The sequence below is a fragment of the Papaver somniferum genome, unplaced genomic scaffold (genome assembly GCF_003573695.1).
Source record: "Papaver somniferum cultivar HN1 unplaced genomic scaffold, ASM357369v1 unplaced-scaffold_22, whole genome shotgun sequence".
NCBI classification, from domain to species: domain Eukaryota; kingdom Viridiplantae; phylum Streptophyta; class Magnoliopsida; order Ranunculales; family Papaveraceae; genus Papaver; species Papaver somniferum.
The window spans coordinates 634097-706185 of record NW_020632152.1 but is presented as its reverse complement, the minus strand read 5'-3'; the positions used below and the strand labels follow the sequence as shown (position 1 = coordinate 706185).

Here is a 72089-nt window from a genome sequence, read left to right as displayed (position 1 = left end):
AAACTCTATTTCCTCTCCTCCCTCTTCCTCTCACCTTGCTCTGATACCAAATGTAGGATAGAACAAGAGAGAGGAGAGCACAAACGCGGAAGCAATAAAACGATTACATTGATAATCAGTTTGGTGTACAATTCTTCATGACTCATTAGCCTACTTATAGTCTCACAAACTTAACGATCACTCAAAGTACTTTCATAATAAAAACAAAGTCTAAATAAAACACACTTTTAGAAACATAAAGAAACTCTAAATATAGTAAAACTCTAAAACAAGCAACCGACACAACTTGCTCTTCTAGTTAACTCGAACTTCCAAATATCGCATAGTGTGTCCACAACGTATGTTGATCCAACTTGACTGCGTCAACTGCAGTAGTTGATCCACGAGCCAAATCACCATATCTTAGTTTAACTTCCAACAGTTTAGCTAGGATATATCTGACAGATAAGGTTGAAGTGGGAAGGATATATAGTTACTACTATCATTGAAATATCTCCTTTTGATATCATGTTCCAGAAAATGTTGTATAGTTAACCACAAAAATATCAAAAAGAGAGTCTTCTTTAATAACACGGAACTGTCCTGTTAGATTCAAGCATTCAAGTTGCTCCCCCAAGACAAAATAAGGAAAATCTGGACTCCAGGGCACAACCGGGGCCTGTCATCACTGTGAAACCGTTTGTTTCTTCTTAACATTAACAAGTTAGTATTTCTTAGGGAGAAAGGTTAATTATTTTTTTTCTTGAGGGAAATAGGTTAAAATGTATCGAACAAAATCAAAATGACTCTCAAATAGGAAAACCCACAACCTCGTACACATATACTAACCTGAAACTCTGACCCAACATAACTTTCTTAAGTACTCACCATTAAATTTCAAAATCGTTTTCCAGTGAGTCACCAACTCATGAAAGCTAACTAATTTAAACCATTAGAACCCCATATGAATAACACGCTCTTGATTTTAGTTATAATCATTTGTTCATCTCTTGCTCTCTTTTTCTCCATTACTCAGCTATTGCTTTCATCAAAAATGGACCACCATATAGCAACTAGCACCAGTGACCAAAGTTTTTTTTTTTTCTTTTCTTTTGCTCATCATTGTACTCCAAGCTATCAGTTGTTGAGTTAATGTTTCAGATTGTATCTATTTCAGCTTGTAACCTTTTAGGAAGTAGGTTCAGATTTTCCTTTCAAATTAACTTACCGTGAATGAGTAAAGTGATTAACATTGTCTTCCTCTTGGTGACAAAAAGGCAGATGAGTTTCTAAAAGGTTGCGATCTCTCTTATTGAATTTATCAACAGTTGGTATTGCATTTTGAACTGCTTACCACTATTGTAGGTTATGGAGATTTTAGTGGTCCAGTTACGGTTTCTATTTTTTGTTTTGAATTATGCAACATATTATATACTTGGTGTTTTCATACCAAGGGTAAATTAATAAAAGGAGAAACCGTCCATGTAGCATTATGTCCAGGAATAAAAACGAGATTAATCCTTTTTAGAGAATGATAGGTCGTACACAAAAATCATTAGACTAATTAAAACAAATAAGTACGCGTAGAAGAGTTTTAGGGAAGCTTTTTGAAGTATGTTAAATATATTTATTTAATCAAAATACTGGACATACTCAATATCCTTATTTGCGATTGACATAGATGAAGAGAAATAACCGAATGATAAAAATATATAAGGAACTTGAGCAAGCTAACTGGGATAAAATTATTACACACGTCGCTAGTAGACGTTCTCTAGGAACCATTTCTTTCTTATATTCCCCTTGCTCTTTCTTCTGGATTCACGTGCGGTAACAACGAGACAGCCAATGCACCCACCTATGTCTCGTCGCTCGCGTCTGAGCATATTTAACCAAGGGGAAGGTTTATGCTACCTGTGTTACCACCACCCACAAGTGCATTTACACCACCTGTGTTGCCGTTCCCCAACACATTTACACCGCCTGTGTTGCTATTTCCGAGAACATTTGCACCACCTGTGTTGCTATTTCCGAGCAGATTTGTACCACCTGTGTTGCTGCCACCAAGCAAATTTGTCCCGTCGGTGTTGCTGCCCCCAAGCAAATTCACACTTCCTGTGTTGCTGTCTCCAAGCAAATTAGTGCCACCTGTGTTCTTATCCCCGAATAAGCCACCTGGGCTGGCACCCCCGAGCAAGCCACCAGTGTTTGCCAGCAAATGCCTCTGTATAATAATAAATATTTGGCAAGTATGAAACGAAATTCCGATTTAGAATGCGAATGCAAGGAAATTTAAGTCGAATTAGGGTACGTAGACTGATGAGTCTGATGTACGTTTGTGAGTATGATCTCTCAGAAAAGTTTCTTACTACCATTGTTTCCCAAAAATTATGCATGTATACATCTCATGTGACGTGTTTCATATAATATGCATGTGCTGACAAATGCTTTCTCTCAATATTTCTTCCAACATGACATGATTATTATAGGAGGGTTAAGTATATATACTTACTGCGTCGACAACCATTGACGCTATTGTCATTATCGTAACAAGAACAAAAACCGTAGAGTAAATGCTCTTCGCCATCTCTAATTATCTGAACGATCAACTTGATACAACTATCTCGCTATCAAAGAGAAGATAAATTAATTGGATAGGTGATCGAATGTGTGAGACTTGTAGTGTTTATGAATAACAATTCTACCTCTGCTAGTTATAGAACTTCCGTTTAGGTTCATTTGGAATAATGACGTACAGTTCTTATTATTAATTGAAGAATAGGTAGGTATTTTCCTTTGGATATTGAAAATAATATCTCTTCATAATAACTCTAAAAGATGCATGAAATTCTAGTTTAATGGCATGCAAACTGTTCATGCATCCAAAGGAGTGGGTCTAAAGCAACATACGTAACTTGTTCCCTTCCACACTCTCTGATGATGGCAAATGCTGTACTAAATCAAATCATCATCACATGCAACAGTCAACTCACACGTATATGGATTGGACAAATATATCTTCTTCCTATCTCCTTGAGAATGAATATTTCCCCCCATGGCTACGATGGGAGTGGTACTATGCTATGAATATGGGTACCCTCTAGTCCTCCTCAACTTGAACTTAGTTTAGGACAAGTATATTTTGTTGAGTCTTATCTACTTGTACATGATCGACATAGTTATAGTAATTAGTTTTAATTCCTAGCTAACATGCAATTACAATCATAACCATTTCATTCTCGTATTCTCAAATATTAATCCACGCTAAGCATGTCATTTGTTTGAAAAATGCGTGAATATTTTTCTTTAAGCTTCTCATAAAATGTTTGAATTGTTGAATGTCGGTGAAGAGCAGGGGCGGACCTATTACTGGACTAAAGGAGGCTTTAACCCGGGTAATCTTCCCAGTCCACAAGCCAAAAAAAAATAAAAATTCTGGTCGACCAAGGCTTCTAGCCCGGACCTTACAAGGAAATTTATCCTTTCTGAGTCCGTTCCTGGTGAAAAGTTCTTATAAGATCTCATTTTGGTTTTGGTTTTAGTTCGGGTCATGTAATTAGTTCGCAAAGAATTAATAGTTTCCCGACCTTGTATTAATATAGAGGTATATTAAAAAAGATGATTTCTTTTACTGGTTCACTGTATGTAAATGCTATTGGGTTGTGTATACATATTAATAATTCTAATACACAAATATATATTGTACATGTATCTATATATATTTGTACGATCAAAAAGATCTAATCGTGTTCGACAAGTTGGAAACATTTTGATTTTAACACGAAGGTGTCAATGGTGATGAGGTCTTATGCATCCACAAAGTAAAAATGCAATAACAACCTAGACAATTACATATTTCTTTCAAACAACTATTAATAAATATTTTATTTCATTTTAAACTCTGATATAGCAGGATCTATAATTTTCCAATATAATGTCGACTATTAATATATAGAGGTAAATTCCTTATGGCGAGACTAAAATAATTTATTAATATTAAAATATGGATATTATCACCATTTATAATATGGATTACGGTTTTACATTAATATATAGAGTTTATTAATATATGGAGTTTTTACTGTAACAAAATTTATATCTTATCTGGTAATGTACTAGTCGACTCAATTCGATGATATTAGAAGTAAGAGTATACAAAATACAGAGGGGTCTATTCTTGTAAGACTATGGTGGTGGTTGTTGCTTACTTCCAACCAGGGACGGAGGCATGTGAGCGCAAATGGGGGCGCTTGCACCCACTGAAATTTCAAATTTAGTAAGAATAGAGTTGGTTTTTCCGTAATAATAGACTCTTGTGGGTGCAAATATATATGGCACACTTGAAGTTATATATTTTCAAATGGTCAAAGTTAAAACTAATAACCATTTTTTTTATTACTCCACCGAGTAGCTTAGACTGGTTTTTTATCTTCACTGAGTCACCGACAATATCTCTTTGGAGACCACGAAAGAAAAAAGAGAACCTCTTCTCTGCATCTCTTCGACTCTTTCGCAAGATATTATTAGTTAGCTAATGATACCGATCACAAATCAGGTGAAGGTGAAGCTTAACCATGATTTCCTTTTTATTCTATTTTCAATTCTGAAGTATATGCCATCGTTTGTTTGGATTTGGTTATTTTTATTCTTTTCTTAATCAAAGAAAAATTCCTCCTCTCTATAATCATAGTTTACATAAATATACTGAGATTCGTTAAAATACTAGCTAATCCATAAGTAATCAGAGTCACCCTTGTTTTTTATTTGAATTTTTAGGGTTTTCTCAAATTTATTTATTTTATTCATATTGTTCTTAATAGAAGTATGAAGTATCAATGTTCTGTTTTGTTTGATTTTTGTATATTTTGTTTGTTTACAATGTTCTAATTGAAGCATCAAATCGTCAATGTAGGTTTACGCATCCAATTCCGTGATTTATGATGAAGAAAACTCAATTGTCGATGGAGAGGTTTTACAAAAGGAAGGCGACAGTTGATTTATCATCGCCTTCAAAATGAGGTGGATCAGGTAGTGGCAGTACAAATGAACTTGGTGAACTTGCTTCTTCTTTACCTACTGAAGTGAAAAGATTAAAAGAAAGTGATGCGGTGAACTTGTTAACTGATGTTGAATTGGAAAACCTCCCTTCGGATCCAGGGCTTCGAAAACCGATTATGGATTATCATCCAAATGTTAGAAACCAAGTTCGAAGGGCATATTTGCAGAATGGGCCGTGCCAGCCTAAAAATCATAAATTTCCTAATTCACGGAAAGGTAGAAAGTTCAATCATTCTTGGTTCAAAGCTCATGAATATTGGCTAGAATACAGCATATCAAAAGATAGAGTATATTGTTTATGTTGTTACTTGTTTAAATCAAGTGGTGCTAATAACTTTGCTGATGAAGGATTTTGTACTTGGAGTAAGAAATCAAGACTGCAGGTTCATGTAGGAGATATAAATAGTGCTCACAACGAAGCTCGGAAAGCCTGTGAAGACTTGTTAGATGAAAAAGTACATATTGACACAACACTTGTTAAGCAAACAGATGAAACTAGAAGGCAATATGGAATTCGTTTGAGGGCTTCAATACAAATTGTCCGAATACTTCTAAGACAGGGTCTTGCATTTCGTGGGAATGACGAAGGTGATGATTCTGCAAATCGGGGTAATTTTCTTGAGATTTTAGCATGGCTTGGTAACATCAATGTAGAAGATTTGCAGCCTTATATTATGGAAAATGCACCGAAAAATATGAAATTGACCTCTCCTGATGTTCAAAAAGATATTACAAGTGTTTTTTCATTTGAAATAATTGCTGCAATTATTCGAGACATTGGTGATTCATTCTTTTCAATGCTGGTTGATGAGTCTAAAGATATTTCGTCAAAGGAACAAATGGCTGTCGTTTTACGGTATGTGAAAGAAGGACGTGTTATTGAGCGCTTTGTTGGGATTGAACATGTAGCTACTACCACTGCCCTCTCACTCAAGAAAACAATCGCTAATTTCTTTTCGAGGCATAATTTAAGTTTTTCCCAGTTGCGAGGACAAGGTTATGATGGGGCTAACAACATGAAAGGTGAGTGTAATGGCCTTAAGAAGCTTATTTTGGATGAAAATGAGTCTGCATATTTTATTCATTGCTTTGCTCATCAATTACATTTAGATGTTGTAAATGTAGCGAAAAAAGATCCAGAAATCAAGGATTTTTTTTCATTAGTTACTTGTGTGACTAATGTTGTTGGAGGATCACCTAAACGCCTTGAAATACTTCGAAAAATAAAAGGTGCTGAAATTTCTGAAGCTCTTAGCAACAATGAACTTGAAATTGGGCGAGGTTTAAACCAAGAGTCGAACCTCAAGCGTGCTGCGGATACAAGGTGGGGTTCGCACCAAAATACTTTAATTAGCTTGATTAATTTGTATTCAGCTGTGATGGGTGTACTTAGATCAGTTTCAAAAGATAAAACTTCTGATAAGAGATTTGAAGCTAGAGGTATTTTGGTTCATATGAAGTTATATAATTTTGCTTTTCGTCTTCATTTGATGAAAAATATTATGGGAGTTACAAATGATTTGTCAGAAGCTTTACAAAGAAAATACCAGGATATTGTGAATGCCATGAAGTTAGTTCGGATTTGTAAGACAAGACTACAAGAGATGAGGGATAATGGTTGGAATGATTTACTTAGTGAAGTATCTTCATTTTGTGAGCAGCATAAGATTAAGGTTGTTTGTATGAATGATTCTAGTTTAGGTAAAGGAAGAGCAAAACACAATGTCCAAGAAAACAGCAACGAGCATAAATACCGTATTGGGATATTTAATGCTGTTATAGATTTGCAACTAAGAGAATTGAATGATCGCTTTACTGAAACAACTACGGAGCTTCTTCTTTGTGTAGCTTGCTTATGTCCGAGTGATTCGTTTGCTGCTTTTGATAAGGACAAGTTGAAGCGCCTTGCAGAATTTTATCCAAAGGATTTTTCTGAAATTGACATTGTATTACTCGATGGTCAAATTCAAAACTACATTATGGATGTGAGAACAAGCACTGAGTTTTCAAGTTTGAATGGAATTACTGATCTTGCCCGAAAAATGGTGGAAACAAAGAAAGACAAGGTATATTCAAAGGTTTATTTACTGTTGACATTGGCGTTGATCTTACCGGTTGCTACTGCCAGTGTAGAAAGACTCTTTTCTGCTATGAAAATACTGAAGACTCGATTGCGTAATAGAATGGGTGATGAGTGGTTGAACGACTGCTTACTTGCATATGTTGAAAAAGTAATAATGGATAGCATCGTCAATGACATTATTATGAACCGTTTTCAGATCATGAAACCACGCAAAGGGAGGCTGTAAGTTGGTACTTGAGTATACAATGTGAAATGGGGGAGATGATATAACATAGATTAATTAGCATCAGGTAGGGTTTACATGAATGATTTATTTTCTCCATCTTTTGGGCAGACTTATGGTTATGGGTCTTTTGATTTTTGAAGTTGATGTAGAGATGAGTTCATCTATTTTGGCGAAAATGGTAAGCTTTACATTTTTGTATATAAGTATATTAGTTGTAATGGGTTTGCTAGCTCGTTAAACAGTCATGCTTTTGAACTCCTTTCGTCTTTGTTGCAGGTATCTCAAACTTGGATTCAAAGGACAAAACTCGCATATGCAAATCATAGTCTAGTCATGTAATTTACTTTGTTGAGGAGAAAGTTGTGCTGAAAATGCTTTTGGAACTAAATTGCAGTGGAACTTGCGCACAAAGGCAAAAATTTCGAACGACGTTTTTGATTCAGTTTAAAAAAAAAAATTGTGAATATTAGAAAATTTTTTTCGACCCCACAACCTTTAAGTCCTGGCTCCGTCCCTGCTTCCAACCCACTTAAAGGCGAGTCCAACGTGTTATGTGTTGTTTTGTGTCTTGCCGGAGATTAAGGCGTCCCGCATTATACCGTGTTTGATGGCGTGTTGTGTTGTGCCAGAAAAACAATAGTGTTGGGCCACATTGTGATGGATACGATAAGATTGTGGCGCCAACGAGAGTTTCGAATTGGTAATTTGGCTTTTCGTGTTTAGTTTCAATATACGATTAAGGTAAGTATAATCGAGGCCGGCTCTCACCTATAATCTTCGGAATGTCCCGTGAATGATGGTGCCATTTATCAGATAATGTTGATTATTTTCTTCGGATGTTATCTTCAGTGTATTTGTCTGTCAACTGCGATGACGGGCCATTTTCATTATCGTCTTCAACTTTTTCTGTTTAGTATTTAATGAATTTTAACGCGATTCCTTCTTCATTAATATTTTTCTTGTCTCTAGACAGAACCAATTGGCCTGCTTGATCCTCTTAGTTTTCCATACTCCATAGTGTTACCTGCACCACGAATTAAGTTGGTGGCCAATATAGGGTTTGTTGTTGTTTTGTGTGTCGACTACTCTGCTTAGTATTATTGCTAATGTATTCCTTTTCTTTCTCCATCTCTTTATTCTGTAAGTTGATTAGGTTGCGTCAAAGATTATTGTTATCGTCTAGAGATTTTGATTTTTGACAGATAAAATAATGATATTGTTTGTACCAGATATTTTGCACCATGTATGGGCTAATGCCAGATCAGATACCGTTTGTGGAGTAAAAGTGGGGTAGTGGTTAGTAGTTATCGAAATAGTGCAAGGACTAAAAAATATTACAGAAAATGGGTTAAATTAGGGCTGTCAATGGGTACCCGTTACCCGGAACCGGACCCGAGAGAATAGGTCCGGTTCCGGGTCCCAAAATTGGACCCATTAACAAGTTAGGACCCGACGGGTAATTACCCGATTGGACCCGAATCTAAACGGGTCTGAACATGTAATACCCGATGGGTACCCGCGGGTAACGGGTACCCGGTTATTCATTCTTTTATCCCTCTTTTTAGAAAAATTACAAGTATTTTGCTAGTTTGGTTTTGAATTTTTTTTCTCATTTTTCATTTCTTCTTACATTTAATCTTTATTTAGTACATTAATAAAGAAATAATACCAAATTTTTATAGAAATAAGTTTGATTCAAGCAAAAAAAAGGAAAAGACATCAAAATTTTGAACTTTTATGTGTGTTTTCTTAATACCCAACGAGTACCCGGAACCGATGGGTACCCGGGGTTTTAAACGGGTCCGGTTCTGGATCCACTAATTTAGGAACCGGACCCGGAACCGCTAGTAACCGGACCCGACTTTTATAAATAGGGTCCGGATCCATTGATACCCGGGAGGACCCGGACCCGTTGACAGCCCTAGGTTAAATGGACCAAAACTCATCAAATATGGTTGATATGTACTAGTAAACTATTTGTCTGGGTGAGATGGACGATAAAAACTTAAATCTTAAAGTTACCATTGTGTTCCTAAATTTTCTTTCTTTATCTATCCTCTATTTCTCCGTCGCTCCAACATCAACCCAATTAGGATATCTAAATGTTCATCCTAGGATGAAGTCACATAGCATACTTGCATCATAAAAACGTCCACGCCAATATCATACTCGTATCACCGATCTTCGTCGCTCCGTCTCAAGTTTTTCCTTTAACAGAAGAAACATGATACAATTTTGGATTCAGATCTGGAATTAACTCATGACGATTTTTTGATGCGAAATCGATGATCGATCTACTATAAGGCTCTACTCTAATATTCTTAAAAGAGGTAAGATTGATCCTAGTTTTTCAGTTTGATTCTAGGGTTTTTAACTGATTTTGAAACGTAGATCAACTTTGATTTTGATTTTAGTTGATTGTAAGTTTGATTTGAAATGTGATTTGTTTTTCGTTAATTTGGTTTCTAGGATTTTTAGAGTGAATGTTTACTTACTGTTCTCTTACAATTCCTCGCTTTCCTTGTTTAATTTGAGAGATGATATGTATAAAGTTTAGTCTGTTTATGCACAATATTGAGCTCCTAAAACTCTCATCTTTGAACGCATAGCAGTTCGTAACCCACGGGTTTTTGTTTTCCATTTTTTTATTAGGTTCTACTATTATACATGGACTAGTACTTTACATAGGTAGATGGCAGTGGACCTGGTGGTTCAGTAGAACATGTAGATATCTGATTTTGTTATGTGATTTCATCCTGAATTTTCTTTATTTGTTTATCAATCTCCCCTGAGTTTTTAAACTAGGATGAAACTGATTTCATTATGTTATAGATTGGATTGAATTTTTATTTTATTTTTAAACTAGGATGAAACTGATGTCATCATGTTTTAGATTGGGTTGAATTTGGTTTCACTCGTGTTTAAACTAGGATGAAATTGGTTTCATCTTGGTTCCACCCATGTTAAAACCAGGATGAAAATGGTTTCATTCTGCCTTAACTTGGGTTGAAACTGGTTTCATCTTGTTTAAACTAGTTCATGTTTCATAAACTATGATATCCTAATATAAGCTTTGCTTGGTTCAGTATCAATTTACTAGAGTGTTGCATTTTCCTGCTTTTTGCATTTTTCCAATGACATGGACGTTGGGATCAACATATTCACACAATCAATTCCACTACATTTTTGCGTAAGAGCATGGATTGAATTTGGTTTCATCATGTTTAAACTAAGATGAAACCAGTTTCATCATGTTTTAGATTCAGTTGAAACTGGTTTCATCATGTTTTACAATATAAAGTTTTAACATCGCACGCGACAACATGTTTTAGATACTAAACTGCACTAAAGGCCAGAATTGAGTGACTTGTTTTCTACCTTTAATTTACTAATAGTTATGTGATAGTGCCGAAGTTGGTGTAGTTCTTGGTTTTCTTTACAGTTATTTTACACGTGGGTGGAACCCTTTTAAGGTACTACACTGACTGCAGCTTCTCATGTACTATTCTTTTCTTTTTCGTTTAAGTACCACTTGTAGGAATAAGGTCTAGAAATTCCAAACCAAATGTTCAACAGTACAAGGGTAACTGTAGTTCTTGGTTGTCTTTTGGGCTATTCCTCTCTGTTTTTAAGTACCACTTGCAGGAATAGGGTCTAGAATTATGTGCATGCTAGTGCCGCAATTGGTGTAGTTCTTGGTTTTCTTTACAACTATTTTGCACGTAGGTGGACCCCTTTTGAGGTATGTACACACTGAATGCATCTTCTCATGTCCTATTCCTCTCTGTTTTGTTTAAGTACCACTTGGAATAAGGTCTAGAAATTCCAAGCCAAATGAAATCTTAAGATTGTTGTTATCCTTTTTTGCATTTGTGTGATTTCTATAAATTCAATGCCTCTTTCAAAGATGAAATTGTGATGACATAGTCCAAATAAAAGATAACAATATTTTAGTCGTACTTCCTTTGATGATTGCCTTGACACATTAGGTTCTGCTGAAGCGTAGCTTACACAGTTGCATCATGAACGATTTGGTCAGTACTCATTTTCGAGATGGAGAACTGCTAATTGAGTGTATTGTTGCTGCTAATTGATTCAGGTAAACAAGAAAGTGAATGTGGTTGTTTGCAGCAGCAGCTTGGTGTTGTGAAGCTGTACTGGTTGGTCTGAGATGATGGCTCAAGTGGTTGCAGTCGAGATGAACAATGCAGGGATACTCTGGTAGTGCTGAGTTTGATTACAGTACAATTTGGCTAGGAACTACAAGTGCAAGGATGAGATGGTGTTTAATGTTAGTTGCAGATGTTGTTTGTGTATGAATGTAGTCGCAGGTGGGATCTACAAGTGCAAGGTTGAAATGTACTTAGTATGCTTGTATTTGAAAGAGAACGTGAGTTGCATGTTTACAATTGATATACAGAAGTTCTAAAAATATGTGTATGTGGAAAGAAACAAAAGGCTTTAAAAGGTTAAGGAGTATTTTAGGTGATTGGTATTTTTTTGTTTTTATTTTTCTGGGTGAAATATCCAAAATGGATAATTGAAAAGTATTTTTTTGATTCCTGTCCATTTAAACAATATCAAAACTTACGTGTCTGTTTCACCCAGGAATTATTATTTTTGGTCTTTTTAACCAATTTTGTGAAAACATTAAACTATATTTCTAATATCTAATTCACCCCAATCAACAACTTCTCCCGACCAACGGAGTACTACCGAAATATTTTTTTCTCTCTCATCATGAAAAACTCAGAAATTACGAAAGGAAAATCAATCACATCTTTGGAAAATCACATCAATTTCAATTCTCAATCACGATTCCAATCTCAGAAACTTCAGTCAAATTACATTTCTAACAAAATCAATCACAATGGAACCTTAGTTATTTAAATTTGTTGCTATCTAATGATTTTAAAGTTCATTCAACCTCTAACCTTAACTTTGAACTCAAACAATTTTCTCAAAAAAATAACCTTTCTCAAAGACATACCTCTTTCAACCAAATCACTCCTACAAGCTTCCTTTCATTCCAAATCTAAAATTCAAAACACACAGAAAACCTAGAGAAAAAATTCAACAACAAGAACACCCAAAACGTAAAAACAATCCTTTTTCCGCTCTCCCTGCTACCCCCTCATCCCTTTCAGCTCTGATTCCTCCCTCCTCTGCTAGTGCCTCCATGAACCTTTCTTTTCTTCCGAGGACTCTTAAGCTTCTCATTAGCCTCCAATTTTGCAGGCACTAATTCAAAAGGGACTATAAATGACAAATAAAGTCTGTTATAAAACCTGATTTATCACGATTTTCATCTGTTATTCGAACTGTTATTTATTTGGTGTGACTCTTTATAAATGACAAACTGAGAATGTTATTAAATATGACGAAAATAATATGTGATTCTAAGTCACAAATAAAATCTGTTATTTAGTATCACGGTTACATAAAATAACGGTTGATACCTGAAAATAATATGTGAACCCTTAACATGTTACATAAAATAACGGTTGATACCTGAAATAAATGAGGCTTTTAAGTACCACGGTTACTGTGTGTTAAATAAAATATCGGTTAATATCTAACAGAGGCATTATCATAAAAATAAAAATACTTCTTTTATTTATGGCTATTTAATTCAGATTTTGTGAATCTGATCAGATTAAGATTTGGTCTATCTAAAATTTATTCTGGACGTGAAACAAAATTTTTAAAAGAACGGTTAAAAATAACTTTTTATTAGTTACCCAAAATAATATTCAAACAAATAGAATCTTTAAATACAATTTCTAAAATAAATTAATAATAAAAATGAAATTAATAACGAAAACAAAGATTCGTCAGCTATCGCGGCCCTGCTTCCTCAGGTGGAAGTCCAGGTTGTGGAGTAACTTGGGTGCTGCCAAGATATTACATTTATTAACAATCTTCATATACTTTTGCATTTTACCCACAATGACTGTACCTTCTTTCCCTACACTGCTAACTGATTAGTTCTGCCATTAGTTCGTCGTTGAGAATCTTCCTTAGATAACCTAGATGCACAAACTCACTTCATGGCTCTTCCCCATCCACTGACATAACAATACAAAAGAGATTCCATTAGTTGATTTCCAACTAACATGAGACATAGAACTGAAGAGAGCTGTACTTAACTAGTTGAAGTCTAGTATTATTCCTGAGCCAATGAACATTCTAATGAAGTGGGATTCACATATACAGTTCCACATATTATTACCTAGATGGCAAGCTTAGCATTTTACGAAACTTGCCCTTCTGACATATCCAGTTCAACAGGCACCACTTCATAAAATCCTTTCAATGCTCATTCGGGATCAGTTTCAACCAAACCTACAACAATATAAATAAAAACTTAGGAGGGGTGAGCTTCAAAAGAATAAAAACAATAATATTGAAGTTCAAAGCAAAATATTCAACTTCAGCTCCTAGGAAAATAGTTCCAATACCTGCAAAATATCTGGTAATTAACTGTACAAAAAATTTGATAGTGAAACTTCAAGCAGTATCCGCGATATAAACCAAAACAATAATCTACACCCCTACTTTAGAAGGAAGTACCTTTAGAGCTGTAGTATTGGTTCTCAATATCAACATCTTGCTCCTCCGGTCCCTCCTCAGAGTATCCTTCGTCATCTTCACATACAACCAAGAAATATCTTAAATGTTAAAAGAACTTGACAAATATAGCACAACTCAAAATGCAGTAACCAGAGCATCCTTAACACATGAATATTTTTATTATTTTGTCTTTAAACTCCATAGAAGAAACCAAGAATGTCTATTAAAATTGATTGCAGGTAATATATTATAATAATCTAATTCAAGAAGGAGAGCAAAGAAATTCGAACTGAGAGAACTAGGTCCGCTAGCTGTAAACCAAGACAGAAATCCACTTCCACAAAGTTATACATGCAAACCTCTTAACAGACATCAGGAGAGTGTTAAACCCTTTCACCGACCTTCCAGCCTGGAACATCCGTCATGATTCACGCTTCTTCCTCTAGATACTTTTTCCATTGGCTGGCGAATCTGAAATACAGTTAGGTAAGATTTAGTCCTGATTTCACAAACAGGTGTGTGATTGGACGGGTAAAGGGGATGGACAGTGTAGATTTCACCTTTCATCCTCCTCGGCTTGAAGCATAGGGGGAATCGCTCTCCGAGAAGCATATTTGTCTTCTTTGGTGCCCTGCATATCAACATTCACATGTATGTGTCAGCACCACCTCTCAGACCATCCCAAGATTGTCCTTAAACAGACAGCTTCAATTCTAGTAGAGTTAAGACAGGAGTGACTAATTGTTCAAGTCCTTAAGAAGCAGCGAACATGAAACTCCCTGGCAAAGAATTTGAGATTGAATAATAGGTGTCCAGCTAAACTGGCACTAACCATAGATAGATATTTTTCCCCCTAGGATAATGGGTTTTACTCAAAGTACACAAGTATCCGTTAACAAACAATATACACCCACATACACACCACAGACAAGAAAATCAAAAGTGTCTAAACAGAGAAAAACAGTATATTCAGATTAATATTAAGGTACTCATCATAGTTGTCAGCTGTTATAAGCACCGATAATTCCATAATGCTCAAATACTTTCGATATGGTGCAGTAAACAAATTATTTTAGGCCACATGTAGATACCACGTGCAATTTGAATTACAGTTTATGCAGATGGAAAATTAAAACAACTGTGTCCAAGACACTTGTTCGAAGAAATGTAGAGACAAATTTTCAATGTAAAACTTGATTCAATAGCATCTTGGTGAATAACAAATATTATTCGTTGAATCCTCTCACCTAAAATCTATTTGATAAAATTCAGGCCCCCTGCACTGTGCTTGAGTTGTACATTGGTCCACTCATTACATATATTATATTTGCAAAATGAATGCACGTAAATTTGCTTAAGCCTTTAGAACCCTTCTGCCATTTTATGTAAACCCTCAAATCTCCATAATGGAATCAATGAAGTGGTACAACCAATGAATTATCCAAAGAAACATTCTCCCAAACAACTTACTATATTTATGAATAGGGAAAAAATTAAACTTATGATCAGGTTATCCTTGACAACCTCATACATTTACCCCAATGAGAAAGCAGTAAAGGTTGCTAAGAAAATGGCAATAGCACTAGGCCCTTCCGTGTCTGGTTCTTCAGCACATCATAAACCTCGACGAATTTAAATCCCTAAACATCAAATCTTCACATAATTGAACACAAAAGCAAATACATGCTTTCAAATTCCTTCAGATACAGAATAAACAAGAACAAAAATTGCAGAATCAAGTAAAAAATAGCAAAAACAAATAACAAGAATAAGGTTTGTACCTGATTTTCACATATCTGATTTCGTTGATGATGAATCCATATCTTGAATCTTGAGATCGATAGATTCTTCTTCCCATTATTGAAACCCTAGGGTTTCAGGAGCAAAGCAACTTGATATAAGGTTATAAAAAAAGGGTTTGCTTTTGATTTTCGCTGGTAAATGGGTTCGATTTTGAGATGGTGTAAGATTTAGATTTAGATTTGATTTGTGAGAGTGAATTTCGATTTTAGAAGAGGCAGACGAACGAAAGATGAGAAAGAGTAGAGGGTTTAGGTCGTTAAGATTAAATGATAAAAGGTCACCCACCGGGGATTTTCCGCCTGATATGAGGCCTAACTAAAAGACTGGACGCTAATATCTGTTGCTCTAGTGAAGCCCAATTATCTTAAAAATCCGATTTCCTACTGGTGAAGAGTTACGACATTTAAAAACTTAGAATTATACGGATGGCTAGCCATTTTTGGGTGCGTCACAGCAGATTGGCGGTGGGCGTATATAAAGAGAAAATATTTGTCGTACATACTCCATGACTTAATGGGTCATTATAAAATTACGCACCTGGTAATTATCACGTTTGAGAATGACGTTTATTTAGTGTTAAACGATGGGTCCACCTATTTTCTTGTTATATCATGGATTTTGTTCGTTAAACTATATTTACGTGATTAATCCGTCATTTAAAAACATCATTTATAGCCCCTTCTAGAATAGTGAGGCCTCCCATTCCTTGTGCTTCTTTCTGCTACAGTCTCTTCATCATTGCTTATCTCCGTGACCTCAGGAACTCCCACAATTTCAACAATGAAACAAGGCTGTCGAATGGGTATCAATACTCCATTTGGTTTGGCCATGATCTGTGTCCCCTCAGCTGGCATCCAACCTTCCATATATCTCTCTACGTTTTCTCCCATCTCTCTTCTTGTCAACTGTATCAACTCTTTCTCTCTGACTTCAATTCCTTGGAAATTCTTATCAATCTCATACTTCCCTCCGCCTTTTATAACTCCCTTACCACCTACTCAAGAAAAATAATACCTCTTTCAAACCAAAATTTAATCGTTCCACTTACCCATATTTAATGAATCCCCTAGTTTTCTACTAACCTCTATTATCTTTTTTGTTTTTGTCTCTGCAGGTAAGTTCTTTCTGAATTTCATAGTATTTCTCCGGCAACTTCGACCGTTTTCTCGCCGTCATGACCAACCGTGTTCTCGCCGTTATGACCAACCGTTATCTCACAGTCAAACTAAGGGCTCTCCAAGAATCTTAAATACAAAATTTTCAAACCTTCGCCCACTGTTTCTAAGAAATATCTCTACAACATCTAGCCAAAATACTTGTAATATCTTTGATCAGTTATCCCTGCACACTTTTATGTTTACTAAAAACCAAAACAGTATTTTGCTATGTTGTCTTGTTATCTCTCCCAACCACCTTCTGCTTCACATTAAACCCCTATATGTCTGGGATACAACCAATATAGCAGGTGCTTCCAAAAAAAGCAGCTTTAAACATGTGATGAATTTCAAACCAACCAATCCGAGGTTCCCAACTCTCTGGATGATATTAATTACCTCTGATCTTGGTAGTTGGCCTCGTCTACAATTTCTTTGTTTGGTCAATGAGAGACTGTCTCCTCTAGTGTTTCACCCTCTCTCATAAATAACTCAAAATAATATAATCATCCTCACTTATTATCCTTTTCTCAATCTCCTGTGAAACTCTTTAACTATTGCCTTAACTTCCAACAAATTTTCAACCCATACCTACTCTCATTCAATCTTTCGGCTGAGAGTTATTGCTCATTTAGTGTGGATGTCAACCAGCAAACTCTAAGTTCTCTACTGTTGAGGAAATCACAAAAACAATCTAAAAATCCCAGATAGACTTTGTCCAGTGTTGTCCTTGATAAGTCTATGCTCAAACCAACTCCTGTGGAATCAAATGTTTGGTGTGCAATTGGGAAACTCCACTGTCCTTCAAATGCTCATTACTCTGAAGCTCAAGACTATATTAGGAAATACTGAGATCTGAAAAGAGAAGAAGAAGTTACTCCTTTCAACAAAAAAAGGAACTTTTACCACCTCGGGTTCAAGCATGTTGAAGATTTCACTGCATTGATATTCCAAGACCTTGGCTCATACAAGGTTCAGTTATGACAATGGTTCAAATCCCCTTTGATGGTGTAGAAGCGATTGGTCCAGCAGAGTTTGACAAAGTGTTATTAAGCATCCATCTTAAGAGGGTACCAGCAAACTATATAACTTTTAAAGCTCTATTTGGTATCTCTAGTCCGGCAGGTCATATACTTTATTTCAAAAATATTTATGGAAGAGACTATTATTAAAAAAATGTGGAAGTCCTAGTTGAAGTAGAGACCACGTACATCTTACCCTTTGGAACTGCTTGTGAAGTTGAAGGAAAGAATACATGGATCGGATTTTCTTACATTCTCCATCCCTTCAGACTTTGTCAATACTGCAGAACCCTTGATCACAATAAAGACAACTGTGATCCGAGAAGACATGAAGCTCTTCTCAACAAGATCTCTACGACTGAGGAGAAAAAAATATTTTTGGCAAGAAACCTCTCTAAAAACACCTCTCTGGAAGGTAGCAAAGGCAAAAAAGTTTTTTCATCTAACTCTCCCTCCGTTGATGAACACTTCTTCAAATCCCAATCCCCTCAAACCCATCTTACCAATCCCTGGTCTAAAAATCCCTTCTTTCTCCCTAAACCTGTGACGATCATGTCACTTGTTCCCCTAAATATTCCGGCCATGCAACCACTACAATCCAACCCAATATTCTTCCCTCATGATGGGTCTCAACAACCAGTTATTTTTCGGGACCATAATATAAATGATTTCTCTTTCAACCCATTCATGAACAGAAACTCTAACAACTCTTTTCATCCCATCATCCCACATCAGCTAGAATCTAAGCAGGTGGATCTCACCTACCCTCCGGGTTTCGGTCCTAAACCAGATACCTGTTTTTCTCTCGTTACCCCATCAACTGAGATCTTACCAAAAAAACCATCTTGGTCTCGTCTTCCCAAAGAAAAAACATTTCATCCAGAAATCCCTACTTTTATCTTCATCTCTGAGCCTCCTAATCCTGAAAGGAAAATCTTAGAAGATGGTACTCCTTCTTTCAAGAAACTCAAAGCTCCTAATTCCCAAAGATCCAATTACTTTTTCTTGGTTCTCTGAAAACTCCGATGCTACTAATCAACTCTTTACTGAAGGAACTGCTACCTCTACCCAGAAATTATCCAAAATTAGTACCAAAATGAAGAAGAAGAAAACTAATTTGACCATCAAAAACAAAGGATCAGCGGAAGGTGCTAGATCTTATGGCTATGAACTTGGGAAGGATAGTTTACCTGCTGAAGCAATTTCTCTCCCTCATAACCAGGTTGGGATCTTTCGAAATCTTAAATTTTCAATTTCTGGTTATCCTTTAAATATGCACTGCTTTATGGTCCAATTCTTTACTTCTCCAGAATATGATTTGAACGTGAATTGTCTTAGGAATCTAGAAAATCATATTTTGCTCTGCACCTGTAAATTTAATTTTATAAACCTCATAACTTTCTCGTATCCCATCATTTCCTACTTCTGGAAATTTATTAGTATATTATCATGGAATTGCCAAGGTCTTGGTTCTAAAGACACTAGACAACAACTATCAAAACTAGTCTCTGATACCAACCCAAACGTTGTTTTTATTTCTGAAACAAAGAAACAAAATGACTTTGTGATTTAGACTCTCAACAAAAATTGTTACCATAATGTGTGTACTCAATTTCCTATTGAAAAAAGAGGTGGTTTAGCTGTTTGCTGGGATAACTCCACTAAGTTAGATATCCTGATAGATTGTTTGATCTGGTTAGAAAACTTTAAGTTAGAATGGATCCTCACATGCATGTATGGCTCTCCTCATCCGGAAAAAAAAAGATCTTTGTTGGTCTCTAGTCCAAAAAAGGTCTCCCTTTCTCTCCTCCCCCTGGCTTATTCTAGGTGACCTAAACATGATCCTCTCTCCCACTGAAAAAAGAGGTGGAAACACCCCAAACAAAACCAACATTACTAAATTTCAATCTATCTTTAACTTCCTAGGAATGAGTGATATAGGCTTTGTAGGAATTCCCTTTACTTGGTGCAATCAACAATCTGGTAGAGACCTCATAGAAGAAAGACTAGATAGAGGCATGGCCAATGGGGAATGGTCTACACTTTTCCCAAATTCCAAAATCCATCATCTCCCCCACATAGGCTCTGACCATTCTCCTATCTTCCTAAACTCTGATGCTCAGCCCCATCCTGGTCATAAACCTTTTAAATTTTTTGGTCTCTTCTTAGAAGAAGAGAATTGCAGAAATGTCGTAAATGAGAGATGGAATTCTGATATTCCAAGGTCTCATGCTTTTCGTCTTGTTTCCAACCTTTCCAATGTCAAAGATGAAGTTCAGAAATGGAATAGACTTCAGCTTGGAGACATCCAAGGTAATATCAAAATTTTGTCCATCACTCTCGAAGATTTCCTTGCTAATCAGATTATATGACCCTCTGCTAATCAATACTAGAGCTAGTCATAAGAAATTTTATGAGTATGAGGAAGAAATGTTAAAAATCAAAGGTAAAGAAAAGTTCATAGCCCTAGGAGACATGAACACAAAATTTTTCCATCAAAACATGGTCATTAGAAGTAGGAGAAATAACATTGATGGGATTTACTCCCCAAACAAAATCTGGATGGAGGGTGGAACTAAGATTAGTTTTTGTCTTAACTCTCACTTCACTACACCAAATTCCCAGATGAGTAAGAGAAATTCGTAACGGCTTACTGGCCACTACGAAATTCCCGTTTCCCGTTACAAAAGCATTCGTAATAGGCGCCGACGGTTACGAAAGTTTTAAAAATTCGTAACAGGGACCAGCCCTTACGAAAGTTTTTATAGGCGTGCCAGCCACACGCTTCGTCACACCTGGAGTCTGTGAGTGTGCCATTCACACGCGTACCATTGTGTGTTCTCCCAAGAGGAGTAACATTAGAGGATATTTCCCCCATGCGTGTGCGATTCGCATACGTGATTTCTGTATACCCTACTGAACCCAGATCGAGAATTTCATTTTTCGTTTCTTTTTTTTCTCTCATCTGCTCTCATCCTCTCTTCTCTTCCTCTCAGCCGATGAAACTAGATCGAGTTTGATGAATCAGTTTGTTCATAATCTATAATAGAATGTTTAGGGATTCATAAATCGATTTTAGGGTTTCAGTCTGTATTATGATTCGATTTTAGTTTGTTCGTCGGAGTTCGCACTTGGAAGAACTGATCTTCACTCTCAGCTAATCGTGAGAACGCATCTGGTCTACTTTGTTTAATTTAGGTATCTATTTTTGGTTTTGATTTCGATTTATTTTCAGCTAGATTTAGGTATTTGTTTTAGGGATTGTTGTTCAGTCGATTATGAGATTTGGGTTTCTGATTTAGGGCATTTTATTCAGATGCAGATGGGAATGAAGTTGATAAGTTGGCTGAGAAGATACAAGGGGTTGGGATTGCTTCTGGTAGTGCTGATGGTGCTGTTCTAACTACTCCTAAGGTAATTTTGACTATCTGCTTGGTTATAAACCACTAATACTGAAAGCTTTTATGTTTGATTTTTCAGCTATTTGGGTTTAGAGTTTGTGGTTAAGGTTTTAATCTGGAGTTCTTGGTCGGACATGTCAGTATTTAGTTTGGGAAAATCTGCTTTCAATTAGCTGATTCCATCTTACAGTGTAGTGTGATTTTATTCAGGGTCTCGCTTAGGAAGTTCAAAACTCCTGAACCTTAATTTGAATCAAATGTTATTTGTACGCTAGCGTGTTGGGGTGGTTTAGTAGAAGATGGTAATCTATACTTTTCAAGTAGGTTATGTTCGGGATTGTGCTGATGATGGTGCGGACTATTTTTGTTACTTGATACATGAACATCATTTTGTGTGCAATTTGCATTTCTCATGGCCTCAGGTATCATGTGACACAGAGTGCCCTCCTAGAGGAAGTAGAGCTATATTTGCAAGCTTCCAAGACTGATCCACGACATTTTATAAAGATCTGGTGTGATATTAAAATTCTTTCACATATGCTTTCTTGAGATATGTAGCTCTTACTCCCTCTTCTGTGGGATGAAATAAACAGGGGTATTAATGGTCCTAGTGCTCAGTTATGTAGAATTAATGCTGATTTGGTTTGATAACGGTTGGTTATATTAAATTTTGCAACTGCTGATAGTGGTTATATTAAACGGTCATAGAATTGGGCTGTTGGTTTATCTGGTTTATTAGTTCTAGTGTATAAATTTCGCCCTTATGGTAATGTATCTTACATGTTACAACTTGTGTTTCAGAAAATATATTTCATTTATCATGCCGTTCAAATCAGTTAAAAATACTTGTTATTTGAATTTTCCAGATGCAGAAGTTTGCTATGCGATTTAGAGTAGCAAGTGATGCTCAAGTGTGTATGGATTTCATAAGAGTGCAACCATCACCTGCATTTATAGAACACGTTCTGATCTGTAAATTCTTCTTGTCTCAGAGATGATGCACAACCCTCACATGTACTTAAATAGTCTTTCTTACTTTTCTTTTGATTGACATTCCTGTCCATCAGGAGAGTTTGACAGACAAGAATATGATTGGGAATTCAGAAACTGATTTATGGTCTGAAATCTCGTCCGCCTATGAGTTTGTCTCTTCAAATGGACCTTGTTACAGGTTAAATGCATTTAAGAACCTAGAATGTTTGAGCTATGGTTATTTGCAGTTCAGGTTAAGAAGTAGAGGGAGTGGTTAGTTTTGTATGGATGATGCATTTGGAAGGGGCTTGATTGAGTGTTACTGAGATTAGCAGAAGGAGAAGTTTGCTGGTAATGGAAGTTAAATTTAGTTCTTACTCACTTTTTGTTGGACCTAGCTACTAAGAAGTGATATGTTCGTCTTTGATTGCAGGGGGGAGAGCAAAAGAAACTGGATATTCTTTAAAATAATATATTTGTTCAGGCTCATAAGCAGCGGAAGAACAGTAAGTCTTCGAGAACTATTGAGTTAGATTTGACTATGGTGTTCAATGGATTTGAAATTGGTTAAGTAATTTATTTTATCCTCCTTATCGACAGTCTATTACAGTAAAGGAAAGAAGGAAAGAAGACGGAGAAGCAACTTTTGTGGATCCAGCATTGTGTTGATGGTGACTGCTGATCCTCTCTCTTATTGTGCATTCTATGTTAAGTGCTGCATGACTTTTACCAATGACCTATGTCTTGCTAATAGCGCAGATACTGTGTGGTTTTTGATCCCTTGGATGGTTCTTCCAACATCGACTGTGGTGTTTCCATTGGAACCATGAGACCCTTTTACTGAAGCATGTTTTTCGTTCAGTATTAATGCTTAATGTCTTGCATTTTTTTCTTCAAATCTCTGGTTTTTCCTTAATGTTGCGGTACATTTCAATATGTTTCTCTTGAGAGTAAGTTCAACATACTTAATTGAGATTACTATAATGATTTACATAAGTCTGAACTGTTGAAGGCATGATCTTGCAGTTTGTGTTGAGCTCTGGAACTGGTGTCAATGGTTTCACACTTTCACTCTTGGTCCATCGCTTGGGGAGTGCATTGTGACTCATCTTGACATTAAGGTTTGTATGCTGTTGAAATGTTGCATACTTATTTGTTATGTCTTACATTGAAAGATTTATGCTTGCCACACATTTCTTGTCAATTACTCATCCGCTCTTGCCTACTGATTCCAAAGAAGGGAAAATCTACTGAGTAAACGAGACTAAGTTATGATTGCTCATGTGTCGTTACTGACTTGTCTTTTAAGGCATATGTTCTTTGACTAGTATATATGAAATCGACAGTAGTTATCATATACCTACGAGACTAAGTTATGCTTACGTGGCATGCTAATCATGTTATTTCACTTGCAGAAAGGTCGAAGGTAGGCCTATATATGCTAGATAGTTGTTTAGTCTCTTTGTTCTAATATTTGAGCTACTTGATATACTTGGTTTGTGAAGTTATCTGTCTTTTCTTGTTTATTCCCTAGATATATTATCTATCTTGGATGGTCAAGGTGGCCTTAATGAGGGAAATCAGGCCGCTTGTATCCGGTTCCCCTCTTCTCACCAGGACCCTAGATTTTTTGTTGTGGTCCATCTTAAAACACATGCTCGGTTATTGGTTGCTGTATATTGATTTCTTTTTGATCTCGTTTAGCTTTTTTTAAAGCTCGCAAATCTTCAGTTACCGATTAGATCAAACATAAAAAACCTATTACTTGAGATCATTGCTTGGGCTGCGCTCTTGGGTTGATTGTAGGTGGAATCAAATATAGATGGTGATATAATTAACTTCCTTCTTTTTTGGTTTTGAACACAAAAGTAGCATTGAAATGATTACCTACACTTCTTATTCTGGAGCAAAACGTTTTCTGCATTATGTCCGCAAGTTTCTTTTCATCTCTTGCTTTTGGATCGGTTTAAAGAACTTCAGGAACCTTTAGATATCGTTTGCAGAGTTTCATATAAAATAATTGCATTAAAAGCACTAAGCTGGGCAAATTACGTCAAAATTGCATGTATATTTAAATGTGTATTTGTTTGAGTTTCTATGACTTCCCTCTTAACGTGTTTTTTCTATTAAATTAAATTGGTACCTATATATGTCAGTTTCAGTTGTGTTTCTGAGATTTTTGTTACTTGACATATTTTAGAAAGAAGCTGGAGGACAGTGAAGCAGCAGAGCAATATTGTGCTGAGATGAGAAGACCAGCATTACAGGTGATCGGGGCATTGAAGAACAATGACGTTGGTAGGTTTCGCGAATGTTGCTGGAGCAACAGACCAGCTTACAGGTGAAGCTGCTTGTAAGTTGTGCTTTATCTCATAGTTATTTTTGATCCTATTAGCTTCAATTATTCTCAAGGCTGAAGAGGTGTTAATGTATGCTCAAATTTAAAGAATTCTATCTGCTTTCAGTTAGTTACCCTGCAATTTAAATCTTGGCTTCTTAGCGGTTTTGATTTTGTTTTCTACCTTCTTTTTGCAGGCCAGATTCTTTGTGCAGGAACTGCAAGCGGCCTGGTTATTATCCTTATGAATAAGTCAGGGATTATGGAGAACTTGATGAAGAATGCTTGGTAACTATCTGCAAGTTTTGAGAAGTATCTGCAAGTTTTGAGTTTGTTGTATGTAGTTTTTGAGCTGAACTTATACTGACCTAAGTGAGAAGGAACTGAACTTAGGAAGTTTCTATGTATTCCCTCGAAATTTGATAAAAAAAAAAATTGTACTTAGAAGAATTGATGTTCTTTTTTTATATGAATTGATTGATTGAATTTGAATTTGTATGAATCGAATGAATATTGATATGAATTGAACAAAAAAACTATTGTTGAATGTGGTAGAATGAAAGGAATGCAGGTTATTTGTATTTCCGGCAGATATTCTGCCGGTCAATATTGCTCTGGTCAAAATTGGTCAGTATTGACTAATTTTGACCGCCAGTAATTTTCGGCTTTCACAAAACAATTCGTAACGGCTTGAAGGTGTTACGACTGTCAGTTACAAAAATTTCGTAACGGCTCGTGCATCTTACGACTCCCCACTCAAGCATGTTACGAATGCCGTTACAACCAAAAATTCGTAACGGTCCTGTTGCCGTTACAAAAAATTATATTACCCCTTTTTGAACAGGCAAGAACCGTTACAACCCATTTTATCAACGACTCAGTTTTGTTTTTAATCCCAGAATTTGGTGCAGTGCTTCCATGATCTTCTCAGCACTTCCTCTCCTGTCATTAACTATCACATTCCTCTCCTGTCATTAACTATCACATTGTCAATCTTGTCCCGACTGTCATCACTGATGATGACAATAACCCCCCCAACTGAAGCTAAAATCCAGCAACCTCTTTTTGGCATGCCTCCCAACGCCAATCCTGGTCCGAAAGGCTTTCCTGCTTGTTTTTTTCAAAAAAATTGAAACCTCGTGAAATCGTACATCAGTAAAACAGTTCAGCCTTTTTTCCCTAGTGGTCACATGCTGAAACAACTGAACCAAACTTTCATTTCTCTTATTCCTAAAGTCCATCACCCCACTAGAGCTAGTGATTACATTCCCATAAGCCTCTGTAACATTGTTTACAAAATTATCTCCAAGGTTATAGCCAATAGACTTAAACCTCATCTAGACAGTCTTATCTCCCCATATCAAAGCGCTTTCGTCCAGTAAAGACAAATTTCTGATAATGTCCTTGTAGCTCACGGAATTATTCATGCCATGAGAAAGAAGAAGGCAAAGAAAGGCTTTATGGGATTGAAGATTGACATGGCTAAAGCCTTCGATAGGGTAGAATGGTCTTTTCTAATGGTGATTCTGAAGTGTATGGGTTTTGAAGATGCTTGGTGCAATCTGATTTTCCAATGCATTAGCACCAGTACCTCTAGAATTCTCATCAATGGTATTCCTAGCAATTCTTTCAAACCTACTAGAGGTTTAAGGCAAGGGGACCCTCTCTCCCCTTACGTTTTTATTCTTTGCATGTAATTCTATTCTAGAACCCTTTCCAATGCTGAAAATACTGGCGTTATTCCTGGTTTCAAAATATCACCAAAAAGCACTCCTATTAGTCATCTTCTTTTCGCAGATGACTGCCTGATTTTTGGGAAAACCACCATCAAACATAGCAAAGGTCTGCTAAGAACTCTTGATTCATATGGTAAAACTTCTGGCCAAATGATCAATTTCTTCAAATCCAGGATCTTCTTCTCTCCCAAAGTGAAAAATGCTTTCGGGAAAAAGAATCATTAACATCTTAAAAGTTAAAAAAAATTCCCTAAACGAAAAATATCCAGGAACTCCTATGTTTACTAATAAGTCCAAGATTGTTTGTTTGAAAATGTGGTTGATAAAATGGATGCTAGACTCAAAGGCTGGGTCGGCAAAAAATTTTCACCAGCTGGTAGAAATGTCTTAGCCAGGACTACTCTTGAGTCGATTCCCGTCTACTCTATGTCCTCTTTCCTTCTCCGCAAAACCATTATTAAGAAAGCTGAAGAAATTGTCTGTGATTTCTGGTGGGGGAAAGATTCTAGGAAACGTGATTTCTATCCTAGAGCCTGGAAAGACCTCTGCAAAGCTAAGGATAAAGGTGGAAATGGCATTAAAGATATGGGGAAAATGAATCTTTCCCTAATTTCCAAAAATGGTTGGCGGCTGTTTTCTCAACCCAATTCCATGTGGGCTAAAAACATGAAAACTAGGTACTTTCCCTTCTCCAATCCTATTCATTATATTTGCAATTCTAGTTCTTCTTGGGCCTGAAAAGGTGTCCACAAGGGTCTTATGATCCTAAAGGACCACTTTTGTTGGGAAGTTGGTGATGGTCTTAACATCAACTTTAGGAAAGAAATCTGGAAATCAACTAGAACCCATTGACCCCTCCAGTCAGGATACTGAAACTCATGGTGTTTTCTTAGTTGCTCATCTTCTAATTGGTGAGTCTTGGAATGTACCCCTCCTTTCCTCCATTTTCTCCCACTCTCAGGTTCAGGGTATCCTTTCCATAAAACCTAATCCTAGTCACCCTAACATCCTCAGATGGAACCACTCAGATGATGGTGTTTTCACTACTAAATCCCTCTATAATGTGCTTGTCAAAAACGATATCCATCTGGTCGACAAAACTTCTTCAAAAATCTGGAACTTAGGTGCTCCCTAGAATTAAAATCTTTGCTTGGAAACTTTACATTGATATCCTCCCATTTAGTGGCCATTTGGCCAAGTTCATGCATCACATAGATCCAACCTGTACTTTGTGTAATAATGCTATTGGAACTTCTGAACATGTCTTTTTGAATTGTCCCTTCACTAGAGTTGTTTGGGACAGTTGCAATCTAAATCTTGACAATACTACCTCCCCTAAACAGAGTTGCTCCAATTGGTGTAATTTATGGTTCACTTTTACCCCCTTTAATACTCCTCTAGACAAATGGTCTGATCTCTGTGCAACCATTACCTGGTTTATCTGGAAAGCCAAATGTGACTGGGTGTTCAAAGGCACCACTCCTAATCCTCTCTTCACTGGTAATTAAATTATTGATCACCTGAATTCTGCCAATTCTTTAGGCTAGTCACTCAATAATCCAGCAACAACTCCTCTAGGCAGAATCTAAATATCAACTGGCCAACTTTTGCCTTCAATATTCACTATGACAGTACAACTGAACTCTCTGGAATTGGCACTATCATATATGATATTACAGGGAGGACCATCGGCAAGAGAACCAACACTATAGAGCTCATAGCAAAGAGGAAGGAGACTGCATAGCATCCATTCAAACCCTGGAATGAGCTTCTCAAATTCGGTGCGGCGATTTCAACTCTTTGATCAACAATCCAAACATCAGGAGATCTATGCAACAAAGCAAGAGAACTACAAACTGGAGAAACAACAAACTCATGGATACTATTTTGAATTTATATAATGCTTCTAGTAGTATTTTTTGTAAAGACTTAGAATCCATAAATCATGTAGACCTTACTTATTTGTCTAGGAGAGGGAGACCTATCCATGATCCACTTGTCTGGACTCAGGATGGCTATTTGACTCTCTAAGTGTGTCTGACTCTTTTGTTTCTATATATAAAAAAAAAACTTCTCATGTCTCTTTCCTATTCTCTCCCCTATTTTTCTCATAGACGTGCGTGGACCAACACACAGTAACAGATAGCGAGAATCATACTTTTCTCCTTCTTCTCTAGCTTTGAAGAAAAATGGCGTATGTGAAGTAATGATTTCCAAATTACTGAATTGGTTTACATATTCGATTCAATCTTTAGAAACTACTCTTCTATTATTAATTTTCTTTTTCATTTCTCTGTCTAAGATCTCTATTTTTTCCCGATTCGTGATTTGTAATTCTTAATAAGAGGAGATCTGGTTTAAAAAAAAAAGAGGATTAGTAGATCAAAAGAAAGGTATGCTGTTTAGTAACATAAATATAAAAAAAATTGAAGATTACGTTTTGTGAACAAAACAAATTTTGTAAATATGATTTGTTCTTTACAACAGAAAGTTAATACCGGTTCAAACCAGTTTAAGACCGGACTGGGTCTCATGGGTAACTGGTTCAACCGTCTGGTTAGCCCGGTTCACTGGGTTTTTTTAACATGTTAGTGGGTGACTATTGAATCAGATCGTTTTTCCTACCGGTTCACTGGTTTACCGGTCCAAGCTATCGGTCCAGTTCTTAAAACACTGGTTAATATATGGCTGCACTGGCCCTGGTACACCATGATTGTCGAAATTGTTTTTTGGATTTAAAATTTGAACTAGTACCTTATTCAACCTGTTCATATCATCACTAGGATAAGGAGAATCAATTGAGATATCATAGATGTCTTCTAGAGGTCTACCGTTAAGAATAACACAATTACTAACTTGGTGTCCGAAACACACACAATGAGAGTAAAACTTGGATTGAAAGGTTAAGGTAGTTGAAAAAAATGGATGTAACTGGATAGTTTCCTACCTTCACCAACAGATGGTTAATAAGAGGTTTTTCTATTTTTACCCACACTAAAACACTTGGCAGACACTCAGGTGTTTCAGAACCCCTACACACTCTTGAAACATGTCATATTTTGCTGGAAATCAAACTAAGCATTTCATGACTTCTATGCTCGTGTTTAGCATTTGAAATGGTAGCCCATATCGGGATCTCTTTGACTTTCTCAGTGAATATACTCATTCCTTGGTATGTAGTAGTAGCATCTAGTACATTACCAAATGGATACCATGGTCCATTAGTTGAAATCCAATGAAAGTCATCTTCCGTCCTAAAAGTAATTATAAACATGTTTGGATCTACTTCACGTATTTGAAAGTCTAGCTGAACTCCCCAAAAGTTGTTTAGAGCTCCTCTAACTTCCCATTGTTTCAAAATCTCAGTAGAGAAGATCCTAGCTAAAATTCTATTAGGTTTGATAGCAAAGTGTCTGATAAAAGTGGGAGGAGTGGGAAGAAGACCAGTATTGCTATGGTTGGCTAAGCGTTGTGCTAAGGAGAAACCACTTAGGTGTTTGTAGAGGTTAAAACACATTTCTTCTCTTATGGATAATTAATTTTGTTGACTGGAGTGGAGACCACTATAGAATTGACATATGCTCAGACTCGTTGCTCAGCTGTAAAGCTTCTACCGCGTAGCCGAAAAATTGGCCCGTGGTATTGTTTTTCCCGCGTAGCCGAAAAATTGGCTCGTGGTATTGTTTTTCCGTTCGATGAAGATATTGCGGCTACGTTCTCCTTCTCTACTACTTTCTTGGATATTAGAGCATCTCCAATAGGGGGTCGAAAAAAATCCTATGTGGAGGTCATTGTTAGACCTCCATTTTTGGGGGGTTTTCGTACTTTGGTCCAAATAAGACCTTTGTCTTAAAACTCATCTCCAGTAGTTAAGGTTATACCTTGCATTTTAAATTTAGATAAAAATAATATTATCTATTTTTAGTATAGTATTATATTAAATATGGATATATTTAAATAAAATTAATGATGTGGAGGTGGATGCGAAGGTGTAGTTAAGACTTTCTTTAACACCTCCATATTTAGTATTTCATCCCTCCAAATTTTTAGGACCTAACTATTGGAGATGGGTTTTTGTTAAACGGGGGTCTAAAATCCTATGTGTCAATGAAAAATAAGATTTTCACCCTCTATTAAAGATGCTCTTGTAATTTATTTTGAATGTATTTGTGTGCCACGAAAGTATTGCTGCCACATTGAGTACAGGGAGTATAAGAAAATGATCTAGTTAATATTTAAAAAAAATAAAAAGATTAACTGTTAATAAAAAATCGTTTGTAGTTGACATAAATAAATAGGGTGGCATGTAAATATAATTATAGGGGTATATTAGATCAAGATTTATCTAGATAAAATTAGATATTAGTTTTACCCGAATCTAGTGGATTTATAATCTTTTTTAAAGAATCTTTAAAATTCTCATAGATATATGCTTCTGGATTATAATGGATTATCTTAGGAATAGTTAGATAATTGAAGTATATTACATTACTTGAAAAAACCAAAGTCACCATGATTCCCTTAAGAAGAAGAAAAAAAAGTTGAGATGGTGGGTGGAGGTGGTGGTCGGCAGTGGTGGTTGGTATGTGTGGTGTGGTGTGGTGGTGGTGGTGGCCTCGGTGGGCGATGGTGGGCGTGGGTGGTAACGGTGATGGTTGGTAGTGGCGGCGGTGGTGGTTATGCTGGTGTTGGTTGGTAGTGGGTGATGGTGATTTGTAGTGGTTATGGTGGAAAAACATAGCATGTTGTGATAAAAACAAAAATTGTCCATAAAAATCCATGAAACTCTTGTGGTTTGGGTTAAGAAAGATATGAGATAATAACATACATATTTTGCCTACAAATATCGGTAAGAATCCATATATATCATGTAACTTAACTATCCGAAGAAATCTTAAATAAATTAAATACCTAGGAGTCTAAAACAATTCAATTAGAATATCATGGATATTTAATTATTCCTTACATATGCTAATTGAATATCTAGGAATTTTTAGGATTGCTAAATATCCATGTGAATTCTAAACCAATACATCCCTGTTAGTCATTGCATTTGTATTGGATCAAGAAAGTTTAATTTCCCTTTTCTTTCTCGGCAAGTTAAAAAGGATTTTATCGTTATCGTCTAGTTAGGAATTTGACAGATAAGGTCCAAGTGGGATTACGATAGTTGTTAGTCCCATTGAAATTTCTCATTTCCGTATGATGATCAGAAAATTCATATCACAAAAATATCTTTATAGTAACAACAAAAATATCAAAAAGAAAGTCTTCTTTAATAACACGCTAGTGTCCTGTTAGCTTCATGTATTTAAGTGCTGCTCCCTTCAAAGACAAAATATGCATGTTTAATTTTGTGTGACCCTAGCTCCATGAGTCCAGGACTCCAGGTCACAACCGTGACCTCTCATCACTAAGAAACCATTTTATTTTTTCACTGTAGCAAAAATTAATTTATTTTGGGGGGAAAAGGTTAAAATTCTTGACAAATTCATTGAAGAAAAGAAAAAAAAAAATCTGAAATAAGAGAGCCCAAATTCTCAGCCCACAAAGACTAACCCCAAACACAAACCCCCAGTAACTTTCTTAACTAGTCAGTGTAACAATTACAATTGCATATGGTTTTCCAGTGAGTCACCAACTTAAAAAAGCTAGTCATTTAGGGCAACTCCTATGGTGTGGAGCTAAAATCATCCATAACTTAATGACTTTCAATATATTTGTGAACCCTCCGGAATTTGTGGAGTCAAACCCTAGTGTGGGAATACTAAAATGATTCTCCATCCGACTACTCAATGTCCGGATACCCCATCCGGCTCTTTAATGTCCGGATCATATTTTTTCCAAATTAACTTATCCGGTCGCTTGATGACTGGATGACATTTCCTTTTTAATCAAAAAGGCCAACATGTTTCAGTGAACAAAATTATAATTCTCGCACTAACCCATGTTCGGTGAATAATTGGTACATCAAATGGACTAGTGGGAGATAAATAAATAAATAAATAACCATTCCAAAATGAATAACGGTTTTGTTCTTTTATTTTCACTACTTCTCCTAAAGTTTGACTATACCGTTTCAAAATGAATGAATAGTGATGACCATCCACTTGGAATCATGCACATATTTTGACTTCCAAGACTTTCTGTTTCTTTTCTAATTTTTTTGAAATACTCATCCGGTCATGAAGTGACCGGATTGAGCAAGCAAATTATTCCATCCGGTCACTAAGTAACCGGATGTAAAAAAATAAAAAAATAAGTAAATCCGAACACTTAGTGTCCGAATGACATTCCGGTCATCCAGTTATCGGATGGACTACTCACAGCCTATACTCCGTATATCAATGGAGTACCATCTGGATTTCACAAAGATATGGACCTAAATTCTTCCCATAATGACATTTTTTATCCATAAAAAGTGGATTATCACAAAGATATGGAGTTATTTTTACTCCATATGAGTTTGCCCTTATAATCATCTGCTCATCTCTTGCTTTTTTTTGGGGGCATTACTCTGCAATTGCTTTTTTCTTTTTCCTTTCTTTGTCTTCCCAAGGTATCAGTAGTTCCAGATTGTACCCATTTCAGCTTGTAGCCTTTAAGTAATAGTCGTAGGTCAAGATTTTCCTTGCAAATTTACACTACAGAAGTAACTGATTAACATATTCTTCCTCCTGGCCTGACAAAGGAAGCATTGAGTTTCTAGAACGTTACAACCTCTCCAATTGGGGTTATCAACAGTTGGTATTGCATTTAAATGGCTTGCCACTGTTTTTAAATTATGGAGATTCGGGTGGTCTGGTCATTTTTTATTTTATTTTAGATTATGCTACATGAACTATTTGGTGTTTCCATGCCAAGAGTAAATTAATTAAAGGGTAAACCACCCATGTAGACACCCTAGAGGCTAGAAAGCCGTATGGCCTGAAAACTTAAAAGGGGTCTCTTTTTAGGGATAATGGGTCAGGAAAATGGACCCATTAAAATTGGCTAGTTAATAATTTGAAACCTATTTTGAGGCATACTAGATTTGTTTGAGGCATACTAGATAATGCCAAAATAGGGTCACTAAATAAAAAACAACATCACCCCTCATCCACCATTTTTGATAATGACATAAGTACCCTTATATAATTAGTGTAAATGATTATGATTAGAATTGATTAATTATGAATTTTAAGGATTGATTAAATATTAAATTATTAGTGGTGAATTAGTAGGAAAATCAAATTTATGTGAGAGAGTTGGGATTTTTGAGAGGAAGAAGAAGAAGTGCAGAAAAAAAGCTTGGGTTTTGACTTTTGAGATTTTAGTGATTAGAAGTGACCAAAATGTGTGATTCAAATCAAAGGTAAACTTCTATCGAGGTTTAATTTCCTTTTATAAGTTGAATCTGCCAAAAAATTGAATTTTTAAAACCCAGATCTGCTGACCAGATGAACAGTTCGGCTCAAAAGTTATCAGCGGAACTTCACTCAGAAACTGAATCATCCACTAGGTTCGGCTTGAAAAATTGAGGTTCGGCTGGAAAATTGAGGTTCGGCTGAAAATATTGTAAAGTCGCATTAGCCGAACATAGTGTTTCTCTAAATCATACACTAAGTTCGGCTCAAAATTGATACTGCAAGATCAGCCGGACTGATCTTCTGAAAACCCTAATTTCATCTTTGAAATCATATTCTACCGATCAAACTAAATAAAATCAATCAAAAACAAGAAGGGTTTGTTACGCATACATTCTAAAATACATCTAAGAGCAATTGAGATTTGGATTTCGCATTCCAACATCGCTCACTTCGATTCGTGTTTCCTTTGTTTGATTAATTTCTTTATTGAATTGGAGTCCTAAATGTTTAAGTTTAAAGTTTATTTTGATTTTTAATTTTAGGTTTTTGAGGATAAAGGAACTATGACAAATTGAAATTATTTAGGGATATATAGATAATTACACTACCTTTAGATACCCCTTATAAACCCACCCTCGATAATATAATGGATGAGTATGCCTCAAAAAAAAAATGAGTATGCCTCAAAATATGCTTCAATAATTTTGTTAATCAAATTGCTCGACAAGCTTTTGACATTTTAGTACTCACTATCCTTATTCGCAATTGATATGGATGAAGAGAAATAACTGAAGGATAGAAATACATAAGGAACATGAGCAAGCTAGCTGGGATATAAATATTACACACGTTGTTAGTAGACGCTGTCTTAGGAACCATTTATTTCTTATATTCCCCTTGCTCTTTCTTCTGGCTTCACATGCGGTAACGATTACAGAGCCAATGCACCGGCCTATGTCTCGTCGCTCGCGTCTGAGCATATTTATACATGAGGCAGGTTTATGCCACCTGTGTTACCGCCCACAAGTGCATTTACACCACCTGTGTTGCCGTCTCCGAGAATATTGACACCACCTGTGTTGCCTTTCCCCAAAACATTTACGCCGCCTGTGTTGCTATTTCCGAGCACATTTGTACCACCTATGTTGCTATTTCCGAGCAGATTTGTAACACCTGTGTTGCTGCCCCCAAGCAAATTTGTCCCGCCAGTGTTACTGCCTCCAAGCAAATTTGTACCTCCTGTGTTGCTGTCTCCAAGCAAATTAGTGCCACCCGTGTTCTTATCCCCGAATAAGCCACCTGGACTGGCTCCCCCGAGCAAGCCACCAGTGTTGGCCAACAAATGCCTCTGCGTAATTATAAATATTTGGTAAGTATGAAACGGCAACACAGGTGGTGTAAATGCATGTATATATGAGGAATTTTATGTTTGGTCCATAAAATCCGATCCGGGTTAACCTACAGTCCACCAAGGAAAATCAATTATCTGGAGGTCCAAAAAAACTTAAATTACTTCTTTGCCCATCATCATTCACGTGTGACTAACTTAAAGCTAATCCTTTTTTGATTTCTTTTTAGTTGCAGAAACATTTAAACTTGAAACTGAAAGTTAAAACCACCGAAATAGATTTAGGGCATCGTAATCTAGGGTTTTCAGTTTCTAAACCACCTGAAACTGAAAAACTAGGCATAAATTCGAACAAAAAACCAAATCATCAACAAAAATTGTTAACACCAGAACTATTGAAAGAACAGTAAAGGAAGTAATTGAAGAACGAAGTACACCTTCATCAATAGCAAACAAGAAGAAGATTGCTCCTTCAGCAATATCAAAAAGAAAGACAATCGATGTTACTCCTCCACGAACAATTAAGGGGAAGAAAGCAAAAACCCCTAAAAAAGGTACGACTTTCTAATTTTACTTCTTTGATCTGGAGCTATGACTGTTGAATTAGAAAATATTCATTTTTCTGGTTCCATTATAGGGGTTTGTGGTTTGATTTTATCGATTTGTTCTGATATTTTAGGTCTTGTTAGATTTGTATGCATGATTTTGATTTATCTGGGATAACACGTTTCATGATTGAGTAATTGTTCTCATGTTACAATGTGTTGCTATTGTAAAAATTGAAAGTACCTATTGATATGTACTGTAAGAAATCAGTACATATCACATGTACTATGTGTGAAAACATTTTTATGCTTGAATGAAGAATCTGTACATGTTGGTATGTACTGCTGAATAGCTACTAGGTACATATCGGTATGTACTAACATGAAAGGGAAAAGGTACACATTAGCATGTACTACATGCAAGGTACATATCAATTTGTTTTGATATGTACCAATTGAAAAACTCACTTCTGACAGTTCATACCTACCAGTACATATCAACATGTACAGTTCTGATCATCATACAATACATATCAGTTTGTACTTGGGAAAGGTTGATTCATTGATGCATTAAACCCCTAGCCCTAGCTTATGCTCGAATACGATCCTACATTACATACCGATACGTTCATAAGGGAAAAGTGATTTGTTGATGCAATCATGCAATATACATCAATATCTACTGTATAAACCATTAGTTTATATTAATGCATTCTTATTTGCTATTTTACAAGAAATTGTTCATGTTCCTCCTTGTTTGCTTCTTTTAGTTATTTAGAAATCCTAGTTATTGATGTAAGCTGAATTGTAATTTCTTTATGTATACAGTTACCATCCTTAATGATACATTAGAGCAGTGTACTCCTTCTCGTCAACAAACTTGAGGTCTCTAAAGGAGAACAAAGTGTCATACAGTCTGAAATCCATGATACTGCAGTAAGTCGTTTGTGATAGTGCATTTTGAGCAGTCATATTTCTCAAGATTTACCTTGTATTTTCTCTTTCATTTATAAGAGCAATTTATTTATTGCAAGCGTTCTTATGTGTTTTATTTCAGATACTAGAATTTTTACTCTAAGTTAATGAAATGTCTTGCAATTTCATCTTATTGCATCTATTAGTTAATCCTGAATATGAAACCTCATACTTCTTTTAATCAATCCATAATATGAAATCACATATTTATTTCAGCAAACCATTAGTTGTATAATTGTTTGTACGTGGATCTCTAGGACGGGTTATGTTGACCACTAGAGTGTCCATGTTTTGTATTCCGTCATTTAAGAGAAAAGTCATTTAGGTGCAGGTAGTTTCTAAAGTCTAAAGCAACTTGCGTAAAATGACGTTTAGAATTGATAGCTTGAAACAGATGGGTAGAAATGCTTTAAAATTTGACAGTATTGGCCTACTGGCTTGTCCTGATGTGAGGTTTCAGATTCTCATCTCAAAATTTAAAGATACTAGACTATTATTCAGGTTTCAGATAGGGATATTGCAGAACTGGATGTTACGAAGCTAATTACCCTGCCAACAAAATATAATGAATTGATATCTTGACCTCTGTTTCAGTTCTCCATACTGAAGTACATATGATCCCTTTCGTTACCATAGATAAATAAACATTGGAAACTGAAATTTCAATTTTCTATTATAGAGGCTACAAAATATGTAATCAAAAACTCTTAAGGCTTCATCATTTTCATTGTAGCATCATCACTGTAGGCCGCAAGCACATTTATGTGTGGATGGTGAGTAACCCAGATAACATCCTTCTCATGAACCTGTCAGCGAAAATTAATGAGAAAAGGTTAGAAGTTAAAACCGCAACCATGGGATTTAGACATTTTTGTAAAGGGAAACCACAAGAATCAAAAAACAAAATTGCAGTGCATATACACATGTACCGAAGAAAATAAGAACCGAAAGCCTAGTACATATCGATATGTACCGAGTAAAAACTAGTAGATATCGCTTAGTTTAAACCTAGTCGATATCACGATACATATACATAAGTACTGAGGAAAAAAACATAAATTTATAATCGTGCATACTATTGACACATGTTACAAAAAAATCCGTAGTTTCCAAACATGGCACATAGATTCTACATGATCACCCTTAACTAAACATGCTTAAGAAACATTTGAGAAGAATGAATTTGAATAAGACAGGACAAAAAAAAACATTCAGTTTTCTCTGAACATCCCAAGTTCTCTTAGCAACCATGACAGCATCAACAGTTATTATCTTTACAGTGAACTTCATCATAATGACACGCCATGTATCACTCGGTTACCTCGAAACAACGATGAATATCAAAAAAGAGGGGACCACACTTACTTGAGTTGACTCGGTAGTGTAACTTCCGGAGGTGATTATTCATCACTTCACTTGTTAAAAGTTCTTCTATATTCAGGATCTGGATAAATATCACATAAAACAGAAGATAGAGAATTTTTATCACTTTCTACAAGCATCGAAGATGGGCCCCGAAACATATCCAGTCTCTGGTAAAAAAAAACCCATGAAACATTAAAAGCTACAGTATCGGGTAAGTACACTACCCATTTTATTACTAGTACGACAATGTTACGCTGAGATATTAGAGCTCCAAAACTAGTTAGGCGACATTGAGAGACTAATATAAGATATTAGGTACTTGTTCAAATTTTCAAGACAATGTAGAAACAAGAATTTACACATTTCAAAATGAAAAATCACAGTACATATACACATGTACCGAAAGTAAAGATAAATGGAAAACCTAGTAGATATGTATTGTCTAAAAACCTGGTACATATTCATATGTACCGAGGAAAGCTGGTAGATATTACTCGGCACATATTTATGGGACATACAAATTAACTAAGCTCCCTGACCATTCGGAAAAAAACCAGACATATCAGATTACCTATCGGAAATTGTACTGGTTAAAGATTTCACTCTAAAAGAGATCCAAAGCAAGCTATTAAGTTGCTCATCCTCCACACTACTGTTCCTAAAAGATTACCCGAACTACCAAAGGTTGGTTTCCTACTGATTTGAGGGCATTCAATAGCTCTTCTTCCTATCATATGTCAACTTACTCTAGTTGTACCTCTTGCAGGCCCTCGTTTTTGTTTATTTTTTTTGAAGTAGTGCATATTGTTATGTACAGGGTGAGAACCCAAAAATGAGAACATTGTCCTTTATGCAAACTCCTGCAGACCCCATTATGCATATATTAGGTAAACATCACAAAGAAGCAAAACATAAAAATTGAATATGTGCTTAAGTTTCTTTGTTACTCTATTAAAATCCCATTCGTCAAGTTCAGTGCAATTTAGATATACACCCATCTATCCAAAGTACATTTGGATATGCACTCATCTGTACACAAGAGATAATCAAAATCCGTACATATTCAAGGAATTAAAAAACCAAATGTAATTATTGTAAGGAATAAAAAAAAGAATTACTATGTCAGCGCATCCCTTGCATAACACAATCAAACTAACTAACACTGTAAGAATTAGGGTAGTTTGTATAAAAAAATCAATAGTTACTTACCTAAATCTGAGCAATTCCTTATTGTCTAATCAAGTTTCACTAAATCTCTTTTAGTCTGCCTCATAATCATTTCCATTTTGTTCTTTCACAATTATATTCTAAAGTAATCGTCATTTTCTACCAGTAGAAATCATGATATAAAAGGTTCAGAAATCAACCAATTTAAGCAAATTATAAACTAAACCCTAGAAAATCAAAATCATAAGAGAAGAATTGAGAAGAAAACCTAAATAGCGATAAATGAACTCAACCAACCAAAACCAAAGAATTGATCTTGAATTAGCGTTAAATCATATCTCCAGCAGCTCTAAGAATTGGATTCGATTGACGATTGAGAACCAAAAAAATCGAAGATAAAAAGCTCGCCGTCTCTCGCTCTGTATCTCTAGAGAAATGGGTAATTTTGGAAATTTAATAAAAGCACATAGGAAGTTTGACACGTGTTTGGACCTGCTAATAACTTTTTTGGTCCGAAAGCATGTTTTTGGACCACCGATTAAACCAATTATATGGATGGACTAGCCATTATACGGGTTTCTGTATAATGGATTAACTAGTAATTCCTAGTGTATATATTTCATGTGTTTCATATCATATGCATGTGACAAATGCATTCTCTCAATATTTTTCTAACATGACATGATTATTATTGGAAGATTAAGTGTATACTTACTGCGTCGGCAACCACTGACTCTAGCGTCATTATCGTAACAAGAAAAAAAACCTTAGAGTAAATGCTCTTCCCCATCTCTGATCATCTAAATGATCAACTTGATACAACTATCTCGCTATCAAAGAGACGATAACTTAATTGGATAGGTGATCGAATTTGTGAGATTTGTAGTATCTACCAATAACAATTCTACCTCTGCTATTTATAGAACTTCCATTTAGGTTCATTCGGAATAATGACGTACGATGCTGATTATTAGTTGAAGAATAGGTAGCTATTTTCCTTGGGATATTGAAAATAATGTCTCTTAATAAATCCGCTAAAAGATGTATGATGCCTAATATTCTACTTTTTTTTTTTGAATTCGAAAATTTTATATTAAAGAGAAAAGGAAATCAGGCAGAGCCTGTTACAGGATTGACAAGATAGAACGAAAGTGAAACAACAACAGCAAAAGAGAGTTACATATGAAGAACATTCTCCCAGTTATGGAGGACACTATTGCAGTCCACGAAATTGAAGATATCTTCCTCATGAGTCCAAAGCATAAGAGTTTGCTTGACTAGAACAATAACTTCATCCACTGTTTTGCTCCTAGCACCAAAAATCACTCCATTGCGTTCATTCCAAATAGTCCATATAATGAGTAATCTCCCAGATTTTCCCGCATCTCCCTGTAAGAACGTTGTTATCCCAAGCCTCAAAAAGATGTAAAACAGAATCTGGTATAGGCCATGAGATATGAAACGCCTTTATAAAGTAGTCCCAAATCTGAAAAGAAAAACTTCAATGCAGCATCAGATGGTTCGTAGTTTCCGTGACAGAGCCGCAAAAAACACAAACTTCACTTTCAATTTGAACTCTTCTGTGAGTTAATACATCATCTTCATCTACAAGAATTGGAACCGGGCCCAAATCTCTTCGAAGTATATCCCATTCCATCTGTTCATTGGCATTAAGGTTTCTCTTAAAAATTCCCTCCCATCTCTCATCATTTATCATCTCAGCAATGGTGGCATGTTTGCTTCTACATGCTTTGTAAATAACAGGGAAAAGATCCTTGAGACACCCTCTGTCCACCCATTTATCTTGCCAAAATCGAATGCATCTTCCATTTTTAATAGTAAAAGTAACATGGTTGTGAATTTCAGGTACCAATTTAACCACATTTCTCCATAAACTACATCCTTGAGCTGTTGCATCATCTGCTGGAAGCAATAAATCTTCATTCACTTTTGTTTTCTGCTGGACTATTCTTCTCCACAAAGTACCCTTTTGTATAGCATATCTCCACACCCATTTTACTAGAAGAGCCTTATTAGTAGTTCTTATGTTTTTAACTCCTAGGCCACCTTTTTGCTTTGAAATATTCACCTTCTTCCAAGAAACCCAAGACATCTTCTTTTTCCCTTCAACAGCTCCCCAAAAGAAAATTTCTCATCAGCTTAATCATTTTCTTCTAAATACTTGCAGGTAAGTGATACAAAGACAAATAGTATATAGGAAGGCTAGGAAAACAATCCTTAATAAGAACAAGTCTGACATCTTTATTGAGAAATCTTTTCTTCCATGATGCAAGTCTGATCTCCATTCTTTCAATCACATAATCCCAAACAGAAGTATTTCTAATGTGTGCACCAATTGGCATTCCTAAATATTTTATAGGAAGCTTTTCTGTCTTACATCCTAAGATTTTAGCTAGAGAATGAATATTATCATCGGCTCCAACACTAATCATACTGCTCTTTTCTAAATTCAACTTCATACCAGTTAATGTTTCAAAAATAGTTAAGATAATGAGAATTCTAGTTACCTCATCTTCATCAGCATCCACAAAGAGCAGTGTATCATCTGCAAACTGTAGGTGTGAAATCATCAAACCAGCATCTACTATCTTGAAACCGTGAATTTGACCTCTTTCAACAGCATCATTCATTAGTTTAGAATGAATCTCAACCACCAATAATAACAAGAATGGGGAAAGAGAATCCCCTTGTCGCAGCCCTTTTGAGGGCTTAAACTTTTCAGTAGAAACACCATTAACAAGAACTGATAAGTGTGCTTGAGAGACACACCATTTGATCCAAGATACCCATCTTTCACCAAAACCATGCCTTTGCAAAATACAAAAAAGAGTATGCCAGTTAACATTATCAAATGCCTTTTCCATGTCAATTTTGCAAATAACACCTGGTTTCTTTGATTTTATCCTGCTATCCACACACTCATTAGCTATAAGAACCCCATCAAGAATTTGCTTACCTTTAATGGATGCTCATTGAAAATTTGAGATTAGACTTGGCATCACAACCTTAAGTCTCTCAGCAAGAACTTTTGATAAGATCTTATAAGCACTACCAATTAGGCTTAAAGGTCTGTAATCTCTAGGTGTGCATGAATCTTCTTTCTTTCGGATCAAAGTAATAAAAGAGCATTTCAATCTCCAATCAATTGACCTATATATGTGAAAGTCATTAAGCATGTTCATAAAGTCATTTTGATAATACTCCAACAACTTTTATAGAACTCAGTTGAGAAACCATCTGGCCAAGGTGATTTGTTACATCCCATCTTTCTAATAACTTCCCACACTTCTTCATCAGTAAAGTCTCTTTCAATCCATTCTTTTTGAACTCCATACACCACTGGAAAATTAATAGAATCCAATTTTATAGAAGTACTTGTATGAGCTGAAAAGAGATTGATATAGAAATTCCTTAACTCTTCTTTAATTTCATCTTGATTGAAACTATCTTCACCTCCAATTTGAAGTTTAGCAATTGTGTTTCTTTTCTTTTTAGCACTGGAAATTCTATGAAAGTAACCGGTGCTAGCATCACCCCATTTAAAGCCATTTTGTTTGGCTCTTAGTTGCCATTTCCTTGCCTCTAAATTTTCAAGAGCTTTTAGTTTCAGCTTGCTTTGCATTCTAACCTCAAACTGATCAGTATGCAATGGACCATTCTCCTCCAACAAGTTGAGTTCCCCAATCTTTTCAGTCAATAGTTGTTTTTCTCTTCTAACAGCACCAAACTCCAGCAACCTCCATTTTTTAATGAAGTACTTTAAATTTTGAAGATTCAAAAAGAAAATAGAACTTGCACTCCCATTGAACACCATTGTCTCCCACCAGAGTTTTACTTTATCCTTAAAATCTTTATGTTCAATCCAGCTTTTTTCCAGTTTGAAGTAAGGCTTGGAACCTATAGAAGGACAAGTAACAATGATAATAGGGTTATGGTCTGAGATAGTCCTTGTCAGTGCTATTTGAAGAGCATTAGGGAATGCTTCATCAAAATCCACACTAAATAGAAACCTATCCAACCTGCACAAGAGAGGTTCAGCTTGATTATTGGACCATGTATAAGCACCACCAATGGCATGCAAACTGTTCATGCAATCAAAGGAGTGGGTCTAAAGCAACATACGTGACTTGTTCCCTTCCACTCTATCTGATGATGGAAAATGCAAATACTAAATTAAATTATCATCACATGCAAGAGTCAACTCACACTTATAAGGATTAACAGATATATCTTCTGTTTATCTCCTTGTAAATGAATATTTCACCCATGGCTAAGATGATGGGAGTGGTACCGTGATATGAATATGGGTACCCTCTAGTCCTCCTCAAGTTGGACTTAGTTTAGCTAGGAATGTGGATACCAAAATACGAACCGACACATGGACTTAGGGAAGACACTAGAATCCTGCCAAAAGATCTTATATCGTGCCCCGAAAATCTTCGTCAGTGACTTGTCAAATCAAGTCAGGATCATCATCGTTGACTAATTGGCGAAGTAAAAGTCATATGCGAGATGAAGTCTCACGATTAAGTAATCCGATAGGAGAATATGAGCTACGGAGAATCAATGGAGTGCACTACAAGATACCAACCACGAAGTAGAAACCGGCGAAATAAGCTAACTTGTCCAAAAAGATAACATGCGAAGTAAATATATTGAGGAACAAGAAAAGAGACAGGTTTCCCGACAAACCCATGTGAAGATAGCGAAAGAAGGGGAAAAAATTTATGGAAAATGGCCTGGGCGAAGTATAAAGCGCTCCCGAGAAGACTTGGCGAAGTAAAATGAGTTTTACCCCATTAGGGTTGATTGGCCTATAAATAGAGGTCCTTGGGCAAGGCATGGGGAATCGGATTTTGGGGAGAGAAAAGAGCTTAGTATAGTGAGTGTGATTAGGGTTTCCTTGTGTTCAAGAACTTGTATCTTATTTTCTTAGAATTTATCAATAAAGATTTTCTAGTTTAAATTACTTATCATTTCTTAGATCTTGGTTACTTTCCTTTAAGGAGTACTACTGGAATTCCAGTAGTTACATTTTGGCGCCCAGAAACAGGGAAACTGAGATTGGGGATTCATCCTCATCTAAGAGTTTGAGAGAAAGAAAACCATCTAGAGATGGTAATAGCTTGAAGATCCAGACGAGTTGTTTTGTGTAGAAAAGTTCTGTAGATTTAGTAGCTTACTCATATCTAAAATCTAAGATACATAAGAGAAAGTTGGTGAGGCGGCAGACGAAAAACCAGATTCAACAAGGATCGAACGATGGCAGGAAAAGCAAGGAAAGCGAAACCCCTAACGGTGGTGAGAAGGAGCAAGCGGTTGGAGGCTTGGAAGGGAGGAGAGAAAGGAAAGGCATCCGTAGCAGATGAAAGACGAGGAGTCATAAGGCGAAGAAAAGGCAAGCCGAGCGTAGAAGAAAAATTCGTGATGTGATCTATCTAAATCGTGAAAGTCGGGGATATTACGAAAAGATAAACACGCCGAGAAAAGGTGGAGGAGAATGGTGGTGATAAGAAAATGATATCGAAAGAACCAAATAGGACACTCCGTCGAGAGAAGAGTCAAGTAGGAATGACAGAACGAGGCGGTCAAGCAAAACAAGAGGAATACGAACGTAGCAGCAAGATGGAGGTTGAAATCTCACAAGAATAAAACGCTAATTCAGAAACGATAACAACTTCACCTCGGAAAATGACTTTATATCGAGAGAAAAATCCTTATGAGGATTACGAGGAAGAAGACGAATGAGGACTGCAGAAAAGAAGGCTTCTAGAAGGATACAACCGGGAAAGAGATTTAAGGAGGCTGCTAGTGGAGGCGAGATATGGAAATCATAAGCTAAGATACGAAAAAGAAAAGAGATGCGAGGATGAAAATAACGCAAGGTTCAAGAAAGAGATATTGACGAAGCAGCAAGAGGGATCATGGACCACGAGATCTTGCATGAGCTACGAATATTGAGAACTCAGATGGGGAATTCGCAAAGGCAAGATAGGTCGCAATGGATGGATGAGAAGGTCACGTTGACCGCTATGATACGTGCGGGGATGCAAACAACGCCCGGAGGAGAGCTGAAGCGGGTTGATCGAAAGAAGGAAAAGTCATTACAAAAGGGTCGAAAGCCACGAAGTGATGAAGCTGGAGGACACCAGCAGGAGAACTCAAAGCCAACGAAGCAAGGAGTAAACGCATGAACAGAGATATAACTCCCAAACCTCAACACGACTGTGGAAAGGATATGGGAGGAAGTAATACTGACTGAGGAAATCCCAATGCCACCAAAATTGGGAAAAGAACCATCTCCTGGGAATAAGAGTCACGAGTTCTGCAGATATCATAGCTTTCAAGGACATCATACAAACGATTGCAGGAGTGTCAAGAAGATCTTACTTCACCTCATAGGACAAGGAAAACTCGTACACTACATAGAGAACCGGGAATTACCACCACCGCCACAACATTATGGGGACCTGATAGAACGGCATCAAATCAAAGCAGACCAGGGACGGGAGATATTTGGATGTAATTTTGTAATACATTTGAAGGAATATTTCCTCAACTTCCAAGATAATGTACTCTCAAGGATACACAAGGTGGATTACGAAGGGAACAAGATATTGTCGGCGAAAAATAAAGAGCCGTTAGAAGAATGGCAAAAGAGAGACATATCATTTTCGGCACAGGATGCACCGGAAGGATGCATTCAACATATGAACTCACTTCTAATCACCCTAACCGTTTGTAAACATTCGTTAGGGGAAGAAATCCTACTTAGTAGAGGAAGAGCATCGGTTGTGGACAAGATCTTGATATACATGGGAAGTTCGGTAGATGTTCTTTTTTATCATACGTTCAAATCTTTGGGGTACGAGGATTCTGACATGGAGCCTTCAACATATACACTATACGGATTCAACGGGGTGGCGACGAAACCGAAAGGCGAGATACGTGTGAGGATCTTCGCAGGAGAATTAGAGACAGCAGTTACTGTTTGCGTGGTGGATGTGGAGTCACCCTATAATTCCCTTAATGGAAGACCATGGATCCATGGGATAAAAGGGGTCGCGTCAACTTACCATCAATTGTTGCGGTTCCCATGCCTAGTAGAATCGGTGAGAAACGTGGAAATAACGTGGGAGCGGAGGAATGCAACCAGAAGGACATTGAGAATTACGAAGGAAAATTGGAAAGGAAGAAGGAACGGAAGAGAAAAACACTTGATTTGAAAAATGAGGAAGAGTTAAGGGTATACATGGCGAGAGCTAAAGAGGGATGGGCAATACCCAGCGAGATACCTGAAGAGGAGGGAAAGCCTGCGAAATCAGTAAAGGAACCAACAACATTAGTAGAACCGGTCTTAAACTTCGCCGCGGTGGAACAAACAAAGAATATAAACTTAGGGAGTGACGATGAACCCAAGATCCTAAAAATTGGGACGAAAATGGAAGAAGAAGAAGAAAAAGCGATATTAGTTGGATTGCTAAAAGAATATGGTGACATATTTGCGTGGAACATGAAGGAATTGTCGGGGATTGATCCAAGAGTGGCGTGTCATAGACTGGAACTAGACCCGACAGTCAAGCCGGTAAGACAATGAATAAGGAATATCGCAACGACTTATCATGAGCAAATTGATAAGGAGCTCCAGAAGATGATGGATGCAGGAATCATCATGCCAGCGAAGTATCCAGATTGGATTGCAAACATGGTAGTCGTGCCCAAGAAGAACGGTGGTATAAGAATATGTATTGATTTCAGCGACCTGAACACCGCATGCCCCAAAGATAACTTTTCCTTGCCAAACATCCAACAGATGGTGGAATCGTCATCTGGATATAAAAGGTTGTCATCCATGGATGGATACTATGAATACAATTAAATACCGTTGGCTGAGGAAGACCAGGAGCACACAGCTTTCTTCGCTCCTCCAGCGTTGTATTGCTACACAAGAATGCCATTTGGACTAAAAAATGCAGGGGCAACTTACCAACGGATGGTGGAGAAAATATTTGCAAAATGGGTACACACGAAGTTGTAAGTTTATGTAGATGACATGCTTGTTAAAACAAAGGATTCAGGGGATCATGTGGAAGATTTGAAGGAAATCTTCGAACAGATGAGAAAATACAAAATGAAGGCGAATCCAATAAATGCATCTTTGGAGTTGAATCAGCGAAGTTCTTGGGACAAATAGTTTCGTTAAAATGCATAGAAGTTGATCCAGCAAAAGTCCAAACCATATTAGAAATGCCCTCACCCGCCACCATCAAGGATGTGCAGAAGTTAAAGGGACAGTTAGCGGCGTTGGGAAGGTTCATCTCGCGGTCGTCGGATAAATGTAAACACTTCTTTAACATTTTGAAGAAGGGAGCAAAGTTTGCATGAACTCAAGAGTGTGAAGAGGCATTAAAAGGCATAAAAGAGCACCTTATTAAATTGTCAATCTTGCAGAAACCAGAACCTGGGGAAGAGTTGTTGCTTTGTCTTGCGGCAACATCAAATGCTCTTAGTGTAGTTCTACTTCGGAACGATGAAGGGGTAGAAAAGCCAATATTTTACGTCAGCAAAACTTTTAACTCCGCAGAAAGGAATTACCAAAAGATTGAAAAGCTAATACTAGCGTTGTTTTACGCATCACAAAAGTTATGGACTTATTTCCAAACCCACAAAGTCAAAGTCCTAACAAGAATTCCCATAGAGTTTGTCTTGAAAAACTCGAAGAGAGTTGGAAGAGTAGAGAGATGGAATACCCAGATCGATCAATTTAGGTTAAGGTATGAAGTACAGACTTCTACGAAGTCACATATAATCGCAGAATTTCTTGTTGAATTTCCTTCGGAAGAAGATGAGAGCATAGGGGAAATGATGGATGTAGACGAAAGCTGGCCAGGCCCTAAGAGTCATCCCAAGAGGTGTGAGATATTCGTCGATGGAGCCTCAAACAGTTTTGGAGGAGGAGTAGGGATAGTATTCACTTCGCCCACAAGAACCAGGATAGTGTTCTAATTTCGGCTGGAGTACAAAGCAACAAATAAAGAAATTGAGTACGAAGCAGTGATACAAGCTCTAAGGATTGCGATAGAAATGGGGTTAGACGAAGTACGAATTACCAATGAATTCGCAGCTAGTGCTTCGTCAAATCGAAGGAAGATATAATGCAGTTGATCCGGTGATGCAAAGGTATCAACAACTCGTGAAGGAATATTCTATGAAGATATGAAGCATTATTTGGAGAAACATAGGCCGAGACAGTAACATACATACGGACGCCCTTTCTTTCATAGCTTCCATGATTAAGAATCCAAAAATCTGTCATATCATGATTGAGCAGTTACTGCAACCTTCAGTAAGCAGAGAGGAAAGGGATCCCAATATGATGATCATAGAAGAAGGAGATATGGAAATAGATAATGATGAATGGCGAGCCCCCATCTATAAATATTTGATGAAAGGAGATCTCCCGCGAGATAGGCAAGAGGAAAATAAAATTAAAACTAAGTCCACAAATTACAAGGTGCGCGAAGGAATCCTATACAGGAGATCATACTGGGTCCGATGTTGAGATGCTTGTCGAGGAAAGAGGGGATAGAAATAATGAAATCAATACACTATGGGGATGCTGGTAACCATAGCGGAACCATGTCACTAGCTCTAAAAACCAGGACACAAGGGTACTTTTGGCCATACATGCACAAAGACGAGAAAGATATCTCCACGAGGTGTGAAGCATGTCAGAGATTCGGGAAAAGAATACATGTACCATCCACAAGCTTAAACTATGTGTTGACTGTATGGACCTTTGCCATGTGGGGAATAGATATCGTAGGACCATTTGTAACTGGGATAAAGCAAAGGAGGTATCTGATAGTGGCAACAGATTATTTCACGAAATGGGTGCAAGCCAAATCCTTACAGCACACACGAGATGGTAACGTTTACAATTTCATTCTTGAGCACATTATTTGTAGATTTGGGATACCAGTCTTGATCGTTTCGGACAATGGGAAGAAATCCGAAGGGGAGAATGTGAGAATGTTATTCAACGCATTTAAAATTCCATCTGGAAATTCGACTCTGTTATATCCACAAAGAAACGGGCAAGAGGAGGCTAAAAATAAGACACTGGCAACCACATTGAAGAAAAAACTGTAAGGTCATCATAAGGGATGGTGTGAACAAATCCCAAACGTGTTATGGTCATATGGAACCACTAGGCGAGATGCAACGGGAATGTCACCGTTCTGTTTAACATATGGAGCTGAAGCAGTGTTGCTTGCTGAAATCATCCTTCCAACCACGAGAAGAGAAGCATGGGAGAAAGGGATAAACTCGGATTTGATTCTAGCAAAGTTAGACGACCTAGAGGAGAACAGAGAAGTTGCATTACAACATATGACAAATTACCATCAAAGGCTATCAAGGGAGTATAACAAAAGGGTAAAACCCCAAAGCTTCATACCCGGAGAGATCGTGCTATGAGAAATACCCCCATGTCAAAGAGGATGAGGAGGAAATCTAGAGCCAACGTGGGAAGGACCTTATATCATAAAAAGAGTGCTTGGAAATGGGGCGTACGAATTCGCTGAAGGGAAGGATACCGACGAAGAGGGACAGATAATATATGGTGAGATCGATAGGAAAGATCGGAAACTAGATCATCCTTGGAATCCCGTGTATATCAAGAAATATTACCCATGAATGTAAGTTATGATGTTGAAAAGACAATCAATGTGTAATTGAATGGAGTTTATTAATAAAATATATCTTCAATGATCAACTTATATATGAGCAAGACCTTTGAAATATGCGAATAAAACCCACGAGATAACAAAAGAGGAATAAGACCCCACATTAGGAGGCAAATAAGGCTCACGGAATAAGCAGTTTCTAGGGAAACTTAAAACCTTCGCCTAGTTCGCATGAAAATGCAAGAGGCAAGATTTAATGCATGTCGTGAACAACTCTCAGAGAGAAAGTTAGGGGCAATGATAAGACCTATCCGCCGAGGGTCCCTTTTATGATGGCCTTCGGTAAGGGGTGCAGAAATATGACCAAGGCGCCGACGTATTCGGTTGAGTTGCGGGTTCCTGGGACGTATGGAGCGTTATCGGCGCATGTCTGTATGGCAAGTCTTGGCTACGATGCACTCGATCCAAAAGAAACCTCATTTAGGGTGTGACTTCGTAACCCCAAGCCATATCGGCGAAGGTGATAAGAAGTCACGAAAACAACTGAATGTCGTAATAACTGGATGGGAGGATACCAACATGCATGTTAGGGTTAACCTCCTTGAAGGGGATATCAGAGGGAATATAAAAGGATGGCACCCTCCAGATTAGGGAGATGTGTGACCAAAAAAGACGGCAATGTCATGGGACTAACATTCATGGGAATGGCTAGACCTGTCGCATTGTTGCGAAATGGGGAAAAGTAAATGTTAAGGTGAGGTTGATGGATTATTACTCTAAAGGGTAATAAGCGCCTGAGACTTCGCCGAACTAAAATCCTTAAAGAAGGATGAGTCAAAATAAGACCTTAATTAGGAGGCACAGTAAGACCTCGTAGACCCACGAGGAAAACACAAGGCAAAAGTGAAATTCGACTCTGTCTTGATCAGCTAATGCTCAACAAGAACAAGAGGCAAGTATATACTTTTATATTTATGTTCTTATTTAGCATTATCCTCACAAGATTCAGCGTTTCTCCAAAGTATATACTTGGTACAAAGTTCAATATTGTGAAAGCAAAGGCACGAGATAGAGGCAAGTGTACAAAGGCACGAGGTAGAGGCAAACACAAAGGAGCGAGATAGAGGCAAGTACATTATTTACACATAAACAAGATGATATATATATATATATATATATATATATACATATACAAAGGTCAATATTGTGAAAGCAAAGGCACGAGGTAGAGGCAAACACAAAGGAGTGAGATAGAGGAAAGTACATTATTTACACGTAAACAAGATGATATATATATCCGAAACATTCTGCCCCCTATGCTTGGGAGCGCCCAGTCAAGATAAAGTTAAAAAGTTACATGCATCAGCAAAATACAAGATCAAATAGAAATTATAAAATCAATGAGGGTCATGCACCCATAATCATCATCATCTTCATGATCTTCGTCAGTTTCAGTATCTTCGTCGGTATGAATTGGCTCATTAACAACAGAATCATTTTCTTCATGATCCTCGCCGGTTTCTGTATCCTCGTCAGCAGGAATCGGTTCGTTAACAAAAGAAGCTAGCTCCTTGACAGCGGGTTCAGGCTCATCATCAGAAAATACTTTAAGATCCAGAGAGACACGAGGAATTGCTTAAGAATCACAAAACTCATTAAAGAGTCTGACCTTCTCGTTCTGAGCATTTCTGCGAAGTCGCTTCGCAATTAAGGTTGCATCTTTCACCATTTGATCAATATATTCATTCAAACATCGAACATCTTCTTGAAGAGTGGAGACCTTATCATAAAGATTGTTTTTCTCGTAGGATAGAAGAGAAACTTGATCCTTAATCCCTTGCTCAGACCCTGAAGAAGTAAAGAAATCGAACGGATGAGTTACTTTATAAAATAAGGTGACACCCCAAATGATTAAGAAGGAGAAACTCACGGAGAAGCTCAGACGAAATATCCTTCTGCTCTACCAGTTATTTCTCAAGATCAAGGATACGAGCACTTGATTTCTTCATCAGCTCCCGAGTTTCCCGAAGCTCCACGAGATGTGCCATGCTGCGATTTTGTTCCTAAAAGTGAAAGACACCCTTGAAAATTCCGCGAAGTATTACAAAGGGAGAAAAAGATAAACTCAGGTCAAGCTCACCAAGCCCATTATGGAAGAATGCTGCCGCAGAGAGAGATTCAAAGAGGCATTCAGAATAAAAGATGGGTCTTCAGCTAAGAAATTGTCAAAACTGAAAGAAACCCAAGACTCAGTAGCCACAGATCTTAGGCAAGGATTTCCACGAGTTGTGACAAAAATCTCTCTAAAAAATTCCATATCAGGAAGATACTCGGGATCCTCTGCCTCGTTATCTTTCTGGTTGCTAGACTGCTGATGATGAGGAGGATCAGGTTGAGGTAGATCTGATAAGGGAGAAGGGACTTGGGTCAAGCCGTCTACATCCGAGGCACGACGACGCTGTGGGGTACGAGATGTGGTAGAATCGTCCTGAACTCCACGAAATTAAGAGACGATGCGAGAAAAAGAATGCAAAGTTAAGAAAGAAAGTGATACCAGAACAGTGGCAGAAGGAACCTCGGGACGTTGATGTTTCCTCATATTCTTGGCAGGACCACCCATTTCTTGAGGCTCATTCTCCTGAAAATGGAAAGTTAGAAATTAACAAGGATAAATGACCAGAAGAGGGGCCACGAGAGACAAACCTGTGTTTGAACCGGTTTCTTGGAGCGGTTCTTCAACATACCAGGCGGGGAAAGCGGATACTGAGACACGAACAAAGACGTTAGGGAACGGTAAAAGTAGAAGGTCCGGAAGCCAAAATAAAATTATACTAACCTTGTTGGGCATCTTATCCCAGCGAAGTCGACCCGGATCATACGCTACGAGGTGAGAATGCTTAGGGAGAGGACTAGTGCGAGTAATGCCGTTTTCGTCGAAACCCCACACCAGAGGACCCTCGTCTACCAAAGGAAACATCATCCAATTCTCATCGTTAGAAAAGCGAAGGTACCTGTTTCTTTTCGTACCAATAGGATCAACATCCAAGAGAAGGGCCTTAGACGGGTTATCCAAAGACTTGCGAGAAAGTTTTACGCCCCACTCTTTATAATCTCTCGTGGTCATATCCTGGCCAGCGTAATTCGCGGAGAAAGAATCAATATTATAATCTGCAGGAACGAAATCTTGCACCAAGAGTGGAATCTGGGAAGGACCGCCATTAGACCTTCTGACGAACTCATTAGCAATACTAATAGTGTTTCCAGACAATTGATAAACACCTCGCTGAAGCTTGGCTAAGGGTTCTTTGGGTCATACAGGGGAAAAGAAAGGCCCGCTTTCAGTTGACCGACGGTGATCAACATATTTGTGGAGGACCAAGTCCCCATTTGAATCCATCGGTAGTTTAGTTCCATGGATTTGGTTGCAGTAATCGGGGGAGAAACAGTAGAATCGATCGTCGGAGATAGGGTAATGCCAAGCTTCTTAAAATCGTCTTTAAAATCTTCATAAGTTGAAGACTTAGTGGGATTGGAGACTTTCTTAGGAGCCATTAAAGAAGAATGAAGCAAGACCTAAACTTACAGAAGGAAGAAAAAGGGAGAGAAGAAGGTAAAAATCAGAAAGACTGGAAAAATGGGGTATTTATTGGAGATGACCAGTCAAACCAGGTTATCCATGATCGAAGAATATGGACCGGTGATCAGCGGTTACACGAGAAAAGGGACCACGTGGAGAGCATTGATGGGGAGGAGTGGCGGTTATTTAACTCCAGACGGTTCTTATTACCCTCTCACCACGATCGAGTAGAATAAGAAAAGACAAAATGTGGATACCAAAATACGAACCGCCACGTGGACGTAGGGAAGACATGAGAATCCTTCCAAAAGATCTTATACCGTGCCCCGAAAATCTTCGTCAATGACTTGTTAAATCAAGTCAGGATCACCATTGTTGACTAATCGGCGAAGCAAAAGTCATATGCGAGATGAAGTCTCACGATGAAGTAATCCGATAGGAGAATATGAGCTACGAAGAATCAATGGAGTGCACTACAAGATACCAACCATGAAGTAGAAACCGGTGAAATAAGCTAACTTGGCCAAAAAGATAACCTGCGAAGTAAATATATTCAAGAACAAGAAAAGAGACAGGTGTCCCGACAATCCCATGTGAAGATAGCGAAAGAGTGGGAAAAACTTTATGGAAAATGGCATGAGTGAAGTATAAAGCGCTCCCGAGAAGACTTGGCGAAGTAAAATGAGTTGTACCCCATTATGGTTGACTGGCCTATAAATAGAGGTCCTTGGACAGGGCATGGGGGATCGGATTTTGGGGAGAGAAAAGATCTTAGTATAATGAGTGTGATTAGGGTTTCCTTGTGTTCAAGAACTTGTATCTTATTTTCTTAGAATTTATCAATAAAGATTTTCTAGTTTAAATTACTTATCATGTCCTAAATCTTGGTTACTTTCTTTTTGGGTGTACTACTATATTTCCAGTAGTTACAACGACAGGTATATTTTGTTGTATCTTATCTACTTGTACATGATCGGTGTGTTATAGTAATTAGTTTGATTTCCTAGATAAAATGCAATCTCATTCTCGAATATTAATCCACGCAAGGCATGTCATTTGTTTGAAAAAGGCGTGATTATTTTACGTGAAGCTTGTCAGAAAAATGTTGGAATTGTTGAATGTTGGTAAAGAGTTCTTATAAGAGCTCATTTGGGCTCAGTATTAGTTCAGGTTATGAAATTAGCTTGCAAAGGAATAATGGTTTCTCGGCCTAGTTTTATATCTTTTGGGTATAGTTCTCTTATATCCCTTGTACTTGAAATCCTTGTTTTAGAAAACAAGCTTGCAATTTGCATATAACCACATTTATATCTTATCTTCTAGTCGACTCAGTTCGATGATATTAAAAGTAAGAATATACAAAATCCCTTGTAGTTGAAATCTTAGTTTTAGAAAACAAACTTGCAATTTGCATATAACCACATTTATATCTCATCTACTAGTCGACTCAATCGGATGATATTAAAAGTAGGAGTATACAAATGGGGTCCTTTTCTTGTAAGACTATGGTGGTTGTTATTGCTTACTTTCTGTTAGACTAATTCTAATCTATTTTTACTTTTGTCGATGAAAAAAAACCTGCCGTTTTTAGGGGCCATCCCAAAGGATTTAGGGCCCATCAATTTATACCCAGCCAAAGACTCTAGTTAAGGGGTATCCTATATGATATTGAAGTTACATAAATGCCCTTCTGGTAAAACTGTATAAAAACCAAATCAAAAACAATTCTACTCATTTCAACTCTTCTTCTTCCAGTTTCATATTATCTTCCGATTGTGGAAGAAATTTTTTTTTTCCTCGTTCAACCGAAACATCGCCGCGAATCGTAAAATCAAAACATCGTCGATTCGATTATAAAACAATGGATAAGAGAAATGAAACCCACATACCTAGAACCAAAAATGTTGCTCGGGGTATCGATCCAAACATTGGAATTTTAGCAAGAAATAAAGAAATTCTTGCTGCAAATGAAGAAGAACGCGAAGAACGCGAAGAACAAGTACCCGACAATGTAGTCGGCAGTGGCGATTCCGAGACTCAAACACTTCGTCAATTTCAAATGGCCCCAATTAGGTAAGAATCTATCATTTTTGGGGTTTATTTCGCTTTAATTCGTCGAATCGAGAAAAAAAATTTCTAGGGTTTTCGGTTATTTATCCAGATTCGGACGATATGCATGCTCATTTACTTCTGAATGTAGTCGTGTTCTTCATTTCTCAAGAACATCGACAGTATTCGGGAGAAAGATTTGATGATTATCTGCTGAATATTGGTGGCCATATCTTCCTGGATACAAACTGCTAATAATCGGTAGTTTAATGAATTTTTTGGCTACCGAATATATTTAAGTATACACAAAGTATTCGGAAGAACACTCACTACCGAATGTATATATTGAAAAAATCTCAAAATTTATGATATAGGAAAAATCCCATTTTGGGGCCAGTATTTATTCGGAAGACAATATAATGTTTTATACCTCCGATTGTGTAGGATAAAATTTTAGAGTTTCTGAACTCCAGTTGATGAATATTCGGTTGTAAACGTGTTTAGTTATATTCCGATTGTTTTTCATTCGAAAAAAATATGTGTCTTCTTACTTCCGAATTTGTACATTCGGGTTATAGAGGTGCACTTTTTCTTCCGATTGTGTAGGATGAAAAATTTACAGCTTCTGAACTCCAATTGATGTATATTCGGTTGCAAATATGTTTAGTTAGCTTCCGATTGTTTTGTATTCGGAAACAATATGTGTCTTCTTACGTCCGAATGTGTACATTCGGGTTATATTTCCATACTTTGTCTTCCGATTGTATAGTTTGTAAATATTGTTCCTTTCTTTGTTGTTTAGACAAAGTCGAGAAGGGAGGAAGAAAGTGACAGCTAGTGCTAGGAGGGAAAGGAGTGCCAAAGATAATTCAGGTGCTCAACAAAGCGAACAAGAACAAAGCAGTCAACAAGGAGTGCAACCAACTGTTGAACAACAAGGCAGTGAACAAGGGGTGCGACCAAGTGTTGAACAAGCCGCTCAACAAAGTTCAGGACCAAGTGTTGAACCAGTTGATCCAGTGGCAAGAGTAGAAGAAGAAGGACAACCAAGTGGTACCCAAAAAGCCAAAAAAGGAAAAGATGTTGTAAGGAAGGATATTGCTAAGAAAGCATCACATCTTGTCCCTCAGCACTTGAAGAAGAAGGGTATTCCAGCAGGCACAATCCTTGGACTTCCAGCGGATGGAGGAAAATTGCTATTTGGATACAAAGACTCATGGGCCAGAGAAATATATGAAACCGAGGTAATAAAATTACTATTTTTTATTAATGTATTGTCTATGTGTTATATCGTAATACTTGTATTAATAGGATCATCAAGATGCGGTCCGTCTACTCAAACCTACCGCCGCACCAACAAAAATGCTTGCGTGGCCTTTATCCGGTGAATGTGAAAGGTTCAAGACAATTGTTGCCAACTCGGGGTTAGCTAATGCCGCCGAGAATTCATTGTTGGAACATGATCGTGTGGCCATATCGGCGTTCGTGGAGAGAATGTATCCTGAGACCGATACTTTCCATATGCCGTTTTGGGAGATGACGATCACCCCGGATGATGTTGTGCAGATTCTTAACCTTCCCGACCAAGGCACAGCTGTGAAGTTTAACTACACAAAGCAGTTAAGTTGGGCACAACTTTATTCTCTAACTAACAAGTGCTTAGGTTGGGATGAAGAGACAACAACAGCAGAGTTTAGGAGGCATGCAAGTTACAGAACAAGACAGATCAACATTACAGCTTTGATGAATATGTTTCGAGGCACCTTGGAGAAGGAAAAGAATGGAACGTTAACTGATGAGAAACTGAACCACGCTGCCACCGCATATCTCCTTTATGTATTGGGATGTGTCATATTCCCCAATACTTCTGGCAACCGGATCGACGCCAACCTTATACAACTTTTGGATCCTCTCCATGAAGTCGGTGACTATTCTTGGGGCACGGCATGCCTAGCATTCTTGATGGAAGAGTTGAGAAAGTCTTCGAGGCTAGGAACCTGCCAAGTTGCCGGGAATGTGGCTCTATTGCAGGTTTTTTATTTAACTCTATAACTCACTCTATAGTTATTCAGTAGACAATACATATGATGCATATCCATAACTCCAAATGACGCATATTCGGTAGGAAATTATCCATCTCTTTTCCCGAATGTTGGTTATTCGGTGGTTAAGTACTTACTTTGTTTTCCGATTATATACAATCAGAAATATTCTTTTGATATTAGAACCGAATATACAGGCCAGAAAATCTATAGGTTACTGAACTCCAAATGACGCATATTCGGTAGGAATTGATCCATCTTATTTTATGAATGTTGGTTATTCGGTGGCTAGGTACTTAATTGTTTTCCCGATTATATACAATCGGAAATATTCTTTTGATATTAGAACCGAATATACAGGCCAGAAAAGCTATAGGTTACTGAACTCCAAATGACGCATATTCAGTAGGAAATGATCCATATATATTTTCGAATGTTGTGTATTCGGTGAATAGCTACTCAGTTTTGTTTCCGATTATATATAATCGGAAATTATGTTTGGAAATTACTACCGAATATACACAATCTATTTACTAAAACTTGGCTTTTTATGTATATAGGCATGGATCTATGACCACTTCCCTATCCTGAAGTTGGCCGGAGAGAACCCGGGGTGGTGCAAAGGTACTCCTAGAGGAACAAAGTATATATTTGAAGACAACCGTTCTAGGACAAAGGAGCAGCAGTTGATTCGCATGAGGGAGATTTTGGACCAATTGAAGGCCTCAGACGTATGCTTTGATCCATACAAGGAAGATCGAGTTAGTGGGCATATAAATGTTCGGTCGGACTTGTCCCTTTATTTTGGACCATTGTGGCACCCCACAGGATATGTGATGTATAACCCCTCTAGGGTGATGCGACAATACGGGTATATACAACATCAACCTCTGGAGAAAATGGGGGATTACTACAAATTGGAGTTGGAGTTGTGTTCTTCTAGTGGTGACAATCTCACGATTGTTCACACAGGCCCACCTACTGTTCTTGTTAACTGGGATAAGAGGAATGACTTCATTATCGACACTGGTAGACGAACCATCCGAGGTGATGAAAATTCTCCAGACTATATGAGTTGGTATAACAAGGTATCACATCCTTTGGTTATCCGTGAAATCAAATCCAACACTACTGCGGCGGGTTCAAGTTATAATTGTATCATCAAAGACAAACCAGCTGGTTATGATAGACTGGTGTGTGTTCTTATATTTTTGTTCATTTTATATTATTCCTATAAATCTTAGGTAATTACCGTTTGATGTTATGTCATTACGTATAAAAAACAGGTGAATAGGTTCAAGCGTGTTTCCAAAATGTTAATTGCATGCTTGAAGAGCGGAGATCCCATGCCAGCTGAGAAGATCAAAGAGGCTAGAGATCTAGTTGATAATATGGATAACGAAGATTATGCTGCCCAGTTTGGGGAGAAAGTCACGAAGAGGCATCAGCCCAAGGTGGCAGTATCAAAGACGGGTAAAAGAACTCGAGCTTCATCGAGCGCTGAAGCTGCTCCAACTGAAGCTGCTCCAACTGAAGCTGCTCCAACTGAAGGTGCTCAAACTGAAGGTGCTCAAACCCGTGGTCGTGCAGGACTGGGAGGTAGTCACGTTCGTAAAGTAAAGAAGAGCAGATAAATGACAATGATTTTTGTTGTACATTCGGAAATTTGTTTGGGTAACTAAGTTAGACAAGTTCAAATGACAATGATTTGTGTGGTATATTCGGAAGTTTTGGTAACTAATTTAACTTCCGATTATTTCAAAGACAAAATTTGAAAAGTATAAGTTTTTCCAAATTCTGATTTTTGGGCCATCGTACATTCGGAACTTTATAAAAAACCTATCCTCCGAATATCACAAGTTCAAAACAAACCACGCCATGGCTCCAGGTGGTTCCAAGGGCCAATATTGAAGGTTAGACATCCCATATTCGGAAGTTTTGGTAACTAATTTAATGTCCGATTATTTCAAAGACAAAATTTGAAAAGTATAAGTTTTTCCAAATTCTGATTTTTGGGCCATCGTACATTCGGAACTTTATAAAAAACCTATCCTCCGAATATCACAAGTTCAAAACAAACCACGCCATGGCTCCATGTGGTTCCAAGGGCCCATATTGAAGGTTAGACAACCCAAATTCGGAAGTTTTGGTAACTAATTTAACTTCCGATTATTTCAAAGACAAAATTTGAAAAGTATAAGTTTTTCCAAATTCTGATTTTTGGGCCATCGTACATTCGGAACTTTATAAAAAACCTATCCTCCGAATATCACAAGTTCAAAACAAACCACGCCATGGCTCCAGGTGGTTCCAAGGGCCAATATTTAAGGTTAGACATCCCATATTCGGAAGTTTTGGTAACTAATTTAACGTCCGATCATTTCAAAGACAAAATTTGAAAAGTACAAGTTTTTCCAAATTCTGATTTTTGGGCCATCGTACATTCGGAACTTTATAAAAAACCTATCCTCCGAATATCACAAGTTCAAAACAAACCACGCCATGGCTCCAGGTGGTTCCAAGGGCCCATATTGAAGGTTAGACAGCCCAAATTCGGAAGTTTTGGTAACTAATTTAACTTCCGATTATTTCAAAGACAAAATTTGAAAAGCATAAGTTTTTCCAAATTCTGATTTTTGGATCATCGTACATTCGGAACTTTATAAAAAACCTATCCTCCGAATATCACAAGTTCAAAACAAACCACGCCATGGCTCCAGGTGGTTCCAAGGGCCCATATTGAAGGTTAGACAGCCCAAATTCGGAAGTTTTGGTAACTAATTTAACTTCCGATTATTTCAAAGACAAAATTTGAGAAGTATAAGTTTTTCCAAATTCTGATTTTTGGGCCATCGTACATTCGGAACTTTATAAAAAACCTATCCTCCGAATATCACAAGTTCAAAACAAACCACGCCATGGCTCCAGGTGGTTCCAAGGGCCAATATTGAAGGTTAGACATCCCATATTCGGAAGTTTTGGTAACTAATTTAACTTCCGATTATTTCAAAGACAAAATTTGAAAAGTATAAGTTTTTCCAAATTCTGATTTTTGGGCCATCGTACATTGGGAACTTTATAAAAAACCTATCCTCCGAATATCACAAGTTCAAAACAAACCACGCCATGGCTCCAGGTGGTTCCAAGGGCCCATATTGAAGGTTAGACATCCCATATTCGGAAGTTTTGGTAACTAATTTAACGTCCGATTATTTCAAAGACAAAATTTGAAAAGTATAAGTTTTTCCAAATTCTGATTTTTGGGCCATCGTACATTCAGAACTTTATAAAAAACCTATCCTCCGAATATCACAAGTTCAAAACAAACCACGCCATGGCTCCAGGTGGTTCCAAGGGTCAATATTGAAGGTTAGACATCCCATATTCGGAAGTTTTGGTAACTAATTTAACGTCCGATTATTTCAAAGACAAAATTTGAAAAGTATAAGTTTTTCCAAATTCTGATTTTTGGGCCATCGTACATTCGGAACTTTATAAAAAACCTATCCTCCGAATATCACAAGTTCAAAAAAAACCACGCCATGGCTCCAGGTGGTTCCAAGGGCCCATATTGAAGGTTAGACAGCCCAAATTCGGAAGTTTTGGTTACTAATTTAACGTCCGATTATTTCAAAGACAAAATTTGAAAAGTATAAGTTTTTCCAAATTCTGATTTTTGGGCCATCGTACATTCAGAACTTTATAAAAAACCTATCCTCCGAATATCACAAGTTCAAAACAAACCACGCCATGGCTCCAGGTGGTTCCAAGGGCCAATATTGAAGGTTAGACATCCCATATTCGGAAGTTTTGGTAACTAATTTAATGTCCGATTATTTCAAAGACAAAATTTGAAAAGTATAAGTTTTTCCAAATTCTGATTTTTGGGCCATCGTACATTCAGAACTTTATAAAAAACCTATCCTCCGAATATCACAAGTTCAAAACAAACCACGCCATGGCTCCAGGTCGTTCCAAGGGCCAATATTGAAGGTTAGACATCCCATATTCGGAAGTTTTGGTAACTAATTTAACGTCCGATTATTTCAAAGACAAAATTTGAAAAGTATAAGTTTTTCCAAATTCTGATTTTTGGGCCATCGTACATTCGGAACTTTACAAAAACATTATCCTCCGAATATCACAAGTTCATAACAAACCACGCCATGGCTCCAGGTGGTTCCAAGGGCCCATATTGAAGGTTAGACAGCCCAAATTCGGAAGTTTTGGTAACTAATTTAACTTCCGATTATTTCAAAGACAAAATTTGAAAAGTATAAGTTTTTCCAAATTCTGATTTTTGGGCCATCGTACATTCGGAACTTTATAAAAAACCTATCCTCCGAATATGACAAGTTCAAAACAAACCACGCGCATGGCTCCAGGTGGTTCCAAGGGCCAATATTGAAGGTTAGACATCCCATATGCGTAAGTTTTGGTAACTAATTTAACGTCCGATTATTTCAAAGACAAAATTTGAAAAGTATAAGTTTTTCCAAATTCTGATTTTTGGGCCATCGTACATTGGGAACTTTATAAAAAACCTATCCTCCGAATATCACAAGTTCAAAACAAACCACGCCATAGCTCCAGGTGGTTCCAAGGGCCCATATTGAAGGTTAGACATCCCATATTCGGAAGTTTTGGTAACTAATTTAACGTCCGATTATTTCAAAGACAAAATTTGAAAAGTATAAGTTTTTCCAAATTCTGATTTTTGGGCCATCGTACATTCGGAACTTTACAAAAACATTATCCTCCGAATATTACAAGTTCAAAAAAAACTGTTTCCTGGAACCAAACAACACCATAATCGGAAAGAAAGTTGAATCATAAAATAACCGAATATTACAATCGGTAGGTTGTTTAACAAAATAATCTACCGATTTCGTATAATCGGCTAGTTTTTATATTAATAATACTCCGATTACATCCATTACATAAAGTTCAAACGGCCTTAACCTTACAATTTCGTCAAAAGCACCTAAATCCATACTCCTAATTGACCATAAAAGTATTAAAACAGATCATAACTTCCAGTGACCATAGAAATTGTCCCTCTTGATTTTGTAGCATCCTTCATGTTCAAATCGTTTCCCGTAGAGGTCCACATACCGGCGATCCGCAAGATTTCTCTGAAATTACGAATGAGTAACAAGTTAGTACTAACTTTTGTTAATGTGAATTGGAGTTACAGAGATACTTACTCGTTTTTCATACGTCCACCAAGGAAAAGCGTTCCTAAAAAACCGTTCCTCATCTTCAAGTTTGTCAATCTCCTTATCTAGCGCATTCTTTCTCATCTTAATGTCATTGGATGATCTTCGAATTCGATTACCATCTAAGGCCTCAAATACCATTAAGATACGGTTGCATATCTGCTCTTCGGATTCCGATTTGTGGAGCTTGTGAACACGATCATGAGTAGTTACCACAACCCACGCTCTATAAATAGCACAATCTTCTTCTTCGGCAAAAGCAATATCCATGTTTTTTGTTATGAAAATTAAAACTGAAGAGAGGAAAGAGTTTGGTGCAATTGGGGTGATAGATATGAGTTTCTTTATATAGGTTTAGGGTCCAACGGCTCTTTTTGTTTTTCCCAAAAACTCCAACGGCTAATTTGACGAAAGTTGAATGTGGAGAAACCAATAATCGGTAGGTATTGGATTTAGCATATCTACCGATTATGGTAGCTTTCAAAATTTGAATTTGCGGCAACTTATAATCGGTAGGTTTTGTAATATATTTAACTCCCGATTAACGCTGAATCCAAAACACGAACCAAGAAATACTGCACCTCGTATAATCGGACGTCTGGCAAATATTTTGGCCTCCGATTGCATTCGGAGGGTAACAATGTTATCATATCCTCCGAATATATAAGGATAATTTCGCCATTACGAATTACGCGAGATAAAGGCTGGCTACATTTTCCCTTTGGGTGACCTTTTTTATTTTATTGTTGGTCCCTAAATCCTTTTGAATGGCCACTAAAAACGCCAGGAAAAAAAAAAAAGGAGTATACAAAATATCAGAATGACACACTATTAGTTTGGTATATCCACCTGGAATGTCCCATGAATGATGGTGCCGTTTATCAGATAATGTTGATTATTTATCGGATGTCATTTTCAGCGTATTTGTCTGTCAACTGGGGTGATGGGCCATTTTCATAATTGTCTTCAACTTATCTGTTTAGTATTTAGTTAATTTTAACGTGATGCCCTTTTTCGTTAATATTTTTCTTGTTTCTAGCGGGAACCAATTGGCCTGCTTGAGACTCTTAAGGGAGTTGGGTGTAATTGGGTTTTTTCCCGTTAATCGTGGGGAAATTCGGAGGAGTCTCTCAAAATTCCCATTAGTTGTGGGAGAGTTTAGAAGAGTTTCCCAAACTCCCTAGAAAACCCCGTTAGTCGTGGGGGAGTTTGAAAGAAACTCTTTAACTCCCTGTTAGTGGTAAAAAGTAGAATGGTAGGGAGTTGGTCTTTTTTTGGGAGTTCTACGGAGTTTACAATGTATTTTTGCCTCACTCCAAATCTCTCAAAAAAGTAGAGATTTTGGGAGAGTCTCTCAAACTCCCTACACTCAAAACACCAAACTCTCTCGAACTTCCTATACTCTCTTGCACTCCTTCAAAATTCCCAAAATTCAAAATACATTAAACTCTCCCAACACACTAGTGGACTAATCCCCGTTAAGTTTTACATAGTGTTACCTGCACCACAAATTAAGTAGTTGGCCAATATAGGGTTTGTTGTTGTTTTGTGTGTCAACTGGTCTACTTAGTACCGTTTCTAGTGTATTCCTTTTCTTTTTCTATCTCTTTCTTCCGTGAGTTGATTCCTGTTGCGTCAAAGATTATTGTTATTTTTAAGGGGTTCTGATTTTTGACCGATAAATTAATGATGAGTTTTGTTAACTTGTACGTCCATACACAAGATGAAAAATACATTACTATATTGAAAATTGTAAAAGATAATTTAAATACGAGAGAAGTTGTTCTTTTGTATTCGAGTATGCAAATAGAATAGTTATAGCCAGACAACACAAAAAACAACTTTGAAACAGTATATGGGTGATGATGAACCCGTTGAGAGAAGTGGGTCCCTTAATGAATGTCGAGGGACCCGACAAACACAAAAACATGTAAAGAGGTGTTTTAGTGTTGTTTTTTCGGAAAATAGGTCATTTGTCCAAAAAAATTTAAATCATGGTTCAAATGGACGAGTAAAAATTAATATGGGTGAAATGGACAAAAAAAATAACAAGGATGAAAATGGATTTATCGCGGCTTAAACTTAAAAAATAACAAGGATGAAACTGGATGCATCCTGATATAAATTAAAAATAAGAAAAAATATTTGAAAATGGGTAGGATGAAACCGGTTACATCCTGGCTATTTTTATATTTTTGTCCATTTGAACAATATCTTTTTAATTTTTGTCCATTTAAACAGTATCAAAATGTACAAGTCTTTTTCACCCAAGAATTATTGATTTTGGTCTTTTTAACCAATTTTGTGTTGTTTTTTCCTCGGAACACAAAGAATTTTTGATGCAAATAAATATGGATTTTTCAAATATGCATTTATAGAGAGTAAGGTTTTGGATAATCCAGTGCAAAAAGCATCACTCATATTTTTTAATTATTTTTTAAATTTTCCAATGTAATGATTGGCTACAATCACTAACTGTAAGTTTTAAAGTCGTATGATTTCAATTCAAGTTTTATGGCGGAGCGAACCCTTGCACCCCCTCCTGCTCGAATTTACAAAAAAAAAGAAAGAAAAGGAAAGAACCCTGATTTTGGGCATACTAAAATCTTTCTAGGCATACAAAACAATAGTCCCATCTTGGATGACCTTATAAGGGGTACCCTATGAGTAGTCCAATTACCTATATACCCGTAATATAAAAATCTAAAATCAGTTTTCTAAAAAATCAAAATAAGTTTCCCTTAACATCTCTTCTTCTTCCTCCTCTAGCCGAACTCTTCCCCTCCCGCGAAAAAAAAATCCATCACCGTGATTAATTGTCGATTCGCAAAAAATTTGATCGTCGATTAAACTCAACCACATAATGACTCGTATAAAGAAAAGTAGGGATTAGGCAAACCAAATGGTCTTCTAATCCATCAATTGAAGAAGAAGAACCAATTGAAGATGAAGGTGTAGAAACTGAAAATCAACCACCAATTGAACCAGAAATTGAACCAACTGCAGCTCCAACTCCGGAAATGAGGATAAGAAAGTTAGTTTTACAAACCCAATCTCCTATTTGTTATTTTTCATCGATTAAATGACGGTTACGGTGTTGGGTTCGGCTCAAAATTGAGTTGCGTTTTTGCCGAACTGTTCTTCGCAAAAGCTTCTTGTAAGTGTATATGAATAGTTCGGCATGAAATTTCAAGCCGAACCTAGTCACAAATAGAGATGCATAGGGGTTCGGCGTATTCGATAATCATAATATGTGCCGAACCTAGCACATTTACGAGGTTCGGCTATTACGATATTCACATTATGTGCCGAACCAATACAAAATTCTTACCCCAAAAATTATCAGGAATATAAGTGATCAGGTTCGGCTTATATAATACTTATGTAAGTAGCCGAACCATGTACTACCAAAAGGTTCGGCGCTTACGATTTTCTCAATATAAGCCGAACCTCAGATAATTTTTCTTACAGATCACAAGGATTAGATTCAGCTCATTATGACATTTTTAAACAAGCCGAACTAGGGGCTACAAAGTAGGTTCGGCTCATAATAATAACACTTTCATCTTGTCGAACTGTTCATTAGTTGTCAATATCCAGGTGGGTTCGGCTGATATATTAAGCTGAACATATTCCAGACTCGCCGAACTTTAGTGAAAAACACAAACTTTTTATGATTTTAAACTACAAAAGTGAGATTAAACATAGGATAAAAGTGTACCCTCCTAATCCATTGAATCACATACAAGCTTTTTTTTTCATTTTCCCCTTCTCCTTCTCCAAAAAAATCTAACTTTTTTTTTTCTTACTCAAAAATTTTCATCCACACAAATTTATAACTAAATAATCTTAAAACTAATCACTCATCACTAATCATTAATCACTAATCGGAATTATTTTAACTAATTATTAATATTAACACTAATCCAAAAAAAGCAGATTTTCCATTAAAAAAAATTTGGTTAAGGGGGCTTATGATTTTGTTATTTCACATTTTTTTTCGTCTTTATTAGATATGCCTAGAAAGATTTAGGTATATGCCCAAAATCAAGGTTCAAAGGAAAGAAAACTAGACTATGTTTCAAGCCCAAAATAAAAACTAGACTATGTATGCACCCCCATGAAAAGCCCAATCTTAGCTAACTTTGAAACTTTCTTTTCTCTCATCCCATTGCGGCATTGCCATACGTATTACAAACAGAAGACGTATTACAAACAGAAGAAAAAACATTACTACATCCAAACCTAGAAAATCCAGAACCAGAATTTACTTCTTGTCTTTTTGAACAAAGACTTTGATCCAACACATCCGTTCAGGATCTTTTTCTTTTGTTTTGACAAGTACAAGAAAAGAAAGCTTATTTATTGTGCATATTTGTCCTAACAATATTTTTTTTTCGGAAAATGGGTCATTTGTCCAAATATTTTTAAAACATGATTCTAGTGGACGAGTAAAAATTAGTATGGGTAAAATGGACACAAAAAAATAGCAAAGATGAAACTGGATTCATCCTGGCTTAAACTTAAAAATAGCGAGGATGAAACTGGATGCATCCTGATGTAAATTAAAAATAAAAAAGAGTATTTGAAAACAGGTAGGATGAAACCGTTTACATCCTGGCTATTTTTAAATTTTTGTCCATTTAAACAGTATCAAAATCTAGATGTCTTTTTCATCCAGAAATTGTTGATTTTGGTCTTTTTAATCAATTTTGTGAATTTTTTTCTTATATTCTTTATCTCCACCGGTCGATAGTCCTTGCGACTTTACCTTATTAATTGATCATTCTTCCCACTTTTTTCAATCATATGTACCATAGAGATCATCAGCGCATCGTAATATATCAAGAGGTGAGGAGAGGTATTACATTCTTCTGTCAACACTATCTTCATCTTCTGGTCCAGAACAAGTACAACTTTTAGTCATATGGGACCATAAATTTATATGTGGGCACTACAAGAAAATTAATCTATTGTAGCAGCCAATGATTATGGCAAAAACTCCTCCTAGTATCCCAACAACCTATGTGGCAAAAAGTTTATTACCACACCCACTTTTTATTACTGCATCAAGAAATACACTTTTTTGCCACACTTTTTTAATATTGTTGCTACATATGTATGGTAAAAGTTTCATTTTTGTAGCAGTAAATTATAACTTTTAGTTGTAGTTGAGAACTATTACGATTAATTTTTTTCTTTTGCAACATATATATCCAAAATGATGTGACAATATATAGTGTAGCAATAGGTAGATTTTCTTGTAGTGGGGTTGACTAAAAAAAAAGAGAATATTCAGCATGAAACAAAATTAAAATTCCATTACTAGTCATACATTTTCATTAAAAAAGAATAGATTACCTTGATTCTCCAAAGATGAGGGAGGAGAGTGTTGATTGTTAGCTTACATCACTGCATAAGAGTGATTGATTAGTCTTATCGGTCGATCTGTTATCCGAACACAAGATTAAGAGTGGGGTGGGTTGGTTAGGTTTTATTTGAGAAAATTTTGGGATAAATTTTTTTTCCACCGACAGATCGACTGACTAGAGGAAGAAATAAGAATAAAAAAAAGACGTGCCCTAATTTACATTAGTGAGATAACTTGACTTAATTTCTACGCTTGACAAAAGACCTTGTCCTGAGATGGGCCCTCACCTCCTGCGCCCCCTTAGCCCCGGGTCTGATTTTCAGCCATTGTATAATCTTTTTGAGTTTAAAAATACAACAAAACAAAATAAAATAGTAAAAATTTGGATTTTTTTCTTAACATTTTAAAAGATAAATAAATAAAAAAAAAAATACTTGAAACATATTCATTGGGTGTGTTGTTTTATTGTTTTTGGCCAAATTAACGGTCCGAAAAACACGATCGTTACAAGAGGGTGATGGACCCAACTTTTCTATACGGTTGATAATTGTGACAGCAAAAGGTATCACCAGACACGTGCCTAAAGATTAGATCCAGAACAACCTAGGTACCAATAGAAGAGTAGCATCTATGCACAATTATATACACCTCTACTTGTTCTTATATAATCTAGTCAGCCCCAAGGGCATAAATGTAACTCGATGAATATCATTCTCCCTGTAAAAAGAGATAGTGTGATATTTGGGCAACTTCTCTTCTGTGCTGAAAAGCTCACTAGAGCCTCACTCCTTAACAATGTTATGAAAACCGGCCCGGACGTTGACTTGGGAAAATTACTGGGTCAAGGGTCATTAGTTCGCCCAGTGGTTCAACTCGGGTTCACCAGATCAAATACAGTTTAGCTATTAGCTTATAAAAATGTCTTAAGTAATGAGTTATGACTACCCATGAGAACAGTAATGGGCCTATGTAAACGAATGATCTACTAATACTTGCCTTAAAAAAATAAAACCTAGTAGTGCGGTGAACCCTCATTTTCACTTCCGCCCTTCTATTTTCTCTGCCTCCTCCTCCACTTTTTTTTGTCCTCTTCTTCGCCGCATGAAACAACACACACTAGTCGAAAATGGAAATTAAACCACTGCCAGGATTGGAGGTAATATCACAAAAAACGACTGTGTTCATTAGTTGGAATATTGAAGTGGTTTAATACAAAACGACTGTTTCTCATAGAAGTTGAGATTATTAATAAAACCACTTCCTTTTGACAGTCAATCGAGTACTGATAGACACAGTAGTTTATATCGATTATATTTAACAAAAAAAGAAAGGATTTGATTCAGCTGAATCAGAAACTGAGTCAACTGAATCTGAATCTACAATCAAACTAGTAGTAATGAGTTAATAATTGAATTTTAAAAAGTTAAATTCGTAACAAATTAAAAACTTGATCTGTATTAAAATGAGTTTGTTTACAACTTCTATTATCATACCTTTTAAGTTATAAATCTGAAAATTTCAACCATAAGTAAAAAATGCTCAACCTACATTCCTTTTACAAACTTAACAAAACAAAAAGCTTCAAAATATTCCATGTGAGCTAGCAGCTTACTACAGGCAGCACTTCATTACTAGCGAACTTAACAAATCTAAAAGCTTCAAAATCTTCCATCACTCCAGTCTTAAGCTGCAATTAAAAACCAAGACTATATTAATGAACAACCACTTGACACCTTCACCACCTACGCATAAAATTATCCACTGAAATTGAAACTTACAGAAAATAAATGAATTGCATCTACTTCGCATACAAAACCAGGAACAAAAGAGAGAAGATTGCACAAGAATTACGTACATATAACGATTCGAACAAGTGACTGAAAATAAGGATCCTTGTCTATGGATTCCTAGTTCCGGCATTCCAAAGAAAGAAAAATGGAAACCAGATTCAGACTTGTTTTATCAACAGATAAATAAAAAATTTAAATGCTCATCAAACACAGGAAGTCCAAGGCATTACTGACCTTCAAAAAGAATGTACTTGCCAACTGCCATCTGAAACCTGTTATTAGTTCAATCTAGCCAAGTGTACCCAAAGCCAACTGGTCAAATGACACATCCACATGTTAAAGATGACTATCCAGATTTTAGCAGAAGTCTGTACACAACAACATCAAAGCACAAACTATTGAACCGCTGCATCAACAGACCAAGTTTATGGATGGACCAATGTTCAATTGGATATATATGATATGCTGGTCATATCCACATGATCTCTCCAGAACCATTTGAAACAAGTTTATAGATGAACCATATATTTAGAACTGTAACTCAAGGGTCTGTAAAGAATATTTTCCATACTCCCGATAACAAAAATAAAAGTCTAAGAAGCGAATTACAGTCAGTAATGTAATTATATTCGTTCAAAGGTATTTATGATAAAGCTTGTTTTTTACAACCTGAAAATCAAATAAAAAAATCTCAGTAATTTATCATATTAAGTACTGGGGTATAAACTATAAAAGCATTCAATGACTAATTGAAATCTCAAGGATACAGAGTACTCATTATACTTACTTTGTCAAATTTCTTTAGTATATTAACAAAATGAAGCATGTTTAAATTCCTGAAACAGTACACACACCTGTTCACTATGACCCGGTTGAAAGTAACCCAGCATTTTACCATCGGAATCAAACACACCAATGGTCCAGCACAAGCGCTAACTCTGAAGTGATGAGATTTCTGTCGCCTGTTTCAAACAAAATACAATCCTTTATTTATATTGATCCTTTGCTTACAAATTCACCTCCAAGTTCATCGAGCATCCAATGTTTGGGTCTATTAAGCGTCTTCAAATGCTTCTTCAATCCCCTCGCCTGAGAATTTTTAAACAGTTAGGAGATGATAAAAATGTATGTATCTTTTTTAAACAGTTAGGAGACTAAAAACCAACCATACATCCACCATTATGACAAATTAATGACACAAACAGCATAATCTCGCACCAAAGAGTAAGGAATTGCTCAGCTGGTGCATGCATTGGTGAGTCCTATAACGCAATGAAATTGCTCAGCTGGTGCATGCATTGGTAAATCCTGTACGGCAATACATATGTGTCAATATTTAATTTAATTATGATCATAATCGGAAGAACATATATCCTACAAAACCTCAGCAAGGTGAAAAATGACCTTCGCATATCCAACCAAAGAGAGTTGACACTTATTTACAAAGTGGAGAACAAGTGAACGTATCTACAATTCTGTGATGGTAAAGATGACTGATCTGCTAGGTCCTACTTATTGCTGGAGGACTTCAAGACTTGGCATTTTCGTTGTAGGCATGTGGGTAACTAACAAACTCTATTACAGCTTAGTGGCAAAAACAGTATAATCTATTTCTGAGCCAGATGGATTCTACTACCGTATAGGTTTTGTAGCCAACTAAATTAACATAAACTTTTTTCTTTTAATGTGTGTATACCAAAAGAAAACAATTACCATCAAGTGGTATGCCAAGAGGCAGTTTCACTGCGATATCATACAACATACTCCCAAGTTAATAAGATCAATTTCATATCTTGAGTCTCCATGTATAACTTTTGCCTACAACAACATCACTAATTGGTTACATTCGTGGAGTCTGTAAGGCTATCGACCTGAAACTAAGCACAACAATATGCCAACATAAAGCTCATTACAAACTAACCTCACGCTTTGTATTATAGCTACCAAAGTACATCAGACAAGGGCAGTCTGAGAAAAGAAGTGAGCCATCTGTAAAATAAAATCAAGAGTTTGAGTAAATATCTTTGGAACTCTTTAAATCTTCGTCTGTGGTGTTTATTGAGGTAACTACGCAACTGAGAGTTGTTTCAAAAATACATAGGTCAAAAAAAATTGTTCATGGAGAATTGAATCCTTTCTGCTAGGCATTTACATGAATAGTTAGACTGCTGAAGATAATAACCCAAAGATCAGTGCCAAGAGAGCTCTACTTAATATCACAGATTCACCATTGAGAAA

The 72089-nt window shown here is 36.8% G+C and overlaps 2 protein-coding genes and 3 long non-coding RNA genes across 23 annotated transcripts in view; 2 read left to right on the top strand and 3 right to left on the bottom strand.

Moving 5' to 3' along the window:
• The first annotated feature begins 4166 nt into the window (after positions 1-4166).
• Positions 4167-7685, top strand: LOC113340524 (zinc finger MYM-type protein 1-like). The gene is made up of 4 exons (XM_026585659.1): positions 4167-4209; positions 5008-7342; positions 7455-7524; positions 7623-7685. The coding sequence occupies exons 1-4, from the start codon at positions 4167-4169 to the stop codon at positions 7683-7685; spliced, it is 2511 nt and encodes an 836-aa protein (XP_026441444.1).
• Positions 7686-13062: 5377 nt separating this feature from the next.
• Positions 13063-16030, bottom strand: LOC113340660. Of its 4 annotated transcripts, none has more exons than XR_003355590.1 (7): positions 15701-16030; positions 15444-15572; positions 14480-14550; positions 14279-14390; positions 13920-13994; positions 13579-13691; positions 13063-13414 (listed from the first exon to the last, which is right to left on the bottom strand). It is a non-coding gene; the product is annotated as an uncharacterized LOC113340660 (long non-coding RNA). The 4 variants fall into 4 exon arrangements; XR_003355589.1 differs by having other exon boundaries at positions 15457-15572; XR_003355588.1 differs by lacking the exon at positions 15444-15572 and having other exon boundaries at positions 15701-16028.
• Positions 16031-20853: 4823 nt separating this feature from the next.
• On the top strand, positions 20854-25027 carry LOC113340501. 9 transcript variants are annotated; one of them, XR_003355522.1, is made up of 9 exons: positions 20854-21096; positions 21215-21312; positions 21510-21601; positions 22166-22622; positions 22705-22777; positions 22872-22942; positions 23298-23392; positions 24472-24624; positions 24807-25027. It is a non-coding gene; the product is annotated as an uncharacterized LOC113340501 (long non-coding RNA). The 9 variants fall into 9 exon arrangements; XR_003355519.1 differs by having other exon boundaries at positions 21722-22622; XR_003355520.1 differs by having other exon boundaries at positions 21510-21650.
• A 16241-nt stretch (positions 25028-41268) lies between these two features.
• On the bottom strand, positions 41269-43205 carry LOC113340523. Its single transcript, XM_026585658.1, has 2 exons — positions 42374-43205; positions 41269-42071 (listed from the first exon to the last, which is right to left on the bottom strand). Exons 1-2 carry the CDS (start codon positions 43203-43205, stop codon positions 41269-41271), a joined length of 1635 nt encoding a protein of 544 aa, XP_026441443.1.
• A 26284-nt stretch (positions 43206-69489) lies between these two features.
• The window catches only part of LOC113340656, a 3429-nt gene continuing 829 nt past the window's right edge, over positions 69490-72089 (bottom strand). For 2 of the 8 annotated variants that reach the window (XR_003355580.1, XR_003355582.1), the window contains exons 4-9: positions 71773-71840; positions 71565-71669; positions 71070-71159; positions 70086-70940; positions 69917-69968; positions 69490-69748 (exon numbers count right to left, since the gene is read on the bottom strand). This is a non-coding gene — a long non-coding RNA (uncharacterized LOC113340656). Of the gene's footprint in view, positions 69749-69916; positions 69969-70085; positions 70941-71017; positions 71160-71564; positions 71670-71772; positions 71841-72089 lie in introns of all 8 variants that reach the window. The other 6 variants (XR_003355584.1, XR_003355581.1, XR_003355586.1 and 3 more) reach the window with 6 other exon arrangements.

Bases quoted from the DNA above. Each gene is read 5' to 3' on its own strand.
- LOC113340523 (XM_026585658.1), bottom strand. From the start codon at position 43,205: ATGAACAGTTTGCATGCCATTGGTGGTGCTTATACATGGTCCAATAAT. The intron at 42,072-42,373 runs GTAACAAATCAC...CATCCATTAAAG, and splicing joins AGTTATTAGAAAGATGGGAT to GTAAGCAAATTCTTGATGGG.
- LOC113340524 (XM_026585659.1), top strand. From the start codon at position 4,167: ATGGTGGTGGTTGTTGCTTACTTCCAACCAGGGACGGAGGCAT. The intron at 4,210-5,007 runs GTGAGCGCAAAT...GAGGTGGATCAG, and splicing joins CCAACCAGGGACGGAGGCAT to GTAGTGGCAGTACAAATGAA. The intron at 7,525-7,622 runs GTAAGCTTTACA...TCTTTGTTGCAG, and splicing joins CATCTATTTTGGCGAAAATG to GTATCTCAAACTTGGATTCA.